The following is a 72,089-nucleotide window of genomic DNA, read 5'->3' as shown; positions in this document are numbered from 1 at the left end:
AAACCCAGCAACAAGATTAGATCTACAATGATCTGATCTAAACACCCTTACACACACAAAGCCAGAAAGTTTTAAGTTAGAAAACACCAGATTTTGCCGAAGTTCACCAATAAATTGGCTACGTCTCCGTTTGAGCTGCTCCTCAAAGATGAGAGCTCGATTTCCACTATATCTTGCAGTTCAACAGTGTTGGAAGTTATTTTACCAGGAACTTAGATCTACTCACAAGTATGTTGATTTAACAACCTAAATATGAACTTCTAAAACAATAGTAAATTAAACACATAAGAGTATCAAAAATCTTACATTGGGTGCAGCGGAATATATGTCTCCTCCCACTCAGATCTCTAACCCTTGATTCCTTTCTGTAGCAGAGTATAATCAGATCTGAGCCCGATAGTCCTTCTTTGTTGTTTCTGAATTCTACACAGCCTTCCTCACTATGATTGAGGTATTACTTGATGTGTGTGGGCACTACTCTAGCACTTATGGATTTCAAAACAGTGAAAGAAGAGAGAGAGAGAGGGTGGCGGTTCAGAGAGAAAATTCTGTCAGAATAATGTTGTGTATCAGTTGTTCAGTTATGTTCAACTCTGAAGCCTTTGCCTTCTATTTATAGAAGACCACCCAGGGCTATGATTGAATTAATTGACATTTAATATTGAAAAAATCAAAGGGAAAAGGGAAGCTAAGTGGCCGGCCTAGGCATTGTGGAAACAAGGCTTGCCACTTTTCCAACTTTCCTTTTCCTACACTGATAGTTTCCTGTTTTGTCAAAAACTGCCAATTCCTTTGTTCAACCACATAAATGTCAAATCTAATTATTTAATAATTAAAATTAATTATCAAATAATATATTGTCATTTATTTTATTAATAATGAAACTAATTAAAGTTTCCTAATTAATAAATATGCCCTCCAAAATCTCTATTTACTGTTTTGCCCTTAATAAGTGATAAATTCTCAAATAGACAAGTCTATCTTGAGAATTTTTAATTGATTAATTAAAATCAATTAAATGAGTCTTACAAGTAATATTATCTCAACTAGTGAGGGGACCATGGGTCTATATATCCGAGCTTCCAATAAGCAGATCTAGAATTTACCATTTAAATTCACTGACTTATTAATTCTTCGTTGAATCCACACATAGAACTCAGAATTGCACTCTCAGTGTATAGAATGCTCTATATGTTCCACCATATAGACACATCATTAGTTATCCATTGTTATAATCCTAATGTGATCAATGATCCTCTATATGGATAATTTACACTGTAAAGGGACTAAATTACCGTAACACCCTACAATGTATTTTATCCTTAAAACACTTAACCCTGTATAAATGATATTTCAACTAAGTGAAATGAGTACTCAATCATTTATCTCGTTTGGTTAAGCTCGAAGGAAATCACCCTTTGCTTACTATTCGTCAGATAGAAGCTATAGATTCCATCTTTATGTTAGCGCTCCCACTCAATCGCACTACCGTGTTCCCAAAATGTATGTATTGCCCAGACTAAAAATTAGGCTTAACTAAGAAATCAAAGAACACGAATAATACTCTTGAAATTGAGCCTAACCATATCAGGATTTCAATCATGTGATCTAGGATCAACTTATGATATTGAATTGAATAGATATTTACGGTAAGTTTCAAAATCTATTTCAAAGTTCAATATCGGTCCATTCCAATGCATACTCCATGCATCCAACCTGAGCTTTACTTTAACCTATGTTCTGGAAAGAACATAACATTTCTCCAAATGCAAGTAAACTCTGTTGTAGATTGTCATATCAGTAAAACCCAGTGTTCTGATAAATCTAGGAATACTTTATTCACATAGTCATGTTTACTTTCCACTGTGTTGACAACACAATAAACATGATCAAGTATGTGAAAAGGGGTTTGGATGAATTTATAAATCAAATAGACAAACAATTGACTAAGTGAACCAAAACATACACAAATGAATGAAAAAATACTTCTGTTACTTTATTGATATTGAATAATCTGGATTACATTGAAACAGAGTTTTATTTAGGGCATAAAACCCAACAAACTCCCACTTGCACTAATATAAAACAAATCAGTACATTTCAATTAATCCTAAATTCTGACGGTGCTTTTCGAATGAAGTTACTGCCAAGACTTTGGTGAATGGATCAGCTAAGTTATCATGTGTATCCACTTTCTCCACCAGTACATCCCCTCTTGCCACATATTCTCTGATAATATGATACTTTCTTTCTATATGCTTACTTCTCTTGTGGCTCCGAGGTTCCTTACTGTTGGCTATAGCTCCATTGTTATCACAAAGCAGGACTAGAGGCCTTTCCATTCCAGGAACTACACCGAGACTGGTGAAGAACTTCCTAAGCCAGACAACCTCTTTAGCTGCTTCACCGCAGCCTATGTATTCCCGCCTCCATGGTAGAATCCGAAATCGCAGTTTGTTTAGCACTTCTCCAAACCACTGCTCCACCCCCAAGAGTAAACACCATCCCAGATGTAGATTTCCTGTCTTCAAGACATCCCTGGAAATCTGAGTCTGTATAGCCTAAGGGATTTAAAGCACCACCCTTGTAGACTAATACATAATCTCTTGTACTCTTTAAGTATTTCAAAATATACTTAACAACATTCCAATGTACCCGTCCTGGATTTGATTGATACTGCTCACGATTCCAACTGCATAGCAGATGTCAGGTCTAGTGCATAGCATAGCATACATTAGACTTCCAACTGCAGAAGCATAAGGAATTTTTGCCATGTCTTCTATCTCTTGAGGATCAGTAGGACACTGTTCCTTAGATAGACGGATACCATGTCTAGAGGGCATGTTTGCCCCATTGGTATTGGTCATGGAAAATCTCTCTAGCACTTTATCAATGTAAGCTGTTTGAGAGAGAGCAAGGGATCTATTCTTCCGGTTTCTGACAATCTGAATACCGAGAACATAGGCTGCCTCACCCAAGTCTTTCATGTCGAATTGAGTGTCAAGCCATTCCTTGATGTGAGTCATTTTCTTGACATTGTTGCCAATGATCAAAATGTCATCAACATAAAGAACCAGGAATACTACTACTTGGTTTTCCTTGAGTTGGTAAACACAAGGTTCGTCTTCATTCTGATGAAAGCCGTAGGTTTTGATGATCTCATCAAACCTTTTATTCCATGAGCGAGAAGCTTGCTTATGTCCATATATGGACCTATTTAATTTGCAAACTTTATTCTCCTGCCCAGGAAGAACATAACCTTCTGGTTGCTCCATATAGATGGTTTCTTCAAGAAGCCCATTAAGAAAGGCTGTCTTGACATCCATTTGCCAAATTTCATAATCTAAAGCGGCAGCTATGGAGAGAAGAATTCGGATGGATTTGAGCATGGCAACCGGACTAAAAGTTTCCTCATAGTCCACACCTTCTCTTTGGGTATAACCCTTGGCGACCAGTCTAGCTTTGAAAGTTTCAACTTCGCCTCCAGCACCTCTTTTCTTCTTGTAGACCCATTTACATCCAATTGGACGAAAATCATCAGGTGGTTCTACATATTCCCAGACTTTGTTCTTTTTCATGGAATCCATTTCTGAATCCATACCGGCTGACCATCGCTTCCGTTGCGGACTTGCCATTGCCTGTTTATAGGTCAATGGGTCGTCATCAATACCGTCACCAACGACCATATTGATTTCACCATCCAAGCCATAACGAGACAGTTTCGTAGAAACCCTCCCACTACGACGAGGAGCGGTGACTTTTTGAACAGGAGCTTTAGTAGTAGTTTTCTCAGTTGCTACAACTGAGGGAGTGGGATGTTCCTCTTCTTGAGTAGAAGAAGATGGTACATTTGAAGGAACAGTATCTGTGAGCATTTCCTCTAATACAATTTCACATTTCGGTTTGTTGTCTTTCATATAGTTATCTTCAAGGAAAGTAGCATTTGTAGAGACAAACACTTTGTTATCCTTGTGACTATAGAATAGTCCACCCCTAGTCTCTTTAGAATTTCCGACAAACATGCAAACCTCAGTTCGCGATTCCAGTTTGCTTTCTTTCTTTCTTAAGACGTGAGCAGGGCACCCCCAAATCCTATAATGGCGCAAACTAGGTGTGCGACCATTCCATAGTTCGACGGGTGTCTTAGGGACTGCTTTAGATGGAACAACATTTAGAATGTCGTTTGCCATTTGAATAGCATATCCCCAGAAGGACGTAGACAGAGTCGAATAACTCAGCATAGACCTAACCATTTCTAAGAGAGTGCGATTTCTTCTTTCTGCAACTCCATTCTGCCGTGGAGTGCTAGGGGCAATATATTGGGATTCAATTCCAAGTTCAATTAAATGATCTTTGAACTGCATATCCATATATTCTCCACCCCTATCAGTTCGCAAGATCTTTAATGTTTTACCTAATTGGTTTTGAGCCAAAGCATGAAATTCCTGAAACTTTTCAAACGTTTCAGATTTCTTTTGCATTAGGTAAAGAAAACTATATCTAGAGAAATCGTCAATGAAAGTGACGAAATACTCATAACCTCCTCTGGCTTTTACATTCAGCGATCCGCAAACATCTGAATGTACTAACCCTACGGGTTCTTTGGCACGCTCTCCCTTCGCAGAGAAAGAACGTTTGGTCATTTTTCCTTCTAGGCAAGACTCGCAGACTAACAGTTCTCCTAAGACGACAATTTTTAATGGACCGTCTTTGGTTAGCCTATTGAGTCTATCAAAACCTATATGACCTAAACGTAAATGCCATAGATAAATTTGATCATCATTATCAATCTCTTTTCTCTTAAGGCTTCTAGGTTTAGCTACATTGAAAAGTTCAGTATTTAGTGAGATTTGAGTATCAGGTCTTAAAACATAAAGCCCTCGTTCCATGTTTGCAACACATATATGAAATCCATTACGAGAAATTGAACAATTTGAACTCGAAAAATTCAATATATAATAAAGTGTTTGTAAACATGAAACGCTAATCAAGTTTCTACTAAAATTAGGAATATATAAAACATTCTCTAAAAGTAAAAACTTCTTAAAATTAAACTTGATTCGGGTTGTTCCTCTTGCTTTAACTGATACCAACTCGCCATTTCCCACTTTAAGCTTTAACTCATCTGGGTGAAGATTCTCCCAAGTTTCAAGCAGCTGCAATGAAGAACATACATGGTTAGTAGATCCAGAATCAACAATCCAGGTGGATTTGTTGTTCTCTAAAACACATGATTCAAATACAAAAGCATCACCTTCGTTTGAATTGTCTAGAAGCCTGGGACATTGTTCTTCTTTATGTCCCTTTCCATTACAATTCGCACATAGAACATGATGTCTGATAATTGTACTTGAAGAAGCAGCTTTGTTAGAGCCCTCATACTTAATCTTCTTCCTCTGATTAAAGTTTGCAATACCAGGAGGTCCCATTGCAATCAGATTCCGCTCATGGGCCCTCAACTCAGTCTCGAGTTTGTCCATGTCGGAGGAGTGAGGATTGTTCAATAAGTAATATAGAACAAAACTGTCATACTCCTGAGGAAGACTATAAAGTATGAGTCTTACCCATTGTTCCTTTGATAAATCAATTCCTAGTAGATTTGCCTTTTAGAATTTTAGATTCATCAACAGTAGGTGCGAGTTAATGCAACTACCAGGATGTATTTTCACACTATTGAGTTCTTTTGCAAAGATACTAACTAGGAGTGGATCGGGATGAGGGTTATTCATATTGGCACTACAACATATCAATAAACAGAAGTAAGGTTTGGGTTCTATAAATTCATACACAGGTTCAGAAAACAAATAATCACATATGTTATAAAAATACTAAATCTAACATAGTTTATTTTCTAAGGTTTCCAACGAACTGATACAGTGCCCCGTTTAGGCGAGAGTCAAAGCATCATCCATTGAATAGAGTTGTCAATTCATCTAAAATGTCAAACATTCTAGCAACCTTTTATTCGATCAAGATTGGAATTCAGCGTTGTCCCGTTTAGGCGAGAGTCAAGGCAATTCTATCTTATGAGCTTCTACTATTGTTTCGCATTCTTGTAAGTCTTATACAGTCGCCACCATTAGGGTGGTCATGAACCATATAAAAAAAAAACTTATAAGAATACTTATCTTTCGAGATTAAACGGCGCTAACTTGCTAATGAACGTTCCTCCATTAGGGAGGATTACTCACTAAAACAATAGCTATGTAAAACCAACGATGGAGATCGAATTTCTCTTGATTAAAGCTCATTTTTTAAAAAATGTATTTTGTTTAATCATTTATATTCCATATCTCAATAATGAAATATTACAAATTAAAGTAAAAACTTTAATTAAATTTCAAAAATGGAATAATTTTGAAAAATATCTTATTTAAGTTGTTTAGAAAAAATCTAAATACCCAACTTAAAATATTCTTCAATCAATGACTTAATTAAATATTACCAATTAAGTAGTAACCACTTAATTTAGAAGATATTCCATTTTAAGTTCCCATATTTATAAAATATCAACTTAAAAAATATCTAAAGAATCTTAATAACCAATTCCCAAAATTCCTCAACTTAATTTATAATAGGAAATTCAAAAATATTCAAATCTAAGTTGATTTGATAGATTTAACTAAATCTCAACTTAAATAGGAATATTTAATGAAATTATAAAATTAAGATTCAGAAAGAATTTATATGGTTATAATTCCATATTTAATTAAAAACAAGAAAAATACATATAGCTTTCCAGAATATAACTATTCAAACTATGTTTTTCTTAAATTAATTTCAAGGAAGAATGAAATTAATTATGTTGCTAATCAATTTTTTATTAGGTCAAACTAATATAATTAACCTAGCACAGTTATCCAAATCAGGCAAATGGGCCTTCACAATTGAGGTTGTTCATGTGAGGGGGGGGGGGGGGCTGGGTCCAGTATGTCGTACCCACTTCTAAGGCTCCCAACTCTCACACAAGGCCCAAAAGAGAGGAATTTAACCTTAAAATGAACAACTGTTATTAATTGAGTAGGCTCACTACTAAATGAGCCTAAATAAAATCTATCAGTTATGATATTTTATTTAGCAACAACAACCTATGTGTATCTATAACAGAAATTAAACATATAGGCTCACACAGGCATACACACTTGGATGGATCCTATCATGTTGCTAGGTCATACACAGATGAAAGAAGTTTGTAAAAATTACCTGTTACAAATTATTTACTTGATCTATCATCAATTGAACCTTTGGTTAAAATTAGATCATAGGATCTATCATCAAGTTAACCAAGGCAATTTAGATCAAGCAATAATAGGTTTTAGAAAACTTACAAATAATCTAAAACACATACTCCTGCAACAAGGTTAGATTTGGATAGTTGGATGTAGGATTTATTTAATTTTTAACATTTATTTTGAAAATAAAATTAAAATTAAACCTACCATTTTGAAAAATTAGGTTTTGGGTAACCTAAATGTCATTTCAAAATTAAATTGCTAACTTTCCTTTTAAATTTCATGTCATTTAATAAATTAAATAATAAAATAGAAAATGGTAAATACATACCCTTTTCTTGTTTTATAATTTAATTTAATTAAAAATTAACAAAATTTAAAAATTAACAAAAATACCTTATTTCCTCTTTTAAAATTATCATGATTATTTTGATCTTATTTTAATTAAAATCAAGTTACCAACAAAAATTAATATCTGACCTTAAAAAAAAAAAATAATCAAATTTTAAAGGAAATAAGAAAAGAGGTAAGCAAAACTTGATTTTTCCTATTTTCAAAATCAAATTACACTAATATCTAAAATTAATTTTAAAAATAAAATTAATTTATTTCTGATGATTAGATTTGAAATTTAAAAAACAAAAATCAACATACAAAACTACACAAAAAATCAGAATTTAATTCTATGAAATAGCATGAAAAATCGAAAAAAATTGAAAAAATGATGAACTGTGCGGATGGCATGCCATGCATGCTCATCCGCGCACGTCTCTGGGGTGCACGCCGAGGAATCACGGCGCAGGAAGGCTGCTTGCAGCCATTCCGCGCGCGTGATGAGGGTGCTCATCACCCCGATTTTTCCAATTTTCAAAAATTCATAACTAATTCAAATTAAATCGAAATCGAGTTCTGTAAAAAAGTAAATTGCTTAGAATTTTCCAAACTATCCAAAAAAAATAATTACAGAGACAGAAAAGTAACTATTTTTCCCAGAATTCACAAACAACAATCAAACATCAATACGACACTCAAAGCAACATGATACCATCCAAAAAACAAGCAAATCGTTTTAAGTCCAAATTTCTTGCAAGCAAATCAATTACCATGGCTCTGATACCAGTTGTTGGAAGTTATTTTACCAGGAACTTAGATCTACTCACAAGTTTGTTGATTTAACAACCTAAATATGAACTTCTAAAACGATAGTAAATTAAACACATAAGAGTATCAGAAATCTTACATTGGGTGCAGCGGAATATATGTCTCCTCCCACTCAGATCTCTAACCCTTGATTCCTTTTTGTAGCAGAGTATAATCAAGATCTGAGCCCGATAGTCCTTCTTTGTTGTTTCTGAATTCTACACAACCTTCCTCACTATGATTGAGGTATTACTTGATGTGTGTGGGCACTACTCTAGCACTTATGGATTTCAAAACAGTGAACGAAGAGAGAGAGAGAGGGTGGCGGTTCAGAGAGAATTTTCAGAGAGAAAATTCTGTCAGAATAATGTTGTGTATCAGTTGTTCAGTTATGTTCAACTCTGAAGCCTTTGCCTTCTATTTATAGAAGACCACCCAGGGCTATGATTGAATTAATTGACATTTAATATTGAAAAAATCAAAGGGAAAAGGGAAGCTAAGTGGCCGGCCTAGGCATTGTGGAAACAAGGCTTGCCACTTTTCCAACTTTCCTTTTCCTACACTGATAGTTTCCTGTTTTGTCAAAAACTGCCAATTCCTTTGTTCAACCACATAAATGTCAAGTCTAATTATTTAATAATTAAAATTAATTATCAAATAATATATTGTCATTTATTTTATTAATAATGAAACTAATTAAAGTTTCCTAATTAATAAATATGCCTTCCAAAATCTCTATTTACTGTTTTGCCCTTAATAAGTGATAAATTCTCAAATAGACAAGTCTATCTTGAGAATTTTTAATTGATTAATTAAAATCAATTAAATGAGTCTTACAAGTAATATTATCTCAACTAGTGAAGGGACCATGGGTCTATATATCCGAGCTTCCAATAAGCAGATCTAGAATTTACCATTTAAATTCACTGACTTATTAATTCTTCGTTGAATCCACACATAGAACTCAGAATTGCACTCTCAGTATATAGAATGCTCTATATGTTCCACCATATAGACACATCATTAGTTATCCATTGTTATAATCCTAATGTGATCAATGATTCTCTATATGGATGATTTACACTGTAAAGGGACTAAATTACCGTAACACCCTACAATGTATTTTATCCTTAAAACACTTAACCCTGTATAAATGATATTTCAACTAAGTGAAATGAGTACTCAATCATTTATCTCGTTTGGTTAAGCTCGAAGGAAATCACCCTTTGCTTACTATTCGCCAGATAGAAGCTATAGATTCCATCTTTATGTTAGCGCTCCCACTCAATCGCACTACCGTGTTCCCAAAATGTATGTATTGCCCTGACTAAAAATTAGGCTTAAGTAACAAATCAAAGAACACGAATAATACTCTTGAAATTGAGCCTAACCATATCAGGATTTCGATCATGTGATCTAGGATCAACTTATGATATTGAATTGAATAGATATTTATGTTGGGTTTTATGCCCTAAATAAAACTCATTTCAATATAATCAGATTTACTTATTAATATAGATCAGAAATAACATTTAATGTTGCATGGTTCACATGATTTATTTCATGATTATATGTACATAATGTATAAATTCATCTGAAATCCTTTTCACATACTTGATCCTGTTTATTGTGCCGTCAACACATTGGAAAATAAACATGACTATGTGAATAAAGTTTCCTAGATTTATCAGACATAGGGTTTTACTGATATGATAATCTACAACAGAGTTTACTTGCATTTGGAGAAGTGCCATGTTCTTTCCAGAGCATTGGTTAAAGTAAAGCTCATGTTGGATGCATGGAGTATGCATCGGAAGGGACCGATATTGAACTTTGACTTAGATTTATTAAACTTACCGTAATATCTATTCAAGTCAATATCGCCTAGTTGATCCTAGATCAAATTTTCTTAATCCTATTATGATTAGGCTCAATCTTGAAAGGTTATTCGTGTTCTTTGATTTGTTAGTTAAGCCTACTTTTAGGTCAGGGTGATACGTACATTTTGGGAACACGGTAGTGCAATTGAGTGGGAGCGCTAGCATAAACATGGAATCTATAGCTTCTATCTGGCGAATAGTAAGCAAAGGATGATCTCCTTCGAGCTTGACCAAACGAACATAAATGGTGGAGTACTCATTTCACATAAGCTGAAATATCATTTATACGGGGTCAAGTGTTTTAAGGAATAAATACATTGTAGGGTCTAACGGTAATCTAATCCCTTTACAGTGTAGATCATTCATATAGAGGATCATTGATCACATTAGGATTATAACAATGGATAACTAATGATGCATCTATATGGTGGAACATATAGAGCATTCTATATACTGAGAGTGCAATTCTAAGTTCTATGCGTGGATTCAACGAAGAATTAATAAGTTAGTGAATTTTAGTGCTAAATTCTTGATCTACTTATTGGAAGCTCGGTTATATAGACCCATGGTCCCCGCACTAGTTGAGATAATATTGCTTGTAAGACTCATATAATTGGTTTTGATTAATCAATTATAATTCTCAAATTAGACTATGTCTATTTGTGAAATTTTTCACTAAGTAAGGGCGAAATTGTAAAGAAAGAGTTTTAGGGGCATATTTGTTAATTATGATACTTTGTATGGTTCAATTAATAAATATGATAAATGACAATATTATTTAATAATTATTTATAGTTATTAAATAGTTAGAATTGGCATTTAAATGGTTGAATTAGAAAATTGGCGTTTTTGAGAAAATCAGATGCAGAAAAGGTAAAACTGCAAAATTGCAAAAAGTGAGGCCCAAATCCACTAGTATAGGGCCGGCCACTTTTATAGGAATTTACCTCTGATATTTTCATTATTTTAATGCCAAATAATTCAAACCTAACCCTAGTGGAATGCTATAAATAGATAGTGAAGGCTTCAGGAAAATTACACTTTTCTTCTGACACTTCTGATTCAGAAAAAACTGAGCCTTCTCTCTCCCTATCTTTGGCTGACCCTTCTCTTTCTCCTTCCCTCTTCAATTTCGAAATTCTTAGTGTATGAGTAGTGCCCACACACAGCAAGTGATACCTCAATCATAGTGAGGAAGATCGTGAAGAAAGACTTTCAGCAAGAAGGAGTTTCAACATCAAAGATTCAGAGAAAGAGATTCAGGTTCAGATATTGATAATGCTCTGCTACAGAAAGGAATCAAGGGCTAGATATCTGAACGGAAGGAGTCATTATATTCTGCTGCACCCAATGTAAGGTTTCCTAAACTTTATATGTGTTTATTTCATCGTTTTAGAAAGTTCATATTTAGGGTGTTAATAAACATACTTGTGAGTAGATCTAAGATCCTGGTAAAATAATTTCCAACAATTTACGGTAAGTTTCAAAATCTATTTCAAAGTTCAATATCGGTCCATTCCAATGCATACTCCATGCATCCAACCTGAGCTTTACTTTAACCTATGTTCTGGAAAGAACATAACATTTCTCCAAATGCAAGTAAACTCTGCTGTAGATTGTCATATCAGTAAAACTCAATGTTCTGATAAATCTAGGAATACTTTATTCACATAGTCATGTTTACTTTCCACTGTGTTGACAACACAATAAACATGATCAAGTATGTGAAAAGGGGTTTGGATGAATTTATAAATCAAATAGACAAACAATTGACTAAGTGAACCAAAACATACACAAATGAATGAAAAAATACTTCTATTACTTTATTGATATTGAATAATCTGGATTACATTGAAACAGAGTTTTATTTAGGGCATAAAACCCAACAAACAGTACATCAATGGAGATTCCAAGTCACAGGTAATTTTTCTGACTGGTAATCTCTTTCATTACAAGTATATTTGTGTTTAATCCCTCTATCTCTCACTATCTAACTCTCTGTTGTTTCTTTTGTGCATGTACGAGCTTCAATCTCTGGTTCTTCAAGTATTCAAAGCCCTGGATCTTGAAGAACACTCTCAACCTTGTAGATCTGGGCTTAGATTGCAGGTATATATAGATCTAGGGTTTCTATTTTAGCTTCTGCATGTGTTAGTTAGGTAGTTACAGAAATTAGTTAGGTGTGGATTTAACCAAATCCATTCTAACTAATTTCTGTTAGGGTTTTTAGAGACTGAAGGTCAACTTAGGGATTTTACTTGTATTTACAGTTCTGTCCTTTGTATGTTGTTTATGTATCAGTGTAAGTGGAGGTTTATATCAACAATTTCCACCTAAACCTTCACTGAGCTGATACATTAGTGGTCGAGTCAAATCTGAGGGTCATAGCTCTGTGATCCAAAGGATCACATTATCCTTGATCCAACCCTATTAAGTTTAAACAATGTTTAAACTTAGATAGGGTGATCACTTTAGTCCCCATGTCTGCAGGGTTTTTTTCTGCAGGCACCTTGTCAATGTTTATGAGTCCTTGTGTCACTTTGTCTCTGATGAAGTGATACTTTATCTCTATGTGCTTGGTTCTGTCATGGAACATAGGATTTCTGCATAGGTGTACACAACTCTGGCTATCAGAGTAAATTATTGGTTTTGAGTCTAGTAATCTTAGTTCTTCTAGGACTCCTTTAACCCATATGCTTTCTTTAATAGCCTCTGTAGTTGCAATGTACTCTGATTCAGTTGTGGATAATGCCACAACTGGTTGTAATTGGACTTTCCAACTTACACAATTTCCCCCTAGTAGTAGTATGTAGGCTGATGTAGATTTCCTACTATCTCTGTCCCCAGCATAGTCTGCATCACTGAAGCATTCTATTGCTGTGCTTCCTTGTTGTTTCTTGTACTTGAGTCCTAGCTTAGTTGTCCCAATTAGGTACCTTAGTAGCCATTTCATAGCAAGCCAGTGTGTCTTACCAGGATTTGTCATGAATCTGCTAAGCACACTAATAGCATAAGCAAGGTTTGGTCTAGTGCTTACCATTAGGTACATAACAGATCCAATAGCATTAGCATAGGGAATTTTACTCATTTCCTCCTTCTCAGCTTTGCTCTCAGGGCATTGCTTCTTAGATAGTGTAAACTGTGTAGTTATAGGTTGGCTAGCAATTTTAGATCCCTTCATTGAGAATTTCTCAATTCTCTTGTGTATGTAGTCTTCCTGAGTTAGGCTAAGTGTCCCTTCTACTCTGTTTCTCTTAATAGAGATGCCTAGAATCTTAGTAGCTTCCCCTAGGTCTTTCATTTCAAACTCAGTCTTGAGTAGGCCCTTCATTGCGTTTACTCTTGCTCTTTCCTTACTGATTATAAGCATATCATCTACATACAGAAGTAGATATATGACTTTATTAATATCAGTTCCTTTGTAGTACAAACAGTGGTCATAGTAGCTCCTAGAAAATCCTAGCTTTAGCATAAATCCATCAAACCTTTTATTCCATTGCCTAGGTGACTGTTTTAACCCATACAATGATTTTACTAGCTTGCAGACATAGTTTTCCTTCCCTTTTTCAGTATAGCCTTTAGGTTGCCTCATATAGATCTCCTCCTCTAATTCACCATGTAGAAAAGCAGTAGTAACATCCATTTGGTCTATTTCTAGGTTGTATTGAGTGGCTAGACTTAGCGTTATCCTTATAGTCTTGTATTTATCAACTGGTGCAAAAACTTCATTAAAATCTATGCCTTCTTTCTGTGTAAATCCCTTGACCACTAACCTGGCCTTATATCTTATAGGTTCATCCTTAGTTCTGCCTTCTTTCTCCTTGAATAGCCATTTGCAATCAACTATGCTCTTATCTTTAGGTTTAGGCACCACAATCCAGGTTCTGTTTTTCTTAAGAGATTCCATCTCTTCATCCATTGCACCTTTCCATTTCCTGGAATTTGGTCCTTTAATGGCCTCTTCATATGATTGAGGTTCATTATTGACCATTTCCAACTCACTCATAAAGGCATATGCAATGTCTTAATCCCATATATTAAAGCTGTACTTAGGATTAGGTCTTGGAATCCTTCTGCCCATGTCCCCGACCAATTGATAATCCCCCAAGTCCTCTTGAGTCCCTTCATCAATAATGTCAGTGTTGTCCTCATCAGGTTCCACCTGAACCTGGTTCCCAGGTTCCACCTGAACGTGATCTCCCTGGTTCTGTCCAGGTGTGTTCACTGTTTGTTCCACCTGAATAGAGCCAGTTCCTTCATTTGCAGTGTTATCTGCATTTCCAGTGTCTTTTGTACCTGCACTAGGGTTAGATGAAATAGGCAAACATGGAAAAATGTCCTCCTTAAATATTACATCCCTGCTATTAATGGTTTTAAATCCCCTTTGTTCCCAAACCCAAAGCCTATAGCTTTTAACTCCTTCTGGATATCCCAGAAAAACACATTTCATAGCTCTAGGTTCTAATTTCCCAACACTTTGGTGTGCATATGCTGCACAACCAAATACTCTAAGATTAGAAAGATTAGGAGGTTTACCAGACCATTTTTCTTCAGGAGTCTTGAATCCATTTGCATTGGATGGACTTCTGTTGATTAAATAAACAGCTGTTAAAGCTGCTTCTCCCCAGAAACCTTGTGACAACCCAGATTGTAACAACAAGCATCTCACTTTGTTGAGAATGGTTCTGTTCATTCTCTCTGCAACTCCATTCTGTTGGGGTGTTATTCTAACAGTCCTGTGTCTCTGTATGCCATGTTCTTTACAATAATTGTTAAACTCATCATTACAAAATTCCAATCCATTGTCAGTCCTTAGAGTTTTAAGTTATTCATTTGTTAAGTTTTCAACAAGTGTTCTCCACTGTGTAAATTTTGTAAAAGCCTCATTTTTATGTTTTAAAAGAAAAATCCAGACTTTTCTTGAAAAATCATCAACAATAGATAGAAAATAGACACAGCCACCATGAGTACTTGTTTTCTCTGGTCCCCACAGATCAGAGTGAACATACTCTAGAATTTTCTTAGTGTTGTGTGTGCCTGTGGAAAATTTCAATCTATGATGTTTTCCAAGCACACAACACTCACAAAAATCAAGTTTACATACCTTGTCTTTACCTAGCAGGTTCTGTTCACTCATTAGTTGCAGTCCCTTCTCACTTATGTGTCCTAGCCTTTTGTGCCATAACATTGCATTTGAGTCATCACTGTTGCTGTGAGCAGTATAGTTACAAGGTACAACTGGTGTTCCTTTTAAGTAGTATAAACCTCCATCTTTGTGTCCTTTCATGATAGTTAGAGCCCCTTTACTTATTTTCATTTGGCCAGATTCAATCTTGCTAACAATGCCTTGGTCATCTAGAACACTTAGTGAAATTAGGTTCCTGGCTAGATTAGGAACATATCTAACTTCACTTAGAGTTCTGACCATTCCATCATGCATTTTAAAACTGATAGATCCAGAACCTTTTATATCACAAGTTTGATTGTTTCCAAGTATAACTCTGCCCCCATTTGATTTCCTGAAATCAAACATGAAAGTTTTATTATTAGTCATGTGGAAAGTGCAACCAGAGTCAAGGATACATTCATCTTTGATGGATGGTCCAACTTGGTACACTTCACCACTTTCATATCCAGCAATAACATTAGCATCATGCATATCAAATTTAGGTTTAGAATTTGAGTATTTAGAATCTCCCTGTCCATGTGGTTTTTGTTTGTTATTTCTTTTTAAGAAGTAACAATCTCTTTTAAAGTGCCCAGGTTTACCACAATTGTAACAACCATTAGATTCATCAGGATTCCTTGTGTTTGAATTTGATCTGCCTCTTTGATAGCCTCCTGGTTTGTTTGAGTTTCTGCCTTGACTTCTACCTCTGTTATTCCAAGGTTTTCTTGGACCTGGTTTGCCTCTACTCAAATTTACTTCACCATTTGAGTTTCCACCTTTTTCTGTTCTCATCTCTAAGTCTTTAGATTTGAGTGCAGAGATCACCTCCTCTAGAATTATTGATGTCCTTCCATACTTAGTGCCTCATTTTCCCCAGAATTTGCAAGTTCAATATGCATCCTTAAGAATTCATCCAAATTTTGATCAAGGGATTTGGATGAACTCATCTTAAAACCAAAGATCCTTTCCTTCAAGAAAATCTTGTTGGTTAGAGATTTTTGTTGAAACTGTTCTTCCAGTTTCTTCCAAATCTGGGCAGGGGTTTCTTCCTTGTCAATTAGTCTGATAATGGCATCTGATAAGTTGAATATCATGATACCAGTTGCAGTTTCCAAGTATTCTTCTTGTTGAATCTCGGTAGTCCCTTCTGGCCATTCTATAGGGTCATTAAGTACTCTCAATAGTTTCTGTTGAGCCAAGAGTGACTTAATCTTTCTCCTCCAAATCCTGTAATCACCAGAACCATCAAATTTGTCAATGTCAACCTTTAAATTGCTCATAATTAATGAAGTTAAATAAAATCAGATAAAGATAAGTAATAATAAGCAATTTAGTTATAAAGATTATTAGAAAAATGTCCCAGAAATCCTTTGTTAAAGATTTCAGATTGATCTGGTTGAGTTCTTGAATTTCTTGTTTGTGTTTCTTGATTTCTTGCTTGAGTTTTTCTCCTTCTTGATTAGTTTGAATGTTGATCTTTTCCAGCTTTAACCAAGCTCTGATACCATTGTAGGAAATTTAAGATAGGAATTTACTATCTTAGCCCTACACCAACAAAACAAACAAATCAATTTTAAGGTCAATTTTGACCTTTCACTGTTCAAAGACTTTTCAAAGTCTGAACACCCAAAACGACTTCGTTTTGTGCTTGAACAAAACCCCAAGACTCGAGAATCTTCTCAGTCACTTTCTCTCTTTCTCTGATTTCTCTTCGAACACCTAGCAGAGAGTTTCTCTCTGAGAAACTCAAAGCCAAACCCTAGAAACCCAGAAATCCCAAACACAAACCCAGCAACAAGATCAGATCTACAATGATCTGATCTAAACACCCTTACACACACAAAGCTAGAAAGTTTTAAGTTAGAAAACACCAGATTTTGCCGAAGTTCACCAATAAATTGGCTACGTCTCCGTTTGAGCTGCTCCTCAAAGATGAGAGCTCGATTTCCACTATATCTTGCAGTTCAACAGTACATCAATGGAGATTCCAAGTCACAGGTAATTTTTCTGACTGGTAATCTCTTTCATTACAAGTATATTTGTGTTTAATCCCTCTATCTCTCACTATCTAACTCTCTGTTGTTTCTTTTGTGCATGTACGAGCTTCAATCTCTTGTTCTTCAAGTATTCAAAGCCCTGGATCTTGAAGAACACTCTCAACCTTGTAGATCTGGGCTTAGATTGTAGGTATATATAGATCTAGGGTTTCTATTTTAGCTTCTGCATGTGTTAGTTAGGTAGTTACAGAAATTAGTTAGGTGTAGATTTAACCAAATCCATTCTAACTAATTTTTGTTAGGGTTTTTAGAGACCGAAGGTCAACTTAGGGATTTTACTTGTATTTACAGTTCTGTCCTTTGTATGTTGTTTATGTATCAGTGTAAGTGGAGGTTTATATCAACATTTTGTTTACTTGTTTGTTTTAATTTGGGCCATGGTCTAAAAATAGTGTTAAAATTAATGTCGACATTGAACCCATCCCATATATATAAAACTTCCTTTCCATCCTCCACTACATTTATTATATGATACTTTTAAGCTTTTATGATTTATGATTTTATATCTAACCATCATCATATTTTTGTCATAGAGAGTTATTGAATCATTGAATCCTCATCAGATTTAATGAAGAGTTTTTAGCAGATACCCATTCCATTTAACGCTTATATATACATAGAGAGTTATTGAATCATTTGTGATTTGTGCGAATAGGTGTTTGTGAATGGTTCTAGACGGCAACTACGTGCAAGGCACGTTGTATCTTCTTTTTAATTTTTTTTTTATTTGAGTGTTCTTATTCTCTTGATCAACATAAATTTATAGCATCAAACAATTTGTTAACAATTTATTAGAAATACTTTCAATATATTTAATATTTTCTTGAGAAATAAATTATAAAATTTGGTAGTGTTGTTATTTATTTGAACATATATTCATCCACTAAATGGTTGCATCTTAATTGTAAATGTATTTTTTCTATTTAAAATATATGATATAATAATATAAATATTATATATAAGTTTTATTATATATATTTACATAAAATATTATATTACATTTTAAGTTCTATTTCTTTAAATAAGATATTTTATTATTTTTGTAAATTGTGGTATTTTTTAAATTTATCACTTTTGTTATGTGTCCATAAAAATATTATTATTAAAAACTTACAAAATTGCAATCTTTATTCCAGGCCAAATAATACAAGAGTCTAAGAGCCAAGTCCAACAATAGTTACACAAAACTCTTCTCTCTTCACTCACACAATGAACCAACAATGGTTCGGCCCGAATAGAAGAGATCAACCCAATAAAGAAATGAAACCCTAATTTGAATCCCTAATATAATAAGCAAGTATATGCAGGGTAAGAACTAAGTCTCAGCCGCACCTAATCTCCTCTCTCAAGAAGAAGGGCACGCCACAAATGCATATAAGGTCTCTCATCATTTTCTTGTACTTTTTCTTGGAGTAAGGCATATTATTATTATTATTATTATTATTATTATTATTATTATTATTATTATTATTATTATTATTATTATTAGTATTTTCCTTCTTTTCTTTTCCTGTTCTAATCCGAAAAACACCCAAAAAAAAAATAATACCCAGAAAAGTTTGTATTTCTCTTCATTTTATATAATACGAAACTTAACTAACTTTTGGATTGTTTGTCTGCCATGAAATTAAACTGCTTAGTGAAATATGATGATAATAGATATAGTAATATATATCTGACGAATAAAAAAAAAAGAAATTTGTATGATTTAATTTGTTTTAATTTATTGTGATAAGATTCAAACCTTTTTCGCTGGTGTAATAAATAATTCTTTCTGAAAAATTCTAAATGAGGGAGTGTAAGATGTTATTAGCTTTTATATTTACATTTATTTTATGAATTGAATGGTTGTGTCCTTTGGCAATTTATGTTTTACTTTTTGATTAGTTGCAATGTTTTGATCTATTTTGGAAGGTTGATTTTTAGCTTGCATTGTTGGGAGGCTTATAACTGGCTTCTTCACCAATTAGATTGTGTTTGGTTTTCGTTTTATGCACACTGCAAGTAGGGAGTGACAACGTGTAGTAGATTATTGGGTTCCGGCTTTCGGTGGACTGCGGTTTTTGGTAAACAATAAAGAAATTGATCTGAAATGGTGGCAGCATACTAAGAAAATTATGATTTTTTTTTTTTGGTTAACTATTTAGAAGATGATTGTCTATTTATGACCTGTACGAATGATTGTGCGAATGAGTATCTTCTGAATAGTTGTTTGGTATGTATAATCTTTGTAAATGGAATGGGTTCACTTGTGAATTGAATGGGTGGCTGTTAAAGTTAACTTTTTTCTTTGGTATATTCTGTTAAATACATAATAATCTGTTAAGTGCACAACAAAATCAGTTAGATAGGCATTTTATATATTAGGTAAGATTTTGACACGTGTGAGCATGAAAATCGACTATGAATTTTAATTTGCACTAATCTAATTCATATATATTGTTGTGATTACACCTAGAAGAAGAAGAGTTTTTTTTTTTTTTTTTGATAATTGAAGAAGAGTTGTCTGATTATGAAGAACAATTAACCATGGAGAACTACAGCAATGGCAGAAAAATCATTCCTTTCTTTGTTAGCAAAGTCGAAAACTCTCAAAACCACAAAGCAACTCCATTCATTTCTCTACAAAAACGCTCTTCAAAACCATCCTTTACTCTTCTCCAAACTCCTCCTCCACTGCGCCATAACCATCACCGGCAACGGCTCCGGCGAAGAACAACCTCTCCACTACGCTCGGCGTCTTCTCTCCCACTCATCTCCAAACCCACCTGATGCTTTCATGTACAACACACTCATTCGGGGTCTAATTGATTTTCCCCAAATTGCTGTAAATACCTTTATGGAAATGAGATTAAAACCCTTATCATCTCCCATTGATAGTTTTACTTTCGTTTTTCTTATTAAATCAGCTGCTAATTTGAGATGTGTTAGGTTTGGGATTCAACTTCATTGTCAAGCTTTGATTCATGGGCTTGATACACATCTTTTTGTTGGGACAACACTCGTGAGTATGTACTCTGAATGTGGGGTTTTGAATTTTGCTAAGAAAGTGTTTGATGAAATGTCTGAACCAAATGTTGTTGCGTGGAATGCTTTTCTTAATGGTTGTTTTAAATGTGGTGATTTGAGAAGTGATGAAGAGTTTTTTGAAATGATGCCTATTAGGAATTTGAGTTCTTGGGATATTTTGCTTAATGGGTATGTTAAGTTAGGTGAGATTGAGTTAGCAAAGATTACTTTTTTAAGAATGAGTGTTAAGGATGATGTTTCTTGGAGTACTATGATGGTTGGGTTTGCTCAAAATGGTTGTTTTGATGAAGCTTTTGGGTTTTTTAGAGAGATTCATAAGTTGAGATTGAAGCCTAATGAAGCTAGTTTAAGTGGGGTGTTATCTGCATCTGCACAAGCTGGTGCTTTTGAATTTGCTAAGGTTGTTCATTGTTTGATTGAGAAGAGTGGTTTTGTGTGGATGGTTTCGGTGTGTAATGCACTTCTCGATACTTATTCTAAGTGTGGGGATTTAGGTATGGCTCGGTTAGTTTTCGAAAGAATGTTGGAGAAGAAGAAGAGTGTTGTTTCGTGGACATCGATGATAGCTTCACTTGCTATGCATGGTTATGATGTTGAAGCTATAGAGCTCTTCCATAAGATGGAAAATTGTGGAATTAAGCCTGATGGGGTTAGTTTCATTTCGGTTTTGTATGCTTGTAGTCATGCCGGTTTGATTGAAGAAGGGTGTAGATATTTCTCGATGATGAGAGATTTCGATATAGAACCTACTATTGAACATTATGGTTGTATGGTTGATCTTTATGGGAGAGCTGGTAAATTGGAGAAGGCTTATGAGTTTGCTTGTGAAATGCCAATTTCACCGAATGACATCATTTGGAGGACTCTTTTAGGGGCTTGCAGCCTTCATGGTAATGTTAAATTGGCCGAGCAGATAAAGAAGAGACTTTCGAGATTCGATCTTGACAATTCTAGCAGTGGTGATCATGTTCTTTTGTCGAATGTATATGCCAGTTTAGGGAAATGGGAAGATGTTGCTTCGGTTAGAAGATCAGCGAGCGAGCAGAAGATAAAGAAAGCTCCCGGATGGAGCATGATTGAAGTTGAGAAGCTAGTTTATCGGTTTATGGCTGATCAGAAACAAGATGAGATTGTGAAAGAAGCTTATGAAAAATTGAGGGAAATAATGTTGAGACTTAAAGTTGAAGGTGGATATGTACCCGAAATCGGGAATGTTTTACATGATGTTGAAGAAGAGGAAAAGGAAGATTCAGTGAGTAGGCATAGTGAGAAACTAGCTGTAGCTTTTGGGATAGCTCGATTAAGAGAAGGAAATGTTGTACTTCGAATTGTGAAGAATTTGAGGATTTGTAGAGATTGTCATGTTGTGATGAAGCTTATTTCTAAGGTTTATGGATTGGAAATAGTGGTGAGAGATAGAAGCCGGTTCCACTCATTCAGAGATGGCTCTTGTTCTTGCAAAGATTACTGGTGATATGAGCAACACCGAAATGAAATCGAAGAACAACATTTTCGTCGTCCAAAGGAACTGTTGATTGTGTCCATGCTGATTGTGCTTGATGAAGCCATGATTAACAGCTACAGACAGATCCAAAGAATCTTTTGAAGAAGCCAATTTTGATAAAATATAGTTAAATCTGTTATTTGTTCACTGATATAATAATAATAATAATAATAAATTTTACTTTAATGTTTTATAAATTTAATTAGATGATAATAATATTATAATTGTTATTTAAATATTGGGTAAATACCATTTTGGACCCTCTGTTTTACAAAAGTTACCAATTGGACCCTGTGTTTTGTTAAATGACAAAAATTGACCCTGTATTTTCTAAAATAGTACAAATAGGACCCTAAATTGATTTTTTGTCAAAATAAAGTTTAATTATAATCCGATCTAAAAGTGCTATGACAAAACTGTTTACATTTTTTGTATCTGTTCGTATTAAGCATTGTCTTCAAGTTGGTTGCATTAAAAAAAAAGTTGTCAAAAATTAAGCTCAGGGTCCTATTTTTACTATTTTAGAAAATACAGGGTCTAATCTGTAACTTTTGCAAAACACAGGGTCCAAAATGGTATTTACCCTTAAATATTACGTACAGAATTTTTGCATAAAAAAGATATATATATATATTTTAAATTTTAAAATAAGGGTTAGCGTTAAAAAAATAAAAAGATAATTTGAAAAAGAATATGTTAAAATTTATAAAGGTAGTTCGAGTAGGATTAGAGTATAATAAAACTATTTAGATTACGATTAGAATAGTGTCCGTACGTATATATATATTATATTACATTATATTTTGATAAAATAGAAGTGAAGAAATATTGGCAACCTTAGTAATATTAGAGTAATATTAGATATAAAGAATTTAGAAAATTTGAAGATGGATAAATATGAAGGAGATTTAGAAGAGAGTTTGCATTCTTCTCCCTATTGGATTAGGGGTTCCATGCTTGGAAAAGGTGGGTTTGGTTCTGTTTACCTCGCGAGAATGGTTAAAGAACCATCACCATTTTATGATGGAGCTACGCTTGTTCGTGGCTTCCATCCAATCATGGCTGTCAAAACTTCACGTCTTGAAAAGAGTGAAGAATTAGAAAACGAAAAAAGATTTATTGAATATTTCGATGATTGCCCTTACATCATTAAGTGCTACGGTCATGATACTACTCTTAAGAGTATTAATGGTAAAGAGGAAGTGCATTACAATGTATTCTTGGAATACGCTATTGGGGGGACACTGTTTGATTTCATCTTAGCTTCTCCCCTTTACAACGAATCTAAACAAGTCAAACAATTTCTTCAACAGATTTTGAGAGGTGTTGACTATATTCATGAGAAGGGGTGTAACACCCTAACTATCTTAGGCGTATTACGTGATTTTTAAACGTACTGTGCAGCTCGTTGCTAATCAACGAGGTTTATGGAAAAACGTGATTAATTAAAATTTTGCTTTTTGATTAAACTTGTAAAACATATTATAAAAGACTCGGGATCCCGATTATAAAAAATATTTACAAAAAGTTTCACTGTTTAACTATTACATCAAAATCAAAGTCGTCTAACGACAGTTACAAAAATCTCAGCCTTGCTGTCCCGAGGATCGTACGCTCCAGGCCTAACCGCCCCGACATGTACAATCTCATAAGCTCGCTCACGGTCCGTCAGCTACAGCCTTGCCTTTACCTACACATGAACATAAACTGTGAGTCGACAGACTCAGTAAGAAAAGCATAATAATACTCATACATGATACTAACTGCCGTGTCCAACACGATACTGAGTCCCGCTACTGCCATGTCCAACATGGTACTGAGCCACTACTGCCATGTCCAACATGGTACTGAGTTCTGAACGTTCATAGGGACGGTACTATTGACACGTAACAACCTGATCGGTCGAATCGGTCATACTCCGTTCTTGGTCATACTCCGGCTGTACCGACGGGTTACTATATCCTCCTGATCGGTCGAACCGGTCATACTCCGCTGGTCATACTCCGGCTGTACCGACGGGATACGTCAATAGCACGGAACCACCAACCAAGTGTCGACTGATCGGTCAAACCGGTCATACTCCGCCGTCGGTCATACTCCACTCGTACCGACGTGACAGGGTTGGATGGTTCGAAGCCAACATACAACTAATGTAATCTAATAGGCTTCCTACATGCTCGCTAAACATGTAATCTACATATGCATACTGTTATACTAATCTTACCTGGATTCCGAATTCGTGTGTGCGGTCCAACCCGACCGGAACCGAAGCCGAGCGACGGACATCGGCTCCTAAACCATAAAAATCACAACGCTATAAGTGACACGCTAAATCACTTCCCGGGGACTAAAACTTGAAACTAAAAGTTTCCCTATCGATAAAAAGCATGGCAATACCCCTAAAAACCTAAAAACGAGGAAAACTAGGGTTCTGAAAAATCCCCCAACCGGTAGACCGGTTGCCCAACCGGAATTCCGGTTCTGGGAAATTCAGGACCCCCATCCGGAATTCCGGATGCACAACCGGAATTCCGGTTCCTCGCAGGCAGCAACCATAAAAATTCATAACTCGACCAATTCAACCCCAATTGGTCCCAAACTTTCCAGACCTGTTCTAAACACCCTAAAGAACAAATCCAAGGCATCAAACCTACCCAGAAACCACAGATACAAAATTTGCCATTGGAGCTCAAGCTTTGAGTTCCAAACTCAAGCTTGAGCAAAACCACCTAAACATGCATTCCACTAGCTTAATTCTACATAAACTAGCATAATATCACCTCAGCAAACTAACAGAAACAACAGCAACATCACAGAACATAATCACAACATTTTCCTTCAAAAATCATATTTTTTTGCAAAGAAAACTCAAAGCTTAACAATCTAACCTACATGCTTTCAACATAGCTTAATTCCTATCAATTTAACATGCTTTGAACCTTAGAAAAACAACAAGAATCACAGCAGCAACAAATACTAAAATCATCATGCATTTCACTCAATAATCATCATTTTTTTCATAGTTTCAAGGAGAAATCAAGAGAGCTAACCTAGCTTGGGAAAATGCTTAACCTTGGATGAGAATCCACTTGAAAAAATTGAGCAAAACCCAGCTCCAAACACACACATGCACAGCCGAATTTGAGAGGAAAAAGGGAGCTTTTCTTTTGAAATTTCTATTTATTTTTAACTTAGCATATTTTGTAAAAAGGCATAAATGAATCAAGCCACTATTAATAAATCATTTCAGCCATAAAACACTTAAATAAATATTTATTTTTCATTTCATAAAATCACAAAAGACAAAACACTAATGGGGCAAAAAGACCATTTTGCCCCTCCACCATAAAATCATGAAAATCATACTAAAGGGGGTATTTTTGGGACATTCTAAATTCCCGGCCATTCCCGACATTCCCAATGTCTAAAACCCGTCCCCAAAATACTAACATACTAAGTTGTGATTTCTACTGAGCCAAACGCCGGGTTCCAAAATACCGGACACCGGAAATGCGAAATATAAAAGCTACTGATGACATAATCATGCATTTCTGAATTCCGTAAATAACAGCGATAAATTATTTAAATAGCTATAAATAATTTCATGATTAACATAAACAACTGCTAATTTCCAAATTAACTAAGCGGGCTTTACAACTATCCCCCCCTTAAAAGGATTTCGCCCCCGAAATCTAACCTGAATAACTCTGGAAATTGAGCTCTCATGTCTGACTCTAGCTCCCAGGTGGCTTCCTCCACCTTGCTGTTTCTCCAGAGAATCTTGACCAATGCTATGGTCTTATTCCGAAGGACTTTATCCTTTCTATCCAGGATCTGCACTGGCTGTTCCTCATAGGTTATGTCTGGCTGAAGCTGAAGACTCTCATAACTGAGTATATGAGAGGGGTCTGAAACGTATTTTCTCAACATTGAGACATGGAATACGTTGTGCACTGCTGATAAGGCTGGAGGCAATGCTAACCGATATGCCACTTGACCTATCTTCTCGAGAATCTCGAAAGGTCCTGTAAACCTAGGGCATAACTTGCCTCTTTTCCCGAAACGTTTAATCCCCTTCATCGGAGATGCTCGCAAAAACACATGGTCCCCTACTCGGAACTCAACATCTCTACGTTTCGGATCTGCGTAACTCTTCGTCCGCTTCCGTGAGGCAAGCATTCTAGCTTTTATTTTCTCTATTGCCTCATTGGTCCGCCGAACCGACTGCGGACCTAAATACTTCCTCTCCCCGTCTCATCCCAAAGTGGATAGGGGATCCGCACTTCCTACCGTACAACGGTTCATAGGGAGCCATCCCTATCGTACTCGATAACTCGTTGTTGTAAGAGAACTCTATCAACGGTAGATATTTGCTCCATGAACCCTCAAAGTCCATAACACAGGCTCTCAACATATCCTCCAATATCTGAATTGTCCTTTCGGACTGACCATCTGTCTGAGGATGGAATGCTGTACTGAATTTTAGCTTCGTACCCATTGCCCGTTGCAAACTTTGCCAAAATTCGGAGGTGAATTTCGGATCCCTGTCCGAAACTATAGACTTCGGTACCCCGTGAAGTCTCACTATTTCTCTGACGTACAGTTCTGCCAACTGATCTACTGTAAATGTTGTTCTGACCGGCAGAAAATGAGCAGATTTCGTAAATCGGTCCACCACTACCCAGATGGAATCATACATACCCGTGGTCCTAGGTAACCCGACCACAAAATCCATGGTAATATCCTCCCATTTCCATTCTGGTAGGGTTAGAGGCTGCAACAACCTGTGGTCTCGATGTTCGGCCTTGATCCGCCGACACGTGAGGCATCTCGATACGAATTCTACCAAATTCTTCTTCATACCGCTCCACCAGAAGTACGGTTTCAAATCTTGGTACATCTTGGTGGTGCCGGGATGCAGAGAATATGGAGTAGAATGAGCCTCCTCAAAGATCTCGTTTCTCAATTCCACACTGTTCGGAACACAAACCCTGGCTTTATACAAAAGCATCCCACTATCTGACACTGAAAAGTCTTTGGCTTGACCAGCCAATACCTCATCTCGGATTTTCACTAACTCCGGATCTGTCATCTGAGCGACTTTTATTCTTTCTAATAGATCAGATTGCAGCGTCAAGTTGTGAAGCTGACCTACCACAAACTCAATGCTGGATCTAACCATATCCTCTGCTAGCTGAGATGAGATCTGAACCATGCTAGCTACTTGCCCGGGATCCTTTCTGCTCAGGGCATCGGCCACTACATTGGCTTTTCCGGGATGATAGAGGATCTCACAATCATAATCCTTCACTAATTCCAACCAACGCCTTTGTCTCATGTTCAAATCTTTCTGAGTAAAGAAATACTTGAGACTTTTATGGTCGGTATAGATCTCGCACTTCTCCCCATAAAGGTAATGCCGCCAAATCTTCAGTGCAAAAACCACTGCGGCCAATTCTAAATCATGAGTCGGGTATCGCTGTTCATAATCCTTTAACTGACGGGAGGCATAAGTGATAACTAGATCGGCTTGCATCAATACGCACCCCAAACCCTGTTTGGATGCGTCACAGTAGACTACGAACTTCTCCTTGTCCGAAGGCAAAGCTAGTACCGGAGCAGTAATCAATCTCTGCTTCAGCTCCTGAAAACTAGCTTCGCATTTATCTGACCAGATAAATCGCTGATTCTTCTTTGTAAGCTCGGTTAGGGGCATTGAAATTTTGGAGAACCCCTCCACGAACCTACGGTAGTACCCAGCTAATTCCAAGAAGCTTCTGATCTCTGTCACTGTCTTCGGTCTCGGCCAATCCCTGACGGATTCAATCTTCCCGGGATCCACCTTGATCCCATCTTTACTCACAATGTGCCCTAGGAAGGACACCTGAGACAACCAGAACTCACATTTCTTGAACTTGGCGTAGAGCTTATGTTCTCGAAGTCGTTGCAGTACCATCTAAAGATGTAACTCATGCTCCTCTTCTGATTGAGAGTACACGAGGATGTCGTCGATAAACACAATCACACAGATATCGAGGAAATCCTTGAATACTCTATTCATCATGTCCATGAATACTGCAGGAGCATTGGTTAGTCCGAATGACATAACCAGGAATTCGTAATGTCCATACCTGCGGAAAGCCGTCTTCGGAATGTCCTCCTCTCGGATTCTCAACTGATGATAACCCGAACGGAGATCAATCTTAGAGAAGACCGTCTTCCCCTGAAGCTGATCGAACAAGTCATCGATCCTAGGTAATGGATATTTATTCTTCACCGTCAGCTTGTTCAATTCTCTGTAGTCGATGCACATCCTCATAGATCCATCCTTCTTCTTCACGAACAAAACCGAGGCTCCCCAAGGTGACACACTGGGCCGAATGAACCCTATGTCAAGCAACCCTTGGAGCTGAATCTTTAATTCCTTAAGTTCAGCTGGAGCCATCCTATACGGGGCTTTGGAAACCGGATCCACCCCTGGTGCCAAGTCGATCACGAAATCAATCTCCCGCTGAGGTGGTAACCCTGGAAGTTCTTCGGGAAAAACGTCCAAAAATTCCCGAACCACTCTGATGTCCTCTGGCCGAATGGTGTCTGGCCGAGTGGTGTCCACCACCACGGCCAGAAACCCTAAGCACCCACCGTGCAATAATTCTCTCGCTGACATAGCCGAGATCACCGGGATCCGAGATCCCTGAACTGAACCCACAAACACGAACGGTTCTTCACTTTCCGGTTGGAAGACCACCATCTTCCTCTTACAGTCAATGCTCGCCGAATATTTAGATAGGAAATCCATTCCTAAAATAATATCGAATTCGACTAAGCTCATCTCTATCAGATCAGCACTTAACTCTCTACCATCTATCCTGATCGGCATAGACCTAATCCACCTATTGGAGATAACCAATTCTCCGCCAGGTAACAGGGTTCCAAACCCTGATTCATATCTATCATATAGTCTTTCCAATTTTCTAAAAACTCTGTCTGCCACATAAGACATCCTTGACCTAAACACTCATCCATAGGATGCTTCTTACTAATGAGACACTCCAGTAGGAATAACGGGTCTTAACACTACCCTGACGATCGTCTTGATTCTGGTTCCCTCGGAACCTCTTGTTCTGCCTCGAGCCACCAGATGCAGTGGATGATTCCTCCTCCAGTCCATGGCCGAACCACTACCTCCCCTGCTGAAACCTGACGCAGGAGGGGTAGGAGCCCCGCCACATTCCGGAGTCCTAACTGATTCCACATACATCTAACTGCGCCCTCAGCTCACCATGCTTTCTCCGCCATCTCCGCATAGATGGTCTTATCATCGGTAGTGATCATAAGGTCGTACTTGATCTTCACATTAAGTCCATCGAGATATTTTCCTTCTTACTGAAATCGGTTGGCAAAAATCCCGAGGCTAACCTCGCCAACCGGTTGAACTGAGTAATATATTCCGTCATGCTCATATTCTCTCGCTGAGTCAGGTGGGCGAACTCTTTCCTCTTAGCGCTTCTGACCGCCTCATTACAACATTTAGCGTTGAAGAGTTCCTAAAACCTTTCCCAGGTCATAGAGATGACGTCATGGATCTGAGACACCATGTCCCACCAGACCCGAGCGTCTACTCGAAACTGGAAAGTGGCACACACCACTCTGTCATTACCGGTGACACCCATGAAATTCAGAATTCTGGTAATCACCGTCAGCCACTGCTCGGCTTTCGCTACATCCGGACCTCCCAGGAAAACCGGAGGTGCTTGCTTCCGGAACCGCTCATATAAAGGTTCCAATCTGTGGGCCGCCACCACTATCTCGGCCTGGGCAGCAGGGGCAGGTGCCACTGGAACTACGGGCACTGAAACTGCGAGAGCACCCTGCTGTCTCAACCTCTGAATCTCGAGATCTTGCTCTTCTATCCGGGCTTGCATTTCTGCAAACCGTAACTTCCCACTTCTGGGCTTCCTGATTGACTTGGGCAGCCTGCGGCGAGTTAACATCACTCCAACCGCAAACCCTGCCCCTGGGACCTCTACCTCGGCCCAAAACACTTGAGGGGAACTGAGCTCCTCGACCTTGATCTGACCCGACTGAGATGCCCTGACTCCTAATATTTCGTCTGGCGTCCATCTAGTCTGAACAGCCTCGAAATCCCGAGTTGGCACTTCGGGTCACGATCATCGAGAGCTTACTAATGCCGCTTAATTTGGAAATTAAAAACGAAACATGCGCCTATTCTACTATCAGGCTACTAACATGCTTCCTAACAGGCTTTTCCTTTTTCATAACTGAATAAAATAAACTACTAAAGCAATAAAGGCTTACTGAACCGTGAACCGAGCTAACTGCTGATGATGATTGTACATGTCGTGACGATCTTCGGAAGACAACCTGGCGGCTCTGATACCAAATTGTAACACCCTAACTATCTTAGGCGTATTACGTGATTTTTAAACGTACTGTGCAGCTCGTTGCTAATCAACGAGGTTTATGGAAAAGCGTGATTAATTAAAATTTTGCTTTTTGATTAAACTTGTAAAACATATTATAAAAGACTCGGGATCCCGATTATAAAAAATATTTACAAAAAGTTTCACTGTTTAACTATTACATCAAAATCAAAGTCGTCTAACGACAGTTACAAAAATCTCAGCCTTGCTGTCCCGAGGATCGTACGCTCCAGGCCTAACCGCCCCGACATGTACAATCTCATAAGCTCGCTCACGGTCCGTCGGCCCATGCCCTTGCCTTTACCTACACATGAACATAAACCGTGAGTCGACGGACTCGCAAGAAAAGCATAATAATACTCATACATGATACTAACTGCCGTGTCCAACACGATACTGAGTCCCGCTACTGCCATGTCCAACATGGTACTGAGCCACTACTGCCATGTCCAACATGGTACTGAGTTCTGAACGTTCATAGGGACGGTACTATTGACACGTAACAACCTGATCGGTCGAACCGGTCATACTCCGGCTCGGTCATACTCCACTCGTACCGACGTGTTACTATATCCTCCCGATCGGTCGAACCGGTCATACTCCGCCGCCGGTCATACTCCACCGTACCGACGGATACGTCAATAGCACGGAACCACCAACCAAGTGTCACTGATCGGTCAAACCTGGTCATACTCCGCCGTTGGTCATACTCCACTCGTACCGACGTGACAGGGGTTGGATGGTTCGAAGCCAACATACTACTAATGTAATCTAATAGGCTTCCTACATGCTCGCTAAACATGTAATCTACATATGCATACTGTTATTCTAATCTTACTCCGGATTCCGAATTCAGTGTGTGGCCAACCCGACCGGAATCGAAGCCGAGCGGCGGACATCGGCTCCTAAACCATAAAAATCACAACGCTATAAGTGACACGCTAAATCACTTCCCGGGACTAAAACTTGAAACTAAAAGTTTCCCTATCGATAAAAAGCATGGCAATACCCCTAAAAACCTAAAAACGAGGAAAACTAGGGTTCGAAAAATCCCCCAACCTAGACCGTTGCCCAACCGAATTCGGTTACGGGAAATTCAGACCCCATCCGAATTCGGATGCACAACCGGAATTCCGGTTCCTCGCAGGCAGCAACCATAAAAATTCATAACTCGACCAATTCAACCCCAATTGGTCCCAAACTTTCCAGACCTGTTCTAAACACCCTAAAGAACAAATCCAAGGCATCAAACCTACCCAGAAACCACAGATACAAAATTTGCCATTGGAGCTCAAGCTTTGAGTTCCAAACTCAAGCTTGAGCAAAACCACCTAAACATGCATTCCACTAGCTTAATTCTACATAAACTAGCATAATATCACCTCAGCAAACTAACAGAAACAACAGCAACATCACAGAACATAATCACAACATTTTCCTTCAAAAATCATATTTTTTTGCAAAGAAAACTCAAAGCTTAACAATCTAACCTACATGCTTTCAACATAGCTTAATTCCTATCAATTTAACATGCTTTGAACCTTAGAAAAACAACAAGAATCACAGCAGCAACAAATACTAAAATCAGCATGCATTTCACTCAATAATCATCATTTTTTTCATAGTTTCAAGGAGAAATCAAGAGAGCTAACCTAGCTTGGGAAAATGCTTAACCTTGGATGAGAATCCACTTGAAAAAATTGAGCAAAACCCAGCTCCAAACACACACATGCACAGCCGAATTTGAGAGGAAAAAGGGAGCTTTTCTTTTGAAATTTCTATTTATTTTTAACTTAGCATATTTTGTAAAAAGGCATAAATGAATCAAGCCACTATTAATAAATCATTTCAGCCATAAAACACTTAAATAAATATTTATTTTTCATTTCATAAAATCACAAAAGACAAAACACTAATGGGGCAAAAAGACCATTTTGCCCCTCCACCATAAAATCATGAAAATCATACTAAAGGGGGTATTTTTGGGACATTCTAAATTCCCGACATTCCCAATGTCTAAAACCCGTCCCCAAAATACTAACATACTAAGTTGTGATTTCTACTGAGCCAAACGCCGGGTTCCAAAATACCGGACACCGGAAATGCGAAATATAAAAGCTACTGATGACATAATCATGCATTTCTGAATTCCGTAAATAACAGCGATAAATTATTTAAATAGCTATAAATAATTTCATGATTAACATAAACAACTGCTAATTTCCAAATTAACTAAGCGGGCTTTACAAGGGGTTTGTACACTATGATCTAAAACCTCAGAACGTATTATTAGTCAAAGAGATAAGAGAAGAATATTATTTCTTTGTGGCTAAAATTTTTTATTTTGGATTGGCAAAGATGGTTGACGACTCGACAACTGATGTTAGAGGTACTAAAGCATATTTAGCTCCAGAGTGTCGAGGTGAAGGCAGAGTACAAGGACAGTTTTCGGACATTTGGGCAATTGGTGTCATGGTTTTATTCATACTTAAATTGGAACAACAATCTATACTACAATATTTCCAACGAAGCTATTGATTTTATATTGAAATGCACCAATCTTAATCCTTCCAAGAGACCATCAGCAAAGATGCTTCTGAATCACCCATTTATAACAAATATGTAAAGAAGAGAATATAATTTCTTTTTAAAGGGATTTATGTTTTTTAATTTCGAATAATTATTTTTATTATGATTTCTTTTTTTTAGTGTCATCATGTTTATTCACAATAAAATTTTTAATTTTATTTTTGTAAAATCTGTTTAAAGACTAAAATGTGTTAATTAACATTTAATTAAAGTCAATAATGTCATTTTTCTAATGTAGTATAAAGACATATATATTAATAATTAGTAAAATATTAATAGTTTGTTATATTCCTTTTTAAAAAAGGGTTGAGATGCAAAATGCCCTAAATTTGGTAACTAAGTTAGTAAATGTCCACTTTTTAAAAAAATTAAAAAAAAATGGCCAAATCTAATAAATTAGCTAATAAAAATTATAAAAATACATTTATCACATATTTTTTAAAAAAAATATATATAATAATAAAATTAAGTTACATAATTTTTTTAGTATTGCATATTATTATATTGTAACAAAAATAAATAAATATATTAGATCATTTAAATATATACAGCAGTATTAGATATATCGTAGTACAGAAAATTAATATACCGTAGTAATAAAATTATATACCACAAAGAAATTATAACAATGTTAAATTAATACTTAAAAAATATATATATCATGCTAACAAAATTATATATACCACCATTAAAATATGAATACATACCAAAAAATTAATTTATATATAATAAAATAGAAACTAAATATCATATTAAATAAATAATATATTATAGACAACAAAAATCACATACCATACAATAAAATGTATATACGTACAATAAAAAATAAAATAAAATAATATAATATTATTTAAAAAATTATATATATCAGATTAACAAAATTATATATCACCTTTACGTATACTAAATAAAAACTGAACATGCATTATCTAAAATAAAATGATATACTATACAATAAAACTTATATACCATATACCTTTTTTTTTTTTTTTGATGAATAAGATCATTGTATTGCTCAACCAAACTATTACAATTTACATCCATTATACTCTTCTCTGTTTTGATTTCTTTTACTGTCATATCTCAAAACTAGCTCTACATAACTAATTACAAATACATTTCAATCTTTCAGCTCACTTTACAATGCCCCAGCCGAAACACCATTAGCTTCCTATCAACCATTTCTTATCCTCTTCTTTGATATTGCTTGACATACCAAGAATTCTCAATGTACAAGCCTGTTGTATTCTCTGTATAATAACCTTGGTATGCCATAATTTTTGATGCCACAACACATCATTTATGGCTTTCCAGATATGGTACACCAGCCCAGCCATAACAGTCCTCAAAATGCTCCTCCTAGCAGTCGGCATAGCCTTACTCTTGCTGATATATTTTGCTATCTGCTGCAAATTGGTTGCTGTCAAGCTCAATTGCAGCCAAGAGGTTATACCCTGTAAGCACCTTCGGCCATATTCACACTCAAAGAATAAGTGCTTGCTTGATTCCTCTTCTTGTCCACAAAGTAAACATGTTAAATCAATGGTTGTATTGTATTTCCCTATCCTCTCCTTAGTGTTTAATCTTCCCCAGAACACAAGCCATAGGATAAATCTATGTTTAGGAATAATGAATCTATCCCAAACATTCTTGGACCAAGAGAGGCGATCCCTATTGTCAAAAAGGAGTTAATAGGTCAACTGAATTTTGTACCTCTGCTGCACAAAACCAGCAGCATCTGTCTTTTGCTTCAATTTGTTTTTCACCCCTACAATTTTCCTCCATGACCAGCAACAATCTGAAGGTGGTTCATAATCCCACCAACTAACATTTTTCAGATACACATTATGAATCCACTTCACAAACAAACAGTCTTTCTTACTTGCAATGTCCCAAACATACCTTCTCATGGCTGCTACATTCCAATTTCTGATGTTTCTAAACCCGAGGCCACCTTCAGATTTTGTTTGACAGATGTTTTCCCAAGCTACCAATCCTGGACCTGAGCATTCATGTGTGTCTTTCCATAAAAATGATCTGCAAACCGCTTCTATATCCTTCAACAACTTCGTTGGCAATATCGAAATTTGAGCCCAATAAGCATGGATAGCCAAAAGAACAGAATTTATCAATGTTGCTCTCCCCATGTAAGACAAGTTTCTAGAACTCCACATTCTTATTCTTCCAGTCATTTTCTCTAGAAGCTCTTGGCTTTCCACTCTTGATAGCCTTTTCGAGCAAATCGGTATCCCCAAATATCTGAAAGGCAGAGTACTTCTAGAAAAATTTGATGCTTCTAAGATCCTTTGTACCTCCAATTCTGGCATCCCAGAACAATACACCGAAGTCTTCTTAACATTAGGCTCCAAACCGGATGTTGAAGAGAAGAGCTTTAGGCCTTTAAGCATAAGCATTGTTGAAATGAAATCCCCATGGCAAAACACCAACAAGTCATCAGCAAAACAGAGGTGATTCAATTTGAGAGATGAACATCTGTCATGGAACTTGAATCCTGGCCATTCCCCAATCTTCTTAAATATTCGAGACAAATATTCCATGCCAAGAACAAAAAGAAGAGGGGACATGGGATCTCCTTGCCTTAACCCTCTTTTTGCTTCAAAAAACCCACACATGGAGCCATTAAGGAGAAGAGAAAACTTTGGAGTCCTAATGCAATTCATAATTAATTGTAATATATATATACCACATACCTTACAATAGAAATATATATAATAATAACAACAAATAAAAATAAAAATACATAGGATGCTAATAAAATTATATATCATGTCAACAAAAGTATAATAGAAAATTAAACTTAAATATTATTTAAAAAAATTATATACCGTATAACAAAAAATACATATACCATATACCAAAATATATATACAAAAAATAATAAAAAAAAAAAATATAGATTACTAATATATATATATATATGTATGTATACTATACTAATCAAATTATATATCACAATTAAAATATATATACCATGACCATTGTATATAATAAAATAAAAACTAATTAAATATTATTTAAAATAAATAATCATACAATCAAAAAATATAAAAATAATAATTAAATATATGTAGCATGTCAATAAAATTATATACATACATTAAAATATTTTTATTATGCTAATAAAATTATATATCACTATTATACATATCATAATAAAAAATAAATATCATCTAAGAATAATAATATACCATACAACAAAATAGAAATATACCGTACAACAAAATCTATATACCAACAACCCAAAACAAGTCATAAAAAATTAAAAAAATTGACATAACTTTAAAATAAAAAAGATTTTAACAAAACTAATATAGATATACCATAATATTTAAATAATTTGCTTCTAATTCTAAAAAAAAAAAATTAATGATTTTGAAATAAGGACATTTACTAACATAATCTTATGATTTAGGGTCATTTGCTATATTTTTTTTGAAATGAAGACATAAACTAACATAGTCTTATGATTTGGGACCATTTACTATCATTTCTCTTAAAAAAATTGAGTGAGATAGAGAAGGTGATAATTTGGTATTTGATTGAGATCACATTTTGGGCTTAAGACCCATTTCGATCTGGGCCAGCCCAATTGATAGACACGCAGCCCATAACCTCATAGCCCAACTCAATTTGGTTGCGAATATCTTTTTATTTTTCTTTTTATAAAGAAATTTAAAATAAACATTAAAAATAAAAAAGAATAGAATACGTAAAATAAGGGTGAACGTATTAACGTTTTAGTAACATTTGAAAATGTCACTTTTATTAACATTTATAGCTTTTGTAACATTGTGAAAAATGTAAGATATTTCAATGTGAAGTAATGTTAAATGTCACTAAATAATTTTAGTAACATTTAAAAATGCGACTAAAATAATAATTAATAACATTTCAAATGTCACTATATTTATTTCAAATAATTTTAGTGATATTTTAAAAATGTTACTAAATTATATTACATGTACTTTTGTAAAAATGTCATGATTATTTATATAATTTAAAAATTACCAATTTTGTCGATTAAATAATTATAAAGATATTAATAATATATTTTATTATTTAAAATATCATTTTGTGTTTAAATATTATTAAATTAGTTTTACTATGAGTACTTCTTATGCAAAGATAGCCTACATCAGAGCAAAAGTATTTTGAACTTACAAATTTTATAATTTCAGTATTCAAATATTTTATAATTACATGGAAATATTTTTGTACATACATAAAAAGTAATTTCTATCATTTAAAACAACAATAATGGAATGGTATCTATACATACAAATATATCTTTTTTAGTGAAATAATACCAAAAGAAGAAGAAAAAAGAGCATTTACTTCAACATTTTGCAACTTAAAAGAAGAAGAGTAGTATGAATTATCTTGCAATAAAATATATATGTGAATTAGTATATGAGAATAATGCAGTATTAGCAAATAAAGAGAACTTAATAGGTAATAAGTTATGCAAGTTGACATGCTTTAGACAAAAAAGTGTGAATTATAGACAGGGCCGACGCTGAGGATAGACGAGCTAGGCATGTGCCTCGGGGCCTGAACGCTTAGGGTCCTGAAATTGTAAAAAAAATTATTAGTATATAGATAAAATATTAAATAATAAGAAAGTATAATAAATATTGTTTGGTGTAGTGGCAAAAAGTCTTAATTTAAGGTCAAGGAATCAATTTCCAATGTCTACTTTTCTATTTTTTTAAAAAATAAACTATTTAATGAGTATGTATGAATGATTGAATCTTAGAGTTCTTAAGAGTTTTCAAAAGTTTTACCATCACACTAAATTATTACAAGTCTACAATTATCATTTTGATAATAATTAAACTATATATATAGGGGCCCCAAGATTTAATTTTGCCTTAGGCCTCATATACTTTTAGACCGGCTCTGGTCACATGGAGAGTATCTTGAAGTGACAGGCAAAATTGATGCAGTATTTAAAACAGAGGTAAAAATAATAGAATTTAAAAAAAAAATGATAAAAATAAAAGAGGAAAATATAAAAGGAGTATAGAATATAATTTCTTTTATGGGAGAAATTGAAGAATACCTTCTCTTTTTTTTTTGGATAAATACATAAGGTATTATTTTTTGTAAAAAAAAATTATAATTTTACATTTAAAGTTTTTTTTTATATATTTTTACAATTTTCATAGAAACAATAAGAAAACTATATAAAAGTAACATCAAAATAACATCTAAACAATAACAAAAAATAACATACAGATAACAAAAAATCAATAACAAATTAACAAGAGTACAACATAAAAAGACTGTATTTTCTGTAAATAAAATCATAAAAATATTTAAAATTCCGTGAAACCGTATTTTTGTAATTTTTTTATTGTTTTTGTGTATTTGTGAAATAATCCTTTTTTTTATACATCAATTAAGTTTACCTTTAAAGAAAATTTAATTCAAATATACCTCTTTTTATGAGTATTATACCTAAATTATCTTCACACTCTCACATAATTAAGACATAATTTTAAATATAATACATTGTGTTCTTTAGAGATAGATGTATAGGTTTGTAGAAAAGTTGGGGTAAAATTTTAATTAAAGAAAAATAAAGACTATCGTGAAGTAATAGGGATAAAATTAGTAGAATGATTAAAAAAAAGTAAGCATAATCTATAACCTCTATAAAAGTGAGAATAATTTTAGACTTTTACTATGTAAATAACACAATTAACCTTCATTAAATATTAAATTACAAACTTTTTTTTTTTTGAATGAACAACAAACCATTAATATTTTTTTATGCTTTCAAAAATAAAAAATTATATTATAATCATCTACCTTACATCTAATTAGGAAATAATTTATTTATTATTTTATTAAATAAAAATAAATAAAAAATAGAAGTTTGCTTATACATATGCATAAGTGTATATAAAATGTTAATTTTTAAAAAAGAACTATATATTTATATCATACATAAAAAGTTAAAATATTTTTAGACATCCACTAATTGAATTATATAATTAGCCTTCAACACATATTAAATTACAAAAAAAAAAATGATAAAACAAGTACCACATTACACTACACTACTTCTTAAGGTTAATGCTAAATAAGTTTGTCATCCAATTGACATTTTGTCTTATGTGAAATATTTGTAAAGGTGATTATTTTATCAAAGTCTCTCAATTACAAATATAATTTTAAATTAATAAGGTTTCTTTATTCTTTTAAGTGAATATTTTGCCTTTGATAATTATATAATCAATATATATATATACTAATAATCATACCATATAATAAATGAATTTATTAGTGTAAATAATTAAATTGAGATAATATTTATCTATAATCTATAACTGTAATAAAATTGTTAATAATTTTAGAGTTCTATTTACACTCGTATACTTCATTATTAAAAAAAAAATTAACTTAATAAAAACTTTATGTATTATTTATTTTATAAAATAAATTAGGTATTTTATGTATTGATTATTTTTCTCTTAAAAAAAATCTAAAGTATTCTATTTTACAAAAATAAAATGTGTGTAAAATATCCTAAATATTTTTAAGAGTCACAAAATTAATAAATAATTTTGGCTCTTGTTAATTTACAAAAAACAATGAAGACTAAGAACATCTCAAATGGCGATGCAAATAAGTGAGCAAATATAAAATATAGCTTATTTTGTCAAAAGTCTACTCTAATGGTGTGTCAAATTGTGATACAAATATCTCACATAACAAAAAGTAATCTAAATTTGGATCACAATATAGTATAATGTAAAATTTGCATTACAATGAATGCTATGATTTTATAATTACTATTATGCTATTTTTAATATTTTATTATAAAAGTTTAATTAACATGTTTGCATATCATTTTATATTTTTAATAAATTGTTAGATGAACATTTAATGATAAATTAAATTTTGCATTAAAATTTATAATAATAATTGGAGCATAATAGTAAAAATTGATGCAAAAATATCACAAAACCATTATTTGTAACAAATATAAATCAATTTTCACAGCTCCCATTAGAGATGGTAAAAAAAATCAACATATTACAAATTTATTGAAAAAATATTTGAACTATGGGCTCACGTGTACGTTAGACCCAACTAGTAGATTTTAAAAGAGGGAATAAAAATTAAGGGTATAGGCATTAATTTAAAAGAAGTATGTAGTGAAATTTTCTCAATTTTTATTAGAATTATGAAACTTGTGTAGTTAAAGACAGACTAGCCAGTTGATCATATTTGAGTTAAGGATACCAAATGAGTATTTTAGTGTACCAAACATGTATTTAGATAAAAAGGATGGTACTAAACCAACACTTAGCAATTTGTGTTCGTCAATCATGTTCATATCATGTCGAGACTTATGTATTACAAACAAATATCAAACTCAAATCTAACATTAAATAAAATTGACCTAACACAACCTGTATAACTAAAAAAATCATGTTTATGTTTGCCAGTCAAGCAATCTTCATAACTCATCAATTTTTGTACTTTAATAAAAGTCCAATCTTCAATAAATCTGAACAAAAATATACTGTCACTAACTATTTAGCTCTAGTACTCAATCTGAAACACAAACTTGGCTCTTAACATTTAACATTTCCCCTTGTTGTGGACATGAAATACAAAACTATATCTCAAGGTCTACTGCAGTCTTCATCATGGAACATGGTAAAATCAGGTACCTCCTCGATACGCTCTGCGGGCTGCCAGAATAAAAAAAGAGATTATTGAAAAGAAAATTTTGATGTGATAATGAAGAAGGCTAAAAGTGACATGGAGAAACTCTAAACCTGCCACAATTGCAACAGTCGCCATAGCAAAAAATCGATGATCATTACCAAGCAAAATAGCTTGCCTGCCCATGATCCACACGAGAGATACCTGACAAGAATATGAAATTAACTCTTGAGCCTTCAATATTACTAATTTATCTAATGTTAATTAATGTAAATAGCTAAGGAAATTATCTGGCTAAAAGTAATTGGATTTAAGGTGGAAAAAAGTTGAATAAGCAACCCAAATCAGATGACCAAAACCTAAAAACCAAAACATGTGTTGCTCCATTACAAAGAATTTTGTGACATGACTAAAATTCACATCTTGCAATCATATTCAAAAGTTAAGTCAGAAGGTTTTAATTTGTTTTATTTAGGAGGGATAAGGGTCAATCTTTATTCTTTAAACAACAAAATCAATCCCATCAGCATACTACTTTTATCAATTCTATCCCAAATAAAGGCAAAGACAAGGGTGACAAAAAAGCTGAGCTAAATGCTATCCATGCACAAATACATTGTTCTGAGAAAAAACATTGCTGTAATCAATAACACATATCTTTGTTTAATGATATGTTCAGAAGCTTACCGAGAGAGTCTTTGTAGAAGACTTTGATTTGTGCATTTTAGTGCGCGATCATACACGATCTCTGTCCTTTTGGCAACATCATGCCAATCATAAAGCCCCTTCATCTAGCAGCAGTCATGAAAATGAGAAAAAACACATTTAACCACTGTTCAAGTAGTCAACTTTCACAGACAATTTATTTAATATCAAATATCCTTACTCGATTGTGCATCACTTGGGGATCAATCATGGGAAGAATAGATATTGCCTTCTTGATTGCATGAACCATATCACCAGGATCTGGTTCAGCTAGTACAATCATGTCATCTGGTAGAACCTACAGCCAGAAATGGAGTAGTTAAGCTAAAATGTACTCAAAATTACTGAAGTGTGTTACTTTGTGATCAAACATTGAACATGCATGATAAATAGTTAGGCCCATTATACGGACCTCGGGAACACCTCCTACACGTGTACTGACAGTCAATAATCCACAACTGGCAGCCTCTAGTATGGCTATGCAAAAGGCTTCTGTTAAGGAACTGTTATAGGGATGAAACCATGTTTAGATAGAGGTTCCGGAGAGCACATTAAATGCAAAACCCATTGGTGTGAAATAGCTTTACTCGTGTATGTAATTGATGAGTTAAAATATTATAGCAGAAAAAAAAATGAATAGACAACTTAAGCTGAATTATAAGGTACCCCTACCTTGCATTATCAAGTACCTGTTTAAGAATATATGGCCAGAAACAAGGACAGAACGCACTTGAGCATGTGGGACTGCACCCAACATTTCAACACGATCTTGAAGGGAATGTTTCTCCCTCATCTCTTCTAACCGCACACGTTTAGGTCCATCTCCTCCGACAATGAAACGAACCTTATTACAGATTTCTGAATGAGATAACCAGAGCAATAAACAAACTTAACAATTTTATGTTTCAAAATGGACAAAAAAGAGAAAAAAGCAAAAAAGACAGGGGTGTTTGCACCAACTAGATAGGTCATTTTTGGTTTTCCACGAAAGAACTTATTTTCTGATCTTTATATCTCCTTGTACCAACTCTAACAGCTATTTTTTTTTTTGTTTTGAAAAATTTTGCAGCAGCAGTAATAATTATTATATTGCACAGTGAAGAAGTGAAAGTATACTATGCTGATATGATTTCAAATTGAAAAAGATGAAAACCAAATCGAGAGTCAGACAACAGCAGACGAAATATGATATCGTTCTCAAAAAACTCACAAAGGGATATAATCGGCAGACTTCTGGAATAACTTCAACAAGCAGATCAGCACCTTTCCTGTACACCAGCCTACTAATAACAACAATAACAATTTCATCACGACTAAGTCTTTTTGCAGCAGGCTTGAACATAGCTGTGTCAACAGCATTAGGTATCACAAAAACCTTCTCTGGCAGCAAACCCGAGCGTAGCACTGTATTTTCCTTGCTTGTATGAGATACACAAATTGCCTGAGTTACATCCGCTAAAGTAAACTGTAAAACCTTATTCATGTGGATGCTACCAACATCAGAAAAACCATAGAGTGAGTGATCAGTAAACACGGCCTTATACCCCATTGTGCGTGCGTGCATCAAAGCTTCATGACAGAGAGTTGAGAATGCTTGATGGCCATGTACCAATGATATCTTTTCTCTTACAAGTATAGTCCTTATAATAGGAAGAGTTCCATAGAAGGTTGGTAGTGTATTCTGCATCACAAAGGGTGTCCATGGTATATAGTAAACTTTCAGCCCTCTCGTCATATATCTCACTCCAGATCGGTTCCCATAGGCATGTGTCATTACCACCACCTTACCAATCAAAAGAAAATGAGTCCACGAATACAAACATAATATAATTATCAATACAGCATAATTTCCTTTTATTATGAGACAATCCAACATCAATTTAGCACATGCACTGTCATGTGATGGAAAAGGGGAAGAAAATACGTGTGCAAGTTTTAAAAAAAAATGGTCCAACGATACATTTGTATTACAGTTATAGGAACAAAATAAATATAAATATAGTACTTTCATATGGCTACTATATGTGACAACATTTTCTAACCTTGTGGCCAAGCTTTATTAGACATTGTGCGAGGTAGTAAATGTGATTCTCCACACCCCCAAAATTGGGGTAAAAAAAATCAGAGACCATTAGAATTTTGAACCTTTCCTTCTGCTCACCCATCTATCCCAGTTAGCTGGAACTGAAGTTCAATCCACCAATATTCTATGAGATCTTGGCGTTATTGTTTGGTCTCTAAGGAAAAAGTAGCAGACAATTAAATAAACCGTTATTGGAAAATTGAAAACTGATGAACACGACAATTAATGCACAGTTTAGCATCTCAAGGACCATAAAGGAAGCAAGTCAGATGGCACTAAATTATAATGATGTATCTCTATTGTTCTATGCTCGGCAAATATGTGCATAAGGCCTAAGCTAGTAAATAGTGCCAGAAATTTTGAAGCCTATGCAACAACATTTAACAAATTTTGGGTTACACTGAACTGGGATTAGAGAGTTACCCTACCCAATTGAAAATCTAACTAAGGTTTATGAGTTAAAACTCAAACCATTGCAAGAATCTCAACGGTGTCCCACAAAACATCTACAATAAGAACTTGAAACATAATCAAAACATTCAAAGCTCTCCATTTTCAACAGGCTTCCTCTGTTTAAAGAGAAAAAATCTGGAGGGTGCCAGTGTCTTCAAAATTAATGATAATTTCTCTAGCAGAAAATGCTAAACTTCTTGGAGTGTTCCAACCTTTATAATCTAGACTGAAAAACAACGAAGCTTCCATCATATAAACACAAAGTCCTGGAATTGAGCAGAAAGTTTAATGTTATATAAAAAAAAAATACACTGAAAACTGACAAACCTTTCCTGAGATTACTTTATAAACTCTGTTTGCTCACAAAAAAAAAAGTCGTACAATATAAACACTAAGGTTGCCAATATTTCTTCACTTCTATTTTATCAAAATATAATGTAATATAATATATATATAGACGTACGGACACTATTCTAATAGTAATTTAAATAGTTTTATTATATTCTAATCATACTCGAACTACCTTTATAAATTTTAACATATTCTTTTTCAAATTATCTTTTAATTTTTTTAACGCTAACCCTAATTTTAAAATTTAAAATATATATATATCTTTTTTATGCAAAAATTCCGTACGTAATATTTAAATAACAATTATAATATTATTATCATCTAATTAAATTTATAAAACATTAAAGTAAAATTTATTATTATTATTATTATTATTATTATTATATCAGTGAACAAATAACAGATTTAACTATATTTTATCAAAATTGGCTTCTTCAAAAGATTCTTTGGATCTGTCTGTAGCTGTTAATCATGGCTTCATCAAGCACAATCAGCATGGACACAATCAACAGTTCCTTTGGACGACGAAAATGTTGTTGTTCGATTTCATTTCGGTGTTGCTCATATCACCAGTAATCTTTGCAAGAACAAGAGCCATCTTTGAATGAGTGGAACCGGCTTCTATCTCTCACCACTATTTCCAATCCATAAACCTTAGAAATAAGCTTCATCACAACATGACAATCTCTACAAATCCTCAAATTCTTCACAATTCGAAGTACAACATTTCCTTCTCTTAATCGAGCTATCCCAAAAGCTACCGCTAGTTTCTCACTATGCCTACTCACTGAATCTTCCTTTTCCTCTTCTTCAACATCATGTAAAACATTCCCGATTTCGGGTACATATCCACCTTCAACTTTAAGTCTCAACATTATTTCCCTCAATTTTTCATAAGCTTCTTTCACAATCTCATCTTGTTTCTGATCAGCCATAAACCGATAAACTAGCTTCTCAACTTCAATCATGCTCCATCCGGGAGCTTTCTTTATCTTCTGCTCGCTCGCTGATCTTCTAACCGAAGCAACATCTTCCCATTTCCCTAAACTGGCATATACATTCGACAAAAGAACATGATCACCACTGCTAGAATTGTCAAGATCGAATCTCGAAAGTCTCTTCTTTATCTGCTCGGCCAATTTAACATTACCATGAAGGCTGCAAGCCCCTAAAAGAGTCCTCCAAATGATGTCATTCGGTGAAATTGGCATTTCACAAGCAAACTCATAAGCCTTCTCCAATTTACCAGCTCTCCCATAAAGATCAACCATACAACCATAATGTTCAATAGTAGGTTCTATATCGAAATCTCTCATCATCGAGAAATATCTACACCCTTCTTCAATCAAACCGGCATGACTACAAGCATACAAAACCGAAATGAAACTAACCCCATCAGGCTTAATTCCACAATTTTCCATCTTATGGAAGAGCTCTATAGCTTCAACACCATAACCATGCATAGCAAGTGAAGCTATCATCGATGTCCACGAAACAACACTCTTCTTCTTCTCCAACATTCTTTCGAAAACTAACCGAGCCATACCTAAATCCCCACACTTAGAATAAGTATCGAGAAGTGCATTACACACCGAAACCATCCACACAAAACCACTCTTCTCAATCAAACAATGAACAACCTTAGCAAATTCAAAAGCACCAGCCTGTGCAGATGCAGATAACACCCCACTTAAACTAGCTTCATTAGGCTTCAATCTCAACTTATGAATCTCTCTAAAAAACCCAAAAGCTTCATCAAAACAACCATTTTGAGCAAACCCAACAATCATAGTACTCCAAGAAACATCATCCTTAACACTCATTCTTAAAAAAGTAATCTTTGCTAACTCAATCTCACCTAACTTAACATACCCATTAAGCAAAATATCCCAAGAACTCAAATTCCTAATAGGCATCATTTCAAAAAACTCTTCACCACTTCTCAAATCACCACATTTAAAACAACCATTAAGAAAAGCATTCCACGCAACAACATTTGGTTCAGACATTTCATCAAACACTTTTTTAGCAAAATTCAAAACCCCACATTCAGAGTACATACTCACGAGTGTTGTCCCAACAAAAAGATGTGTATCAAGCCCATGAATCAAAGCTTGACAATGAAGTTGAATCCCAAACCTAACACATCTCAAATTAGCAGCTGATTTAATAAGAAAAACGAAAGTAAAACTATCAATGGGAGATGATAAGGGTTTTAATCTCATTTCCATAAAGGTATTTACAGCAATTTGGGGAAAATCAATTAGACCTCGAATGAGTGTGTTGTACATGAAAGCATCAGGTGGGTTTGGAGATGAGTGGGAGAGAAGACGCCGAGCGTAGTGGAGAGGCTGTTCTTCGCCGGAGCCGTTGCCGGTGATGGTTATGGCGCAGTGGAGGAGGAGTTTGGAGAAGAGTAAAGGATGGTTTTGAAGAGCGTTTTTGTAGAGAAATGAATGGAGTTGCTTTGTGGTTTTGAGGGTTTTTGACTTTGTTAACAAAGAAAGGAATAATTTTTCTGCCATTGCTGTAGTTCTCCATGGTTAATTGTTCTTCATAATCAGACAACTCTTCTTCAATTATCAAAAAAAAAAAATAAATAAATAACTCTTCTTCTTCTAAGTGTAATCACAACAATATATATGAATTAGATTAGTGCAAATTAAAATTCATAGTCGATTTTCATGCTCACACGTATCAAAATATATATATTTTTTTTTAATTTTTTGTTTCATAAGACTATTTGTTATAACATCACCCGAGTTTTAAAAAAAAATATCACCCCAATTTACAATACCATAAATAGATATTATAGTGTACTATAATTGTTTAAAAAACTTCAAACATATTACATATATTACGAGGCCGTCTTAAATATTTTAGAGGCCCTGTTCCAATCTTAAAAATTTGGCCCTTAATAAAAATAATAGTATAATTAAATTTTATGTTCAATTTTTTTATTTATTTTTTTTAAGTATATCAAGTTTAAAAATTTACTTCTAGAAGTTTTAGTTAAAAAAAATGTTTCATTCATATTTGATAAGTTTTTTTCAAAAAAATAAAGTCTTGCCATTAACTCATATATATAATCGTGTGTATATTTTTCTTTTCTCTTTTGATATATTTTTTTTTTTAAAATGAAAAACTTAAAATTGAATAGAAATATTTAAATATATATGATGAAAAAAAAATATTTATTAATCAATTTTTGAAACAACTAAAAGATATTATATATATATATTCCACTATCAAACATATATTGAATGGAATATAAAAGATTGAAAAAAAAAAATATTAAACTCCTATAAATTGGAGGAGATTCTAAGTATAAAGAGGTGGGTCATTAATTAAAAAAATGAAAAAAAAAATAAACTGAAAAGGATTTAAATTTAAAAATGATAAATATTTTAGCTTTTATTTAGTTGGTCCTGTGCAAGGTTGGGCCCTGTGCAATTGCACAGCTTGCACAGGGTTAAAGCCGACCATGTATATTACATGTGTTCAGGGCCGGTCCTAAGGTATATGGAGCCTAAGGCGAAATCAAATTTTGGGCCCCTATACATAGTTTAACTATTATAAAAATGATAGTTCTAGTGCTTAGTGTAATGATAAAATTTTAAAAAACTCTTAAGAGGTCAAAGGTTCAATCCCTCATAACTACACATTAAATATTTTTTAAAAAAATTAAAAAGTAGAGGTTGGGAATTGAATCCATGACCTCTTACTTTAAAGTAAGACTTTTTACTACTACACCAAATAATTTTTGTTATATTTTCTTATTATTTAACACTTTACCTATGTATTAATTTTTTTTTATTTACAATTTCGGGGCCTAAGCGTTCGAGGGCTCGAGGCGCATGCGTAGCCTGCCTACCCTCAGGGCCGGCCCTGCATGTGACTCCTTTATGTGAGGGTATTTTGGGTACAGTACATATAAAAAAAGGTATGTTTCAATAATTAAAAATTAGAGGTAGATTTGGTTTATTGATAAATAAAAGAGGTATTTTTTAATTGGAATAATTACATAAGGCATCATTTTTTGTAAAATATTTACATTTTTACGTTCAAAGAATGTTTTTTCACATTTTTACGATTTTCTAAAAAATAACACGAAAACAACATAAAATTAACAAGAAAACTACATAAAAGTAACATGAAAATAACAACAAAAAATAATATACATATAACAAAAAATCAACAACAAATTAATAAGATTACAACATAAAAAGACCGTATTTTTTGTAAATAAAATCGTAAAAATATTTAAAATACCATGAAACCATATTTTTATAAATTTTTTTATTGTTTTTATGTTTTTGTGAAATAATTCCTTTCATTTATTGATAAATAAAAGAGTTATTTTTCAATTTACCCATTTGAGAGGAAAGGGGTATAATGGAAAGCCCAATGGACATAGCAATCCTCACGACAATGAGGTCCATGTCCGCCACTTGTATTGGGCCGAAAGTATTAATGGCAAATGGGGCGGGTCTGCCCCGCCCGCCTCGACAAGCTATTGCCCCGCCCCGCCCCGATTACCTTAAAAAAGTAATTGGGTCTGACCCGACCCAACCCAACTGGGTCGGGTTTGACCCGATTTTTTTTTTTTTTCAAATTTACTTCTTCAAATTTTATTTTATAAGTGACTTTATAAGTTAAGAGAAAAATATTTTCCTAAAATTTTATAAGAATTTTTATTGAATCAATTAAAGTATTTAATTATATTTTATAATTATTTTAAAATTTATCAAATTTAACATTAGGAGTTTTTTTTTTAATAAAAATATACATTCTCTTATTTTTTTTTTTTATATTTCTTAATAAACTTTTTTTACTAACCGTAAATCCCACTTATCAAAGACATATATTAGTCAAATATATAACACCTCAAACTAAACACCCCAATTCTATAATTTCTTTTTTTTTTTCTTTAAAAACAAATCCCACTTATCCAATCTTTAATCACAAAATAAAAACCCCATTAAAACAAAACAACAAACAATTACTAGGCACAGGAGGGAGTTTGGAGAATTCACTCTTCTTCTTAGTGGAAAAGACAATTCTTTTGAGGGTAACCAAAATCAGAACACCAAGAACAAGAGTGGTGAGTAAAGGCAGTGGTTCAACTTCAACAGTCAACACCTTGAAGAAGAAGAGTGATGATGTTAGCCAAGGAATGGGGACCCACCAAGAAACCCCAAGTCAAAAAGTAGCTCGTTTCATGGGCCACACATGTGCAGCCTCTCACTATATATATTTAATAATTTACTATTTCCTCATTCAATCATTTCAAGAAGAATTGTTTGAATACACAAACAAACAATAAGCATATATATAATATATGTTTATAATAGCTTTAGTTAGGTTCTTTTTTAATCTCTGTTGCCAAGATTTACAAAAGTTAAGCTTAATGAACGTAAGAGAAGTAGGACATTGTTTCTTGCTTCTCTTTAAGATATAACCTTTAATGATATGGGACCCGTTTTAGTTAAAGATGATGAAGTAAGCCGTTTATGAGAAATTATGAATGACAGAACGTGAATGCAATTACAGAACGTGACCCAATAATACCCAGATGTTGAAATCAAAACCAAATCAAAAAAATAACTGGTGGAGATTCATACCTGCAGTCGTCGACAAAAATAGAGAGTGAGGCCGGAGCTGGGTGTGACAACTGGCGAGGGAAGGTGAGAGGCGCACAGAGATAATCAATGGTGGTGGGATGGGAGAACTGTTAATTCAGTATTCACCAATGGGGGAGTCTTCGAATTTTTAATTTAGGGATTTAGGGTTAGGAATTTGATTTTTTTTTTTTTTTTAAGTTAATGCATTAGCGGATCGGGTCATACCCGACCCGCAAAAAAACCTAACCGGGGCGGGGCGCGGCGGGACAAAGACCCGAATATCGATTCGATTGTACCGGGGCGGGACTGCTCCATCGGGTCAAGGCCCCGATCCGATCCGCGAAAAAACCCCAATTTGCCATTTCTATTGATAATTTGGTATTTGATTGAGATCACATCTTGGGCTTAGGACCCATTTCGATCTGGGCCAGCCCAATTGATAGACACGCGGCCCATAACCTCATAGCCCAACTCAATTTGGTTGGGAATATCTTTTTATTTTTCTTTTTATAAAGAAATTTAAAATAAACACTAAAAAAAAAGAATAGAATATGTAAAATAAGGGTTAACGTATTAACATTTTAGTAACATTTTAAAATGTCACTTTTATTAACATTTATAGCTTTTGTAACATTGTGAAAAATGTAAGATATTTCAATGTGAAGTAAAGTTAAATGTCACTAAATAATTTTAGTAACATTTAAAAATGCGACTAAAATAATAATTAATAACATTTCAAATGTCACTATATTTATTTCAAATAATTTTAGTGACATTTTAAAAATGTTACTAAATTATATCACATGTACTTTTGTAAAAATGTCATGATTATTTATATAATTTAAAAATTACCAATTTTGTCGATTAAATAATTATAAAGATATTAATAATATATTTTATTATTTAAAATATCATTTTGTGTTTAAATATTATTAAATTAGTTTTACTATGAGTACTTCTTATGCAAAGATAGCCTACATCAGAGCAAAAGTATTTTGAACTTGCAAATTTTATAATTTCAGTATTCAAATATTTTATAATTACATGGAAATATTTTTGTACATACATAAAAAGTAATTTCTATCATTTAAAACAACAATAATGGAATGGTATCTATACATACAAATATATCTTTTTTAGTGAAATAATACCAAAAGAAGAAGAAGAAAAAAGAGCATTTACTTCAACATTTTGCAACTTAAAAGAAGAAGAGTAGTATGAATTATCTTGCAATAAAATATATGTGTGAATTAGTATATGAGAATAATGCAGTATTAGCAAATAAAGAGAACTTAATAGGTAATAAGTTATGCAAGTTGACATGCTTTAGACAAAAAATTGTGAATTATAGACACGGCCGACTCTGAGGATAGACGAGCTAGGCATGTGCCTCGGGGCCTGAACGCTTAGGGTCCTGAAACTGTAAAAAAAAATTATTAGTATATAGATAAAATATTAAATAATAAGAAAGTATAATAAATATTGTTTGGTGTAGTGGCAAAAAGTCTTAATTTAAGGTCAAGGAATTAATTTCCAATATCTACTTTTCTATTTTTTAAAAAAATAAACTATTTAATGAGTATGTATGAATGATTGAATCTTAGAGTTCTTAAGAGTTTTCAAAAGTTTTACCATCACACTAAATTATTACAAGTCTACAATTATCATTTTGATAATAATTAAACTATATATGTAGGGGCCCCAAGATTTAATTTTGCCTTAGGCCTCATATACCTTTAGACCGGCTCTGGTCACATGGAAAGTATCTTGAAGTGACAAACAAAATTGATGCAGTATTTAAAAAAGAGGTAAAAATAATAGAATTTTAAAAAAAAAATGATAAAAATAAAAGAGGAAAATATAAAAGGGGTATAGAATATAATTTCTTTTATGGGAGAAATTGAAGAATACCTTCTTTTTTTTTTTGGATAAATACATAAGGCATTATTTTTTGTAAAAAAAAATTATATTTTTACATTTAAAGTTTTTTTTTTATATATTTTTACAATTTTTCATAGAAACAATAAGAAAACTATATAAAAGTAACATCAAAATAATATCTAAACAATAACAAAAAATAACATACAGATAACAAAAAATCAATAACAAATTAACAAGAGTACAACATAAAAAGACTGTATTTTCTGTAAATAAAAATCATAAAAATATTTAAAATTCCGTGAAACCGTATTTTTGTAATTTTTTTATTGTTTTTGTGTATTTGTGAAATAATCCTTTTTTTTATACATCAATTAAGTTTACCTTTAAAGAAAATTTAATTCAAATATATCTCTTTTTATGAGTATTATACCTAAATTATCTTCACACTCTCACATAATTAAGACATAATTTTAAATATAATACATTGTGTTCTTTAGAGATAGATGTATAGGTTTGTAGAAAAGTTGGGGTAAAATTTTAATTAAAGAAAAATAAAGACTATCGTGAAGTAATAAAGATAAAATTAGTAGAATGATTAAAAAAAAGTAAGCATAATAGATTTTAAAAGAGGGAATAAAAATTAAGGGTATAGGCATTAATTGAAAAGAAGTATGTAGTGAAATTTTCTCAATTTTTATTAGGATTATGAAACTTGTGTAGTTAAAGACAGACTAGCCAGTTGATCATATTTGAGTTAAGGATACCAAATGAGTATTTTAGTGTACCAAACATGTATTTAGATAAAAAGGATGGTACTAAACCAACACACACTCATGATCTATTCAATCATACACCAACTGACCAACCAAGATTCAGCAATGCAAACACTTAGCAATTTGTGTTCGTCAATCATGTTCATATCATGTCGAGACTTATGTATTACAAACAAATATCAAACTCAAATCTAACATTAAATAAAATTGACCTAACACAACCTGTATAACTAAAAAAATCATGTTTATGTTTGCCAGTCAAGCAATCTTCATAACTCATCAATTTTTGTACTTTAATAAAAGTCCAATCTTCAATAAATCTGAACAAAAATATACTGTCACTAACTATTTAGCTCTAGTACTCAATCTGAAACACAAACTTGGCTCTTAACATTTAACATTTCCCCTTGTTGTGGACATGAAATACAAAACTATATCTCAAGGTCTACTGCAGTCTTCATCATGGAACATGGTAAAATCAGGCACCTCCTCGATACGCTCTGCGGGCTGCCAGAATAAAAAAAGAGATTATTGAAAAGAAAATTTTGATGTGATAATGAAGAAGGCTAAAAGTGACATGGAGAAACTCTAAACCTGCCACAATTGCAACAGTCGCCATAGCAAAAAATCGATGATCATTACCAAGCAAAATAGCTTGCCTGCCCATGATCCACACGAGAGATACCTGACAAGAATATGAAATTAACTCTTGAGCCTTCAATATTACTAATTTATCTAATGTTAATTAATGTAAATAGCTAAGGAAATTATCTGGCTAAAAGTAATTGGATTTAAGGTGGAAAAAAGTTGAATAAGCAACCCAAATCAGATGACCAAAACCTAAAAACCAAAACATGTGTTGCTCCATTACAAAGAATTTTGTGACATGACTAAAATTCACATCTTGCAATCATATTCAAAAGTTAAGTCAGAAGGTTTTAATTTGTTTAATTTAGTAGGGATAAGGGTCAATCTTTATTCTTTAAACAACAAAATCAATCCCATCAGCATACTACTTTTATCAATTCTATCCCAAATAAAGGCAAAGACAAGGGTGACAAAAAAGCTGAGCTAAATGCTATCCATGCACAAATACATTGTTCTGAGAAAAAACATTGCTGTAATCAATAACACATATCTTTGTTTAATGATATGTTCAGAAGCTTACCGAGAGAGTCTTTCTAGAAGACTTTGATTTGTGCATTTTAGTGCACGATCATACACGATCTCTGTCCTTTTGGCAACATCATGCCAATCATAAAGCCCCTTCATCTAGCAGCAGTCATGAAAATGAGAAAAAACACATTTAACCACTGTTCAAGTAGTCAACTTTCACAGACAATTTATTTAATATCAAATATCCATACTCGATTGTGCATCACTTGGGGATCAATCATGGGAAGAATAGATATTGCCTTCTTGATTGCATGAACCATATCACCAGGATCTGGTTCAGCTAGTACAATCATGTCATCTGGTAGAACCTACAGCCAGAAATGGAGTAGTTAAGCTAAAATGTACTCAAAATTACTGAAGTGTGTTACTTTGTGATCAAACATTGAACATGCATGATAAATAGTTAGGCCCATTATACGGACCTCGGGAACACCTCCTACACGTGTACTGACAGTCAATAATCCACAACTGGCAGCCTCTAGTATGGCTATGCAAAAGGCTTCTGTTAAGGAACTGTTATAGGGATGAAACCATGTTTAGATAGAGGTTCCGGAGAGCACATTAAATGCAAAACCCATTGGTGTGAAATAGCTTTACTCGTGTATGTAATTGATGAGTTAAAATATTATAGCAGAAAAAAAAATGAATAGACAACTTAAGCTGAATTATAAGGTACCCCTACCTTGCATTATCAAGTACCTGTTTAAGAATATATGGCCAGAAACAAGGACAGAACGCACTTGAGCATGTGGGACTGCACCCAACATTTCAACACGATCTTGAAGGGAATGTTTCTCCCTCATCTCTTCTAACCGCACACGTTTAGGTCCATCTCCTCCGACAATGAAACGAACCTTATTACAGATTTCTGAATGAGATAACCAGAGCAATAAACAAACTTAACAATTTTATGTTTCAAAATGGACAAAAAAGAGAAAAAAGCAAAAAAGACAGGGGTGTTTGCACCAACTAGATAGGTCATTTTTGGTTTTCCACGAAAGAACTTATTTTCTGATCTTTATATCTCCTTGTACCAACTCTAACAGCTATTTTTTTTTTTGTTTTGAAAAATTTTGCAGCAGCAGTAATAATTATTATATTGCACAGTGAAGAAGTGAAAGTATACTATGCTGATATGATTTCAAATTGAAAAAGATGAAAACCAAATCGAGAGTCAGACAACAGCAGACGAAATATGATATCGTTCTCAAAAAACTCACAAAGGGATATAATCGGCAGACTTCTGGAATAACTTCAACAAGCAGATCAGCACCTTTCCTGTACACCAGCCTACTAATAACAACAATAACAATTTCATCACGACTAAGTCTTTTTGCAGCAGGCTTGAACATAGCTGTGTCAACAGCATTAGGTATCACAAAAACCTTCTCTGGCAGCAAACCCGAGCGTAGCACTGTATTTTCCTTGCTTGTATGAGATACACAAATTGCCTGAGTTACATCCGCTAAAGTAAACTGTAAAACCTTATTCATGTGGATGCTACCAACATCAGAAAAACCATAGAGTGAGTGATCAGTAAACACGGCCTTATACCCCATTGTGCGTGCGTGCATCAAAGCTTCATGACAGAGAGTTGAGAATGCTTGATGGCCATGTACCAATGATATCTTTTCTCTTACAAGTATAGTCCTTATAATAGGAAGAGTTCCATAGAAGGTTGGTAGTGTATTCTGCATCACAAAGGGTGTCCATGGTATATAGTAAACTTTCAGCCCTCCTGTCATATATCTCACTCCAGATCGGTTCCCATAGGCATGTGTCATTACCACCACCTTAACAATCAGAAGAAAATGAGTCCACGAACACAAACATAATATAATTATCAATACAACATAATTTCCTTTTATTATGAGACAATCCAACATCAATTTAGCACATGCACTGTCATGTGATGGAAAAGGGGAAGAAAATACGTGTGCAAGTTTTAAAAAAAAATGGTCCAACGATACATTTGTATTACAGTTATAGGAACAAAATAAATATAAATATAGTACTTTCATATGGCTACTATATGTGACAACATTTTCTAACCTTGTGGCCAAGCTTTATTAGACATTGTGCGAGGTAGTAAATGTGATTCTCCACACCCCCAAAATTGGGGTAAAAAAAATCAGAGACCATTAGAATTCTGAACCTTTCCTTCTGCTCACCCATCTATCCCAGTTAGCTGGAACTGAAGTTCAATCCACCAATATTCTATGAGATCTTGGCGTTATTGTTTGGTCTCTAAGGAAAAAGTAGCAGACAGTTAATTAAATAAACCGTTATTGGAAAATTGAAAACTGATGAACACGAAAATTAATGCACAGTTTAGCATCTCAAGGACCATAAAGGAAGCAAGTCAGATGGCACTAAATTATAATGATGTATCTCTATTGTTCTATGCTCGGCAAATATGTGCATAAGGCCTAAGCTAGTAAATAGTGCCAGAAATTTTGAAGCCTATGCAACAACATTTCACAAATTTTGGGTTACACTGAACTGGGATTAGAGAGTTACCCTACCCAATTGAAAATCTAACTAAGGTTTATGAGTTAAAACTCAAACCATTGCAAGAATCTCAACGGTGTCCCAAAAAACATCTACAATAAGAACTTGAAACATAATCAAAACATTCAAAGCTCTCCATTTTCAACAGGCTTCCTCTGTTTAAAGAGAAAAAATCTGGAGGGTGCCAGTGTCTTCAAAATTAATGATAATTTCTCTAGCAGAAAATGCTAAACTTCTTAAAGTGTTCCAACCTTTATAATCTAGACTGAAAAACAACGAAGCTTCCATCATATAAACACAAAGTCCTGGAATTGAGCAGAAAGTTTAATGTTATATAAAAAAAAATACACTGAAAACTGACTAACCTTTCCTGAGATTACTTTATAAACTCTGTTTGCTCACAAAAAAAAAAGTCGTACAATATTTTTGTTTTTTCAGAAATCAATTATGATTAATCAAAATACGAAAGTTCATTAACAATAATCAATATCATGAATACACCTGAAGAAAATAACCCAGCCCAGGAAATAGATAAAATGAACAAAAACAATAGTATATGCACAGTAAATCAAAAAAATTATATCACAAAACTCAAAAACAAATTCAAACCAAGAGTCGTATACAATAAACATACATATACAATTAAAAGAAAATTAAATATAAGTGTATAGGAGCTTTACCTAGACTCACACTGGGTTTAGAAATCTAGACTATGACATCCACATCCATCCACAAAAGGGAGCAGAGGAACCCAAACGTCGGCAACATTCAATAGTCAATTACATAATTAAGAGCTTCGAAACCAATTTTTGGGTGAATCATGTTTTACTCGATGAGAGGATTTCTTTCGTGTTGGGTGGATCGTATTTGAGGAAAGATCCAAAAGTGTTAAACTCACTTTTTAAAACATATATACGAAATTGTCACCCATTTAACCTGAAAACAATCTCAACATAAGTAGTGAAGTCAAACACAGGATATCTTTCACCTAAAATTTGAATCCTTACACTTGGTGTCATACCTACAGCAATAACCAGTCAAAAATAAAGAAACTAACAGAATCACATTGCTCAAAAAACTTATTCAACAAAATTTACCAGGCCTACTTCATAATCCATATGTGAATTACTGTGTCTTCATCCACATATATCATAGAAAGAAACCCAAAAATTTTAGCTATGTCCCCACCATCATTACCTCTCTCAAATTGAGGTAACTTTATAAGATTAAATTTCTCCTTACTTATATCAAAAGCAATTATCCCTGTAAATAATTCCAGTTCATCTTCATCATCAGTTGTATTACTATTTTCATAGCCAATAGACCAATGAATGAAGTTATTAACATTAATGGACATGCCCAATGCCCATAGATGGTGTAACAGTAGTAGGTTAGGCATTGTTATTGCTTTCCATGAATTGTTTCTCAAACTATAAATCCCAATTTGGAGACCCTCTTTAAAAGAATGTCGAGGTGTGAACACCACCACTTTGAAATCATTGGTTAAGGGGTCATAGCCAAGCCTACCTAAACAATAATATTTATCTTCAGATCTAATCATTGGTTATGTTTATGCCTATTACTCATATACAGAGAAGAGAGGAAAAAATAGAGAAAGCAGAGAGAGACTTACCCATTCAGAGAAAGAGCACATCGAGAGATCGAGAGAGATAATGAGAGGACCGAGAAAGGGGAAGGAAGCTTGATTTGTGGTCGGCCTGCGGCGTCGATGGCTAAACAATAGCCGTCTGAGTCGTCATGCGCGGAGAGCAAGAGAACGATAGAGAAAGAATATCTCGAAGGGGAGAGAGAGCTTAGGGGCTTTAGGTTTTAGGGGCCGGCGAATCTCATGGTGGGGTCGGATTGGACCGTCGGTGACAGACAGAAAAGAGTTCCACCGGGACTGAGAAGAGAAACCGTGTGGTGAGAGGGTGAACCTAAAATGGGGAATGATATTCCTTCAAAAAAAAAAAAAAAACTGTGAAATGATATTTTTTTCATATTAAATTTTTTAATTTTTTTACTAATATTTATTTATTTATTTGAAAATTTTAGTAATTTTTTTTTGAAACAGTTAGTAATCTCTTTATATATTAAAAGTGTCTATCTAACGGCAATTTTTGGTTTAACGTTTTGTTATTTTTTATTCCGTTAACTTTAACGGAGACCACCGTTTCCTTTAATTAATGTCATTCAAACCATATTGCGATTCCTCTTTCTTCTCAAATAAAACCATGCGATTTTCAATCCCAATAATTCTCCATCCCTGCAACTGTATCTGCGATTCTTCATCCACATTAAATGTGAATCTTCTTTCTTCTCTCAAACCCAAATTTCAAAAATCTTTACGAGAAAACGATCAGTGATCTCCATTTATAATCTTTTTCTAAATGGCGAGGTCTTATCTCCACTACCTTCCTCTTTCTTCAGTCTCGACCGACTAACTAAATCCCAAATCCCAAATCGCACCACAGAATTAATGGATTCCATCTCTCGCCTCTGCATATGCTGCTCCTCACGACTGCTACCGACCACCACTGGCTTCTACGACTTCAATCATTGAAGCCCCAATGGTACAGAGTCTCTCGTCACTGAATCTCAACTCAATGTTGTCCTTGCCGTCGCTCGGTTCCTGTCGAAATGTCAAGATTGCACTGATCTCTGTCCTAAATCACTGGTTTTGGAGTTCTTTCGTTATATTCGGACTTCATTCGATAAATCTTTTTGGCTGCAAGCATTTGGTACTGATGTGATTGCTTCATTCTTGGCTGAGTTTTTGAGATATATATGCAAAGCAGCGGAATCGTCGCTGGATTTTGCAACTGAGATAGATCATGAGTTGATAGGCGAGGTTGTGAATATTTTTTTTTCCATCTTTAGTGTATATTTTTATTTATCGATTCTCTATTGTATTCTTATGGTTTATGGTTGTTTACGATGCAGGCTTGGTGAGAGGAGTATCCTGGCAACAACATTCTTTGTCCAAGATTATATGCCTTTCAGTGGCCTTACAACATTCAGAATTACTTTCTTATCAAAATTTGAGTGTTCTCAAATGCTACATCCTGTAGGTTATCATTTTATAATTACAGTGATCTTAATTGATTTAACTATGTATCTAAATATTATTATTTTGCATCTAAAGCTGTTAGAAGACATTACATTTGTAGATACTCCTGGAGTTTTATCAGGGGGAACCAACGAACACAACGAGCATACGACTTTACTGGTGTTATGTCATGGTTTGCTTTCTAGAAATTTTCTGTGTTTAATCTTTTCTTTTGGACAGCAACAATTTATCTATATTATTGCATACCATATATTTGATAAAATGACTCAAAGAAAATTTTGGCTACTTCTTTAGCATTGCTTCCATTGATTTATTATATTTGAGAGTAATTTTAAGATGTAATCTTTCGTACCAGTAGTTTTATATATTGTTCCTGAGTTATTGGATAAAACCATTTTTTTCTCTATTATTTGGTTGGAGAAATTTTGTGGAAGCAATCTTTTATTTTCTTAGTGGTATAATTATCAATAATAGACCATTGCCTAATGATTTATTCTACTGCAGTGCAGATTAAATCATGCTGATCTCGAAAATTCACAAATCACTACAATAATGAAAAGTAATGAATTTAATGCTTTAGTTCTTCTAGCACTACAACGATATTGGGGTATCTTATAGCACTACAAAAAAAATTTATCATTTCTTAATTACCATTTTTAGTTTTCATTAATTTGGCTGATATATAAGTCAACAACTTGTCATGTTTTTCTTCATAATAAGTCTTCCATAAGTTTAGAGGTTAAACAATGAGCTTATATGAAATGGTTCTCTACCTTTTGTTTTAGCTTGAACCTTTTGTACTTTTGTTCTTTTGTAGTAAAGTTCAGGTTTTCAAAAAAAAAAAAAAAAAAAAAAAGTCTTCCATAATTTTATATGTTTATTTATTGTTCATCTAAATTCTTGATATAGCTCAATCACCATGTTTAGTTTGTAGGTAAGTGTATTATTAATTCTTAATGCAATATTTACCATTTCTCAATCATCATGTTTAGTTTTCATTAGTTTGGTTAATTTTCTATTATATTTTAGTTATATACTTTGCAAGTTTTGATATAATTATCTCCGAACGAGTTGAATGTATTTTATATTGCTAATGAACTCCAAACTCCTCTATTGTCATTTTTGGTCAAAATGACCCTACACTGACTCTCTTTACTTTTTTAATTTTCTATTTTATGATTAGATATTTTTTTTATTTGCTTTAGTTACAAAAGTAGTGTCCCTTATATAAAGGAAAAGACGTTTGAATATAATTACATCAAAATTAGAATGAGCAAATCTAAAACAAATAAAAAATATAATATGTTATAAAAATAAACTAAATATACGTGCAATGCACGTAACTTCAATCTAGTTTATATATTAAAAGTGCCTATCTAACGGCATTTCTTGGTTTAACATTCTTGGTTTAACAGAATATACTTAAAAATAAAAATAAAAGAATATAATAAAAGAATATTCTGTTAAATTTAACGATTAGGTTTGATCTCCCGTTAAAAAATAAATCCAATAATTAAACCCAAAAAATTAAACAATCTTTTAAATAAACAATCTTTTAAATATTAATAATCTCTAAATTAAAAAAATCATCTTAGCCACATATCTCTCTAACAAACCTATCTTGGGAGAATATTAATAATTTTTTTATTTATTTTTTAAAAAAGAAAAATATAGATAAAATATCTAAAAAAGATAATATAAAAGAAGATTGATTGTGTTGGGTTAGAGATTTTTGTGCTTACCTTATATGTTTGTGCTTATTTACCTTACTAGCTTATATCTATATAATATAGGAAAATTCTACAATACGGATATATTGATGCACTCCTATCTGTTTTAGCATCCGAAATAATTTTTTAGTCAAATTTTTTCTCATGGTCATCTACGTTATAGTTATTTAAGACATCCTGCAAAATTTTAAGAAATTTGGAAAAGTTTAACACGCCGAAAATTATGTTCAAACAGTGTGTTGCACGCGTGACTATTTTATTTTATACGCGTGTAAAATAGATTGTTTAAACATTGTTTTCTATATTGTAAATTATTCCGAATTTTTCAAAATTTTATAGGGTATCTTAAATAGCTATAACGTACATGAATATGAAAAAAAAAATTAGACTAAAAAATTTTTCTGGATGCCGAAATAAGTTAAAGGTGCATCAGTACATCCCTTTTAAGGGTGTGCATTATAGAATCACCCTATAATATATATATATATACTAGGTGATTGTTACGTGTCAAGCCACGTAGTGTTAGTTTTATTTAATATTTTAGTTTTTTATTTTAATTAATAATTAAAATAGTATAATTATTTAAACGATTTGTTTTATAAAAATAAAATATGTGTCAGTATATTTAGTAAGTAAAACATAGTTGTGTTATAATAATATATGTTATACAGTCTCACATATATATATTTATCTATATATTTTATCTTTTCTAGGTAATTACAGAAGGGTCAACTCATATACAGTCTCACATTTATATTATATTTTCTAAACATTTTATCTATATTTTTCTTTTTTAAAAAATAAATAAAAAAATTATTAATATTCTCCCAAAATAGGTTTGTTAGAGAGAGATGTGGGTAAGATGATTTTTTTTAATTTAAAAATAGATTATTAATATTTAAAATATTGTTTAATTTTTTGGATTTAATTATTGGGTTTATTTGTTAACGGGAGATAAAACGTAATCGTTAAATTTAACAGAATATTCTTTTATTTTTAAGTATATCTTGTTAAACCAAGAAATGTCGTTAGATAGGCACTTTTAATATATAAAGATATGTTTGTGCTTATTTTTAGTTTTATTTTTAATTTTACCACTAAGAGGAGAAGGTTGAAAAATATTAGAATATGAAAATATTATTGGTGCTTATTAGTAATTTGCAAAGAATGTGAAAGTCTATAAATATATAGTTGTGTAGCTGTTATTAGATATGAAATGAGATAATAGAACTTTTTTCAATTAGAAGATTAATGTACATTTTACTATTAATAACATACATTATTATAACACAACTATGTTTTACTTACTAAATATACTGACACATATTTTATTTTTATAAAACAAATCGTTCAAATAATTATACTATTTTAATTATTAATTAAAATAAAAAAACTAAAATACTAAATAAAACTAACACTACGTGGCTTGGCACGTAACAATCACCTAGTATTAATTAAAAGCATTATTTTCTATTGTTAAAAAATAGATATTTTTACTCACATTTTTAAATGCCATTAATTTTCATATTTCGTGACACTTTTACAAATGTCATTATTTATACATTTTAGTGACATTTTTTTACATACTATTAAATTTAAATATATATAAACTAGTGACGTTTTATATCAAATGTCAATAAAACATATAAATCCTGACATTTTAAAGAAATGTTATTAATCAAAATGTCATTTACTCACTTTAAAGTGACATTTTTTTATCAAATGTTACTAAACCGATATTTTTACAACATTTTTCTACAAATGTTACAAAACCAAATGTCACTAATGTGATATTTTGGTGTAGTGTCCTATTGATATATTTAAATTAATTTTTAAATAAAAATAAAAATTTATTGACCTGGACTAATTAGGGATTGTAACATGGCAATTGACTTGACAGTTAACTGCTGAGTACTTACAGAAGTTATAGATATATAACTTAGATATTATTACCGTTAAAAATTGAACTTAGATATAGAGTTAAACTTAGGTATTATCCCACAAATTACTCTTTTTCTTTCAATATATACTAGTAAACAATCACTTAAAAATCCATTTTCCATCTTTTCACAAAGTGTAGTTTTCACTATATTTATAGTTGAATAGATAAATATTTTATTTTAATTAGTTTTCAACTAAGAGACTATAGTGACTAGATTAAGAAAGCAAACTAATATTATTAATGAAGAAAAATAAATATTTTGTAAAAAGGAAACATATAGATTTTGTAAAAAAAAAAAAAAAAGAAAGAAATTGTATTTAATTTAGCATTCAACATTATGATGATAAAAAAAATTAACAGTTTGAAATTTTAGTTTGACTTCTTTATCAATGGGGACACCATATAATAAATACCAAAAAAAAAAAGTTTACATAATATAAATTTGTTAAAAAAATATGTAAATGTCTATTTTCTTGGGGAGGCATGGCCACTATAGCCTCAAGTGTGCATCTGCCCCTGGCAGAGAGATCATACTTGTTTCTCTTTTTCTCTTTAATAGTTTACAAATGAAATATTAACTTATGGCTTATCTGGTAAAACTCGGTCCATGGAGCGCCTTGTGTATGCTGACGTGGATTTCACATCACGATGCTGGTTGTCAAAATCGTGTTCTATCTTTATAGGAATTAATGACATATTAATTACTTGATTGTCTATTATTATCTTTCTTAATTTAGAAAGATACAATCTTCTATTCGAGATTATTGGGAGACAATCCCTGATCTTGTGTGATCTGATAGGGAATGGAAAACTACACTGGGATTGCAAATATATGTTGAAGGCTTCTTCCGAATACACGGTTACATGTCTTCCGGATGCTGACCATGCTGGATGGGATCTCGCCTGGACGAGTTGCTCATGTTAGGGTTTATGCCCTAAAAAGCATGTAAAGATATTTCTGATTATAAATAAAAGTTGAATATTTTCATACATGCTTGATTGTTAAATTATTAATATTGAATATTGAATAATTTATATATAAATACCGAAAAATTCTTTATTCATATATGAGATTGTGACTTGTATTGTAGGGAGAATTAAGATCACATAGCATGAATAAAATAGTCAGCAACTTATTAAAGTTATGGAATCTTTAATCAATAGTTGCTAAAGCAGCGGTATTCGGTGCAAGTAATGTAATACCCGGAATTAAGAAATGGATTAGCAAAACCCTAACTAGATAATTATGTATAATAGAGGAATTATATTATTATATAGTTCAATATATGTGATTTATATGAATTTTAATATATTAGAGACCCCGTTGGTGAGCCAGGGACATTTTGGTAATTATGACCCGAGAATGGTAAAATGATAAAATTAATTTAATTATGTGCTTAATAGAACTATATTATTATATAGTATGCCTGTATTGTCTTTTCAGGTGTGTTCTGACAGGTTAGCGCGGTATAGTCACAACCAGGAATTTCGGGCCGAACCGGGTTCGGACCCGAAATGTAAATTGGATTGATAATTTGGCATTTTATTTGATGAATGATAATCTGAAATTTATTTGAAATTAATTGAGTATTGAAATGACTTATTTACCCTTGTGAGGGTGTAGGTGTGAATAATAAGCCATGAGGGTAATTTGGTCATTTGACCCCTATTTGCTATGTTTGATTAAAATTGATTTTTGATGAAATGAAATGCAATTTTCTGGTTTTACTTTCACTCTTGGCCGACCCCCTCTCTCTCCCAAACCCTCTTGTTATTTCAAGTTGAATTTGAAGAAAATTGGTGCGAATTGGAGCTAATTTTTGGAGCTTGATTGTGGGGATTATTCTTGCTTAGTCTTGAGGTAGTCTCTACAGTTTTTAATTGTGTTTCTAATTGATTTTCCTTGCTGAATTTTATGGTGTAATAGCATGTATAGTTGATGTGTTCTTGTGTATGCATGTTGTTAAGTTTGGTGTTTAATCTTGGTGAAATTGCATGATTTGATTGGGACTTATGTTTGTTGAGTTTGGAGTAAGATTTTAGGGTATTTTCTAGGTTGAAAATACATGTTTTATTTGGTCTTGAGCTGCTGGAAAATATTGGAAATATGTTAGTTTGAAGCTCAAGTTTAGAGCTTGAAGTTTTGGAGTTTAAGGCATGATTTTAATTATTGTGCAATCTGAAATTATGGGGTTTATTGTTGGATTTTAATACATAAATATGTGTTTTAGACCCTATAATATTTGCTAGCTGCTGTAAGTTGATTAATTGTGAATTTGGTTGTGAAAAGCAAGCTTGAGTTCATGGAACTCGAGCTTGGTGCTTTAATGGCACTTTTTGATTTTTAGTGCAATTGTTGTGTTTAAGTTGTGGAATATGCTTATTATGACATATATTGATGCTCTGGAAAGTTTGGGAATGTTTGGGGATGATTTGAGTGAGTTTTGAGGGTTTAAAGATTGAGAAATTTCGTGTTCTCTGCCCAGACAACCGGAATTCCGGTTGGTTCATCCGGAATTTCGGTTGGAGTTCATCGGGAAATGCTGAAATTTGTTTTGGCCATAACTTTTGACTCGGGACTCTGTTTGGGACGTTCTTTATACCGTTGGAAAGCTCTTTTCGAGCTCTATGTGATTATCTGTATTTGAAATGCCATGAATTTATTTTATGAATGTGAAATCAGGGGTTAACCCTATTTGTGAAAATCCCGGATTGTGTGTGACTAGGATTACCGGCACCTGGTCAGGAGCACCCGGGGATTTGGAATCTCTACTATTGCGGGACAATAGGTAAGACAGTGATTAGCACGTATAGTATGCGCAGTGGCGCTTATATTGAGAATGATATGCATGAATGTTTAAGTAACCGAGATTAGGGTTATTACCCTAATAGGAACGGTCTAATAGCCTAGGGTTATTACCCTAGTGATATATGTGTATAAATTCCATGCCATGTTAATTGAAATGGGATTTAATGATTATGTGCTCAAGGCATAATCAGGTTGGACTCGGTACTCATAACCGAGATGAACAACTTCTAAGGCCTTAATGTATTTAGACGTGTGAGAGTAACACGTGGGTCTACGTCATGTAGATTTAATTAGATGTGTGAGCGCAACACGTAGGTCTACGCCACGTAGACATAAATGGGCATGATGAAATAATGATCAGGTCTGTGCTATACAGACATATGTGAATGAGCATAATATATTTGTTATGATTTATACTGTCTTTATGGGCTTGGCTCACGGGTGCTCTACTGTGCAGGAAAGGGTAAGGCATTAGCTGATCAGCCATGAGTTTCAGGAGCAGGGCGAAGAATGTACATGTTCATGCCACTTCAGACCAAGCGGGTTATGGGTCTAACAGTGTTGAATTTTGTATTCTGTTTTGCCGCTTAGGTCGGCTAGTAAGAAAGAACTTGTAATAAGTTTGTAAATATTTTTGGGATCCCAACTATTTTGAAAAGTTTAAATATATTACAAGTTTATTTTCAGTCTGTTTAATATAAAAGTTTAAATTCTGCGCTATTTTAATTAGTAATCCCGATTAGGGGATTAGGGTTTTATAAGCGTTTTGGGTAGCGTGCCTAATTATTTTAGGTGTTACAAGTAATCTCAATTTATATTATTGATGTAGTATGACATCTAAGTGAAGGTGTTGTATACAATAGATATTACATATGACATGAACCGAGAACTAATTAAGTTGTCCTTATCAAACATGTCGTTTACTATAAAGACCTAATTCATATCATAAAGATTATCAATAATAGATCGGCCTAAATCCTAATAATCACGAACGCATGTTCATGTCAGTAGTTTTTTTGATTCACTCTTTAAAGTTTTTCAGAGAAGATGTGTAATGACCGCGTTAGTAATTTGGATTAGTAAAGGCAATTAGCACTAATTTCTGTTATTTTATAATTATTTATGAATTAATTATCTGTGGACCCCAATATTTAGAAATAAATATTAGAGTTATAATTTCTCAATTCTGGAGATTTTATTAAACTCTAGGAGTATTATTTGGCTTATATGTGAAATATGTTATTTTTGTAATTTTTGCTCGGCGACAACGGAAAATGCGATGGATGGCTAGTTTGATCACATGGGTAAGTTTAGAACCTTATTTCTTAGTGGGAAATATTTTAGAGAAAATAAAATATCAGGATTGAGCGAGGTTATAGAATTTGACCATTTTACCCCTAGCTTTTAAAATACCCTAGTTTTATGAGTAAGGGCATTTTGGTCATTTGGTTAAATAGTGTATTAGGTGGCTGCCCAACTTTGTGACACCTTGCAACTATTTTCTCAGCCAAGGTTAAGTGAATTATCCTTTAACCATTTAGAAAAAAAAAAAAAAAAGAGAAACATTAAGGAAAAATACCAAAATTGGAGAAGCTGTCTCTTCCTTTCTCTCTTTCTCTTCGAAACCAGCAAGAACAAGGGGGATAGCTGCTGATTTGTGGAGATTTCAGCAAGGAAATTTTGGGAGAATCAAGCTAAGGTAAGCCCTAGTAGAACCCTCCTTTAGTTTTTAAGTTTTTGCTTGGCTTGAGTTTATGATTTTGAATTATAGTGGCTGTTAGGTTTAGGTAGGTTTAGGGTTCGAATTTTAGGGTTCTTTTGAGTTGATTTTAACTCCTAGCAGCTGGTTTTAGTGTGTGTTGTTGGTTTTGTGCAAGCTTGAGTTTTAAACTCAAAGCTTTGATCATTAATGGCAAGTTGAGTTTCTTTGAGTTTTTTTGTGAAATACTGGCTGGAATATATTGTGTATACCCTAATTAGGTACTCTGGAAGGTTTGGTTGCATTTGGTGGAGAATTGAGCAAAGAATGAAAAGTTTAGGGAAAACTGGTGCGAACCGGCTAGCTGGTTTGCAGAGCCTCTAAAACCGGCTAGCCGGTTTTGGCAGGGTTCCCCAAACCTTTCATTTTCTCAAATTTCGTCTTTGCGGTGCCTTGGTTGGGTGTTTCCCCATTTCTAAAGTTAGAATAATTTATAAAAAGTATAACAGAACTTAGGGTTAAGGTTTTGGGTTTCCCGGGATTAGGGTTTTAATCATGTAACTTACCCGGTTTCATGATGTGATTAGGGCATCCATCTATCGCGAGACTTTCCGTTCAGGTCGGCTAGCACACTTGAGTTCGGAAAGAAGATAAAAAATGTATATAATGTGTGATATCAATATCTGAGTGTATGTATATGTTATGTGTATATGCATGCTTAAATTGTTAATTGTACTACCAACACTTGTACAGATATGGTACAGAGTGCATCGGTATAGTGAATATTGTTTGTGAGTACAATACAGTGATACCAACACAAGTACGGGAGTGTGCTGAGAGTGTGTGGTATATCACTCAGTGGTACTCAGGGTACGAAACAAACCCTACCAACACTCGTACAGTGAGGTACGTAGAGTATGTGGTATAGTGGCTGTACCCTAGTATGGAACGTTCTTACTCATCTGTTAAGCCTTATAAATAGGTGTATGGGCGCCTAAATACAAGTTGAAATTATATGATATGTTATATGCTTTTCTTACTGAGTCTGTCGACTCACAGTTCTACTTTCATGTGTAGGTAAAGGAAAGGCGAAAGCTGAACAGGAGTGAACCTGAGCTAGGGTGAGATTGTACATGTCGAAGTAGCGCGACCTGGAGTGTTCGGTCTCGGGACATCTGGGGATTGTATTTTGTAGTCGCTGTGCGACCTGTAATATATGTATTTTAGAATATTAACTTTAAAAAGTTTGAAAACGGGATCCCGACACTTGTAAATATTTTAATATATTATAAGGTTTATTAATTAATATAAAAGTTTTAATTTGACACGTTTTTCAAGAGAATTCTTTGATTAGCAAAGATTGCACGGTAATTGAAAAAGCACTGTAGCGTGCCTTAGCATTAGGGCGTTACAAGATGATTCTTACAACTTCTCTTTTGGGAATCTAATAATGTGGATGGCTGGAAACATGATCTACAATTATAGAATCCTGACGTTCCTAATAGATCAAATGTTAGTTCCCTATAAGTGTTAATTCTGGAACAAAAAATTGTGCACAAATTTAAATTGGATCTAAATTATACTTTTACTATTAAATTAATGGTACTAAATGATAAAGAAGTAATGAAAAGGATAAATCAGTAATTTGACCAAAACTAATTACGAACTGACACAAGGGCTAATCGCTGGAATTGATTATATCAATAGACACTGCATAAAACTCAGTAAATATAATTCTATAATTACTAAGATTTCAATTTTATATTATTTAGTTAATGAGATTCAATAAATAATCTAATTTATTGGAGCTTAAAATTATAGGTTCATAGTCCCTGGATTGCCACCTTGAAACACTGTCAACGGGTAGAATAAAAGTTATATATGGATGTTTAAAAAAATCTATTTTGGATTCTCAAAAAAGTAATTATTTATTTTGTAATAAATAATTTATTTTTCAAATTAATTAATTAGGGAAAAGACAAAAGTTGTCAGAACAAAAGACACAATGTTTGTCTTAACCAAGACAGAGGAGGCGTAATCTACAATGTGTCCAGACACAATGTAAGCACCACTATTGTAGGATGTCCCTATTAGTTTTGTATTTTAGGGTTAATTAATTAATTAATTTAATAGAAAAATATTTGAAAGCCTAAAAATGATTAACTAGTAAATATTTTTCTCTCCATTACTAAAGAAATAAATCTTGCTCATGTGTTAATATTTTTTTTTTGAAGGAAATGTGTTAATATTTAATAAAGAGCTTTATATACAATATTATTTTACTAGCTCACACTAGTCATTGTGTGTGGTGGAAGGTCTAGAAGATCAAGTTGTGAATTTTGTCATCAATGTTCTAAGGATACTGTAATATCTCAAAAATGTTATTATGTTTAAAAAGGTATATTTTATTAAACTAGTAAAATAACACGTGCTCCGCACGTGAATTATACTTATAAAATTAAAACAAAATATATATCAAAAATAATATTTTTATTATTTATATTATAAATAATTATCCTATATATTAAGTTATATATGATAAATAATTATATTATTATAATAATTAATAAAAAAAATTAAATTATTTTACTAATTTTCTTTAATTGTTGATCAAGTTTATACTTAAATTATAATATATGCTTGCAAATTATTTCTATTCATCAATATAAATATAATTATTAAAATAATTTGTTATTTGATTATTATCTAATATATAATTATTCATAAAAAGTGATTACAACAATATATTATTATATTTATATAAGGGATTAGAATATTTTAATAATTTTTGTTGTTAATTATAATGTTTATAGATAAACTATAATGTATGCATAGTGTTTCATAACTATGATTATTTATATTTATTTGTTGTATAATTATTAGCTAATATATAATTAAAAATTAAAAATATCACTCACAAAATTTCTAATAGTTATCAAAATAATTTAATTTATATTAAATTATAAAAAAATTTAATGGAAGAAAAAAGATAAGAGTTAAGTAATTTAAGATGTAAAAGCCTAAAAACTATTAATATTTTTTATATAGTTATAGATTATAAATTATTCATAGAGAGTAATTAAAAGAATATTTTAATAATTTTTTATTTTTAATGGTAATATTTTTATAGATAAATTATAATATATGCATATCGTTTCATTAACATAAATATGATTATAATTTATATTAATTTATTATGTAATTATTAGCTAATATATAATTATTTATGGTAATGTTTATAAATATAAACTATAATATATACATAGAGATAAACTATAATATATACATATACAAATATGATTATTTATATTGATTTGTTGTGTTATTATTAACTAATATATAGTTATCCACAAAAAATAATTAAAAACAAAAAATATCACTTAGAAAAGTATAGTGGTTATTAAAGTAATGTAATTTATATTAAATTATAAATAATTTTAATAAAAAAAAGACAAAGGTTAAATAAATAATTTAATATGTAAAGCCCAAAAATTATTCACACTTTTTATTTTTGTAGTCTTTTTATATATAAACAAATCATATGAAAAAACTATTAGTAAAAAGAAATAAAAATATGTATTTGTATGCATTGTATATAAAAAGTGGAGTTCTCTAAATTATAATTTTTTCTTGTGATTAAATAATGTGAGGATTTAATAGTAATTAACAAAAAGATAAGGATATTTTTGTAATTTAATGTAGGAAGCCCAAACTACATTCTCATTTTTATATAGGTATAGATATGGAATAAAATGTGTGTTTAGAGCATAATGGATAAGATTAAAATCTTATTAAGTTAATCATGTAATAATTAAGGATTTTAGTGAAGTAAATTTATAAGTAAAATTTATTAATTACGGAGATTTTATTCGAATATGTGGGTATGTATATACCATTTATGAAATAAAATATTTTTCCAGGACAGACAACCATTGAGACCCAATTGGTGACCAAAAATATCACAACGGTAATAATGCGAGAGTTAGTTTTAATCGAAAAGTTTAGTGATGTTGTTGTTACTCGGGATGTTTCGGAGAATTTAGTTATGACCAAATTAATCCTAGCTTTGTGGTAACTTAGGAATTAAGAAAAGAAGTATCATTAGTGAGTTTTGTTTTTAGTTAATTCTAGTAACACCTCTGAAATAAAAATTATTCTTAAGTTGACTTTATTAAATTAAATTAAAGAGATAAGATTAGAAACATAAACACAATACTAACTCTCTTTTTTCCTCTCCATATTCGACCTTATAAGAGACCAAGAAGAACCAAACCAAAATCTTGGATTTTTCCTTCAGCGATTCTTCAAGAAATCAGTGAAGGACCAAGTTAATTAGTAGAAAAGACTAAGGCAATCCTAAAATCCTTGCTCTCTTTGGAATCTTTAAATAAAAAGAATAGGTTTATGTTGAATTTTGCTTGAATTTATTTTTCTCTAGAAGTATTATGTTTGTTTCTAAGCTTTAATTATCAGTTATGTTAGAACTTATTTTATCAGGATCTATATTTACTCATATGTATGTTTATTATAAA

General features: G+C 33.1%; 4 protein-coding genes and 1 long non-coding RNA gene across 12 annotated transcripts; 2 read left to right on the top strand and 3 right to left on the bottom strand.

Annotated features, from left to right (window-relative positions):
- Positions 1–19,931: 19,931 nt before the first annotated feature.
- LOC115695972 (pentatricopeptide repeat-containing protein At1g74630) lies at positions 19,932–22,210 on the top strand. Its single transcript, XM_030623086.2, has one exon. It carries the CDS (start codon positions 20,025–20,027, stop codon positions 21,981–21,983), a length of 1,959 nt encoding a protein of 652 aa, XP_030478946.1. The 5' UTR covers positions 19,932–20,024; the 3' UTR covers positions 21,984–22,210.
- Positions 22,211–40,496: 18,286 nt separating this feature from the next.
- Positions 40,497–50,109, bottom strand: LOC115725509 (phosphatidylinositol N-acetylglucosaminyltransferase subunit A-like). 3 transcript variants are annotated; one of them, XM_061117047.1, is made up of 10 exons: positions 49,967–50,083; positions 44,204–44,257; positions 43,498–43,692; positions 42,666–43,238; positions 42,145–42,299; positions 41,868–41,958; positions 41,637–41,753; positions 41,438–41,541; positions 40,864–40,954; positions 40,497–40,776 (listed from the first exon to the last, which is right to left on the bottom strand). In XM_061117047.1, the coding sequence occupies exons 3-10, from the start codon at positions 43,618–43,620 to the stop codon at positions 40,708–40,710; spliced, it is 1,323 nt and encodes a 440-aa protein (XP_060973030.1). In that variant the 5' UTR covers positions 43,621–43,692; positions 44,204–44,257; positions 49,967–50,083; the 3' UTR covers positions 40,497–40,707. The 3 variants fall into 3 exon arrangements, with proteins under 3 accessions (XP_060973030.1, XP_060973029.1, XP_060973031.1); XM_061117046.1 differs by lacking the exon at positions 44,204–44,257 and having other exon boundaries at positions 49,967–50,109; XM_061117048.1 differs by lacking the exon at positions 44,204–44,257 and having other exon boundaries at positions 43,498–43,639; positions 49,967–50,103.
- LOC115725507 (pentatricopeptide repeat-containing protein At1g74630-like) lies at positions 44,684–50,108 on the bottom strand. Its single transcript, XM_030655055.2, has 2 exons — positions 49,967–50,108; positions 44,684–46,915 (listed from the first exon to the last, which is right to left on the bottom strand). Exon 2 carries the CDS (start codon positions 46,865–46,867, stop codon positions 44,909–44,911), a length of 1,959 nt encoding a protein of 652 aa, XP_030510915.2. The 5' UTR covers positions 46,868–46,915; positions 49,967–50,108; the 3' UTR covers positions 44,684–44,908.
- A 2,609-nt stretch (positions 50,110–52,718) lies between the features above and the next one.
- Positions 52,719–58,313, bottom strand: LOC115725508 (phosphatidylinositol N-acetylglucosaminyltransferase subunit A). 6 transcript variants are annotated; one of them, XM_061117042.1, is made up of 11 exons: positions 57,941–58,287; positions 57,405–57,834; positions 56,988–57,243; positions 55,849–56,043; positions 55,017–55,589; positions 54,496–54,650; positions 54,219–54,309; positions 53,988–54,104; positions 53,789–53,892; positions 53,215–53,305; positions 52,719–53,127 (listed from the first exon to the last, which is right to left on the bottom strand). In XM_061117042.1, the coding sequence occupies exons 4-11, from the start codon at positions 55,969–55,971 to the stop codon at positions 53,059–53,061; spliced, it is 1,323 nt and encodes a 440-aa protein (XP_060973025.1). In that variant the 5' UTR covers positions 55,972–56,043; positions 56,988–57,243; positions 57,405–57,834; positions 57,941–58,287; the 3' UTR covers positions 52,719–53,058. The 6 variants fall into 6 exon arrangements, with proteins under 6 accessions (XP_060973025.1, XP_060973024.1, XP_030510916.1 ...); XM_061117041.1 differs by lacking the exon at positions 57,405–57,834 and having other exon boundaries at positions 56,988–57,328; positions 57,941–58,313; XM_030655056.2 differs by lacking the exon at positions 57,405–57,834 and having other exon boundaries at positions 57,941–58,306.
- A 6,365-nt stretch (positions 58,314–64,678) lies between these two features.
- LOC133038762 (uncharacterized) lies at positions 64,679–66,544 on the top strand. The gene is made up of 3 exons (XR_009688278.1): positions 64,679–64,910; positions 65,776–65,838; positions 66,316–66,544. It is a non-coding gene; the product is annotated as an uncharacterized LOC133038762 (long non-coding RNA).
- The last annotated feature ends 5,545 nt before the right edge of the window (positions 66,545–72,089 follow it).

This window comes from Cannabis sativa, chromosome 6, assembly GCF_029168945.1.
Source record: "Cannabis sativa cultivar Pink pepper isolate KNU-18-1 chromosome 6, ASM2916894v1, whole genome shotgun sequence".
Classification (NCBI taxonomy): Eukaryota; Viridiplantae; Streptophyta; class Magnoliopsida; order Rosales; family Cannabaceae; genus Cannabis; species Cannabis sativa.
This window is presented reverse-complemented; position numbering and strand designations above follow the sequence as displayed.

Excerpts from the sequence above, each read along its gene's own strand:
- LOC115695972 (XM_030623086.2), top strand. The coding sequence starts at position 20,025 with ATGGCAGAAAAATCATTCCTTTCTTTGTTAGCAAAGTCGAAAACTCTC.
- LOC115725509 (XM_061117046.1), bottom strand. The coding sequence starts at position 43,620 with ATGGGTGAGCAGAAGGAAAGGTTCAAAATTCTAATGGTCTCTGATTTT. Across the intron at positions 43,239-43,497 it reads TAATAAAGCTTGGCCACAAG|GTGGTGGTAATGACACATGC; the intron begins GTTAGAAAATGT and ends TTGATTGGTAAG. Across the intron at positions 41,754-41,867 it reads GTGTAGGAGGTGTTCCCGAG|GTTCTACCAGATGACATGAT; the intron begins GTCCGTATAATG and ends TTCTGGCTGTAG.
- LOC115725507 (XM_030655055.2), bottom strand. The coding sequence starts at position 46,867 with ATGGCAGAAAAATTATTCCTTTCTTTGTTAACAAAGTCAAAAACCCTC.
- LOC115725508 (XM_061117041.1), bottom strand. The coding sequence starts at position 55,971 with ATGGGTGAGCAGAAGGAAAGGTTCAGAATTCTAATGGTCTCTGATTTT. Across the intron at positions 53,893-53,987 it reads CCCAAGTGATGCACAATCGA|ATGAAGGGGCTTTATGATTG; the intron begins GTATGGATATTT and ends GACTGCTGCTAG. Across the intron at positions 53,306-53,788 it reads CTTCTAGAAAGACTCTCTCG|GTATCTCTCGTGTGGATCAT; the intron begins GTAAGCTTCTGA and ends TATTCTTGTCAG.